Source organism: Melanotaenia boesemani, chromosome 10 (genome assembly GCF_017639745.1).
Source record: "Melanotaenia boesemani isolate fMelBoe1 chromosome 10, fMelBoe1.pri, whole genome shotgun sequence".
NCBI lineage: Eukaryota > Metazoa > Chordata > Actinopteri > Atheriniformes > Melanotaeniidae > Melanotaenia > Melanotaenia boesemani.
The window spans coordinates 13882756-13954844 of NC_055691.1; the positions used below are offsets into that span (position 1 = coordinate 13882756).

At 38.9% G+C, this 72089-nt stretch overlaps 4 protein-coding genes and 1 pseudogene across 7 annotated transcripts in view; 4 read left to right on the plus strand and 1 right to left on the minus strand.

Annotated features, from left to right (window-relative positions):
* LOC121647534 (kelch repeat and BTB domain-containing protein 13) overlaps window positions 1-1217 on the plus strand; it is a 1496-nt gene extending 279 nt beyond the window's left edge. Inside the window, exon 1 of the mRNA XM_041997055.1 lies at window positions 1-1217. This exon is cut by the window's left edge and continues 279 nt beyond it. Coding sequence (XP_041852989.1) covers window positions 1-1217 — 1217 coding nt within the window.
* Window positions 1218-22054: 20837 nt separating this feature from the next.
* LOC121647598 (peroxisomal succinyl-coenzyme A thioesterase-like) lies at window positions 22055-43544 on the plus strand. The gene is made up of 11 exons (XM_041997156.1): window positions 22055-22241; window positions 22818-23019; window positions 23102-23201; window positions 23270-23460; window positions 28398-28567; window positions 32133-32252; window positions 32467-32549; window positions 34573-34666; window positions 37153-37233; window positions 42214-42355; window positions 42453-43544. Exons 2-11 carry the CDS (start codon window positions 22824-22826, stop codon window positions 42587-42589), a joined length of 1314 nt encoding a protein of 437 aa, XP_041853090.1. The 5' UTR covers window positions 22055-22241; window positions 22818-22823; the 3' UTR covers window positions 42590-43544.
* An 826-nt stretch (window positions 43545-44370) lies between these two features.
* On the minus strand, window positions 44371-46447 carry LOC121647535 (annotated as a pseudogene).
* Window positions 46448-48977: 2530 nt separating this feature from the next.
* Window positions 48978-59677, plus strand: gtse1 (G-2 and S-phase expressed 1). 3 transcript variants are annotated; one of them, XM_041996163.1, is made up of 12 exons: window positions 48978-49068; window positions 49327-49399; window positions 49483-49540; window positions 50547-51171; window positions 51278-51439; window positions 51981-52119; window positions 53945-54343; window positions 54433-54487; window positions 57067-57285; window positions 57416-57623; window positions 58039-58155; window positions 59370-59677. In XM_041996163.1, exons 2-12 carry the CDS (start codon window positions 49378-49380, stop codon window positions 59457-59459), a joined length of 2094 nt encoding a protein of 697 aa, XP_041852097.1. In that variant the 5' UTR covers window positions 48978-49068; window positions 49327-49377; the 3' UTR covers window positions 59460-59677. The 3 variants fall into 3 exon arrangements, with proteins under 3 accessions (XP_041852097.1, XP_041852098.1, XP_041852099.1); XM_041996164.1 differs by having other exon boundaries at window positions 59373-59677; XM_041996165.1 differs by having other exon boundaries at window positions 57416-57599.
* A 9747-nt stretch (window positions 59678-69424) lies between these two features.
* Window positions 69425-72089, plus strand: part of LOC121647729 — a 3920-nt gene continuing 1255 nt past the window's right edge. Inside the window, exons 1-4 of one of the 2 annotated variants that reach the window (XR_006011880.1) lie at window positions 69425-69700; window positions 69871-70117; window positions 70451-70588; window positions 71372-71497. Coding sequence is in view for 1 of the 2 variants with exons in the window: in XM_041997399.1 (XP_041853333.1) it covers window positions 69531-69700; window positions 69871-70117; window positions 70451-70588 (555 nt within the window). In the remaining variant the exon portion in view is untranslated. The remainder of the gene's footprint in view (window positions 69701-69870; window positions 70118-70450; window positions 70589-71371; window positions 71498-72089) is intronic. The other variant, XM_041997399.1, reaches the window with a different exon arrangement.

The window sequence follows — 72089 nt, forward strand, 5'->3', positions numbered from 1 at the left end:
AGTGTCTGCGAGCTCGAGGCTTCCTTATCGCCTTAGCTGTTTTACGGGGTGAGATGCCAGTGCTGGATGAAGATGACATTGTTGAAGCCATCGAATGTGCTGCTTTCTTACAGGTGACACAGCTCACAAAGCATCTTATTGACCTAATTGACACTGACAACTGTTTGCTGATGTATCACACTGCTGCAACATTCGGCCTCATGGATCTTTACCATGCTGCTGCGCTCTTCATTCGAGACATGTTCAGTGACCTGGAGGCTGAGGTAAGAAAAACCTTACCATCAGACCTGATCTCTTACATAGAGTCTTTGGCACCAAGTGTGTTTGTGGCTGTGGGGGCCCATGTGACGTGCTGTGAGGATAAAAGTGTACATGCTGCCTCCAGAACAGTCTGCTACCTGGATGAAACTGGCAATAATTGGAGAATACTAGCAGATCTTCCACTGGAGGCCAGCACCTCCATGGCTGGAGTAACTGTTTTAGACAACAAACTCTATATTGTTGGTGGAGTTCAAGGCATCCATAAACAAGTTGTGGAGTCTTGTTTTTGCTACAGTGTTGAAAACAACAGTTGGACCAGGATTTCCAGTCCTGCACAGCTGCGCTATAATTTAAGCCTTGTGGGTGTGGATGGTTGTCTTTATGCCATTGGAGGAGAGTATGAGAGAACGGTCATGTCATCTGTGGAAATATACAACACAAAGACCGGGAAGTGGATGTTTGCTGCTCACTTACCACGGCCAGCAGCAGGAGTGGCTTGCAGCAAAATCATGAGCAGGATATTTGTGTGTTTGTGGAGGCCAATGGAGACCACAGAAATCTATGAATATGTCTCAGGTAAAGACGAATGGCAGCTCATTACCACACTGATCAGACATCAGAGCTACGGTCACTGCATGGTCGGCCACAAAGACAACCTCTACATCATGAGAAACGGCCCATCTGATGATTTCCTTAGATGTTTGATGGACTGTTACAATCTCAGTTCTGGTCAGTGGTCATCCCTGCCAGGACACTTCGCCAACAGCAAAGGTTCCCTGTTCACGTCTGTGGTGAGAGGTGACTCTGTGTTCACTCTCAACAGAAGCATGACGCTAGAATACATAGTTGATGGGAAGAACTGGAAGCCTCGGCGACAGATGAAAGGTTTCCCCAGAAGTGGATCTGTGTGGACATTTCTGCTCCGATTGCCAGATACTTACATCTTGCAGAAGTGATTATGTATTTAAAATTCCCTGAATAGTAAATTCTACAGAACTTTCCTTCTATAACTATGATGAATGGTTCCTTCTTATATTGTAGTATTGTCTATTGTTGCTGTTTATATTAAAAGTGAATAATCTGATCATGGGAGCTGGATTATGTTCAAAAATGGGGGTACAAACCTGGATGGACACCTATTTAATGGAGGTACTGGGAGTTCTCATACAGGAAAATTACATTTAAAAAAAAAAAAAAACTAATTTCTGCATTTTTATGCCACTTAACCTCTTAGAGACAGTCACAAAAACTAGTGTAGTTTACAAAAACAAAGAATACTTCAATAATACTTAATATTAATATGAAAATTATTAGATTTGCGTATTCATATTTTTTTTTATTATTATTAAATTCTGAATCAGGGCACATCCACACAGAGGTGAAATGATTACGTTTGCACAGATGGAAGCTTTTCCAGAAACACAATTCCTGTATTACACTGTAATGTCAGGCTTGTACGTGGCACGCAATGCTGCCACAGAAATACACCAAAAGCTGGGATAAGGACATGAAACCTGCGCAGATGCAAACCATCGGCAATAAAGAAGCAGAAGAGGAAGAAGAGGGAGGTCTTGAATGTGCTTGAATGAAAGTGTCATGGTTGGCACACAATTAAATTAATTATTAATTATTAAATTACTTGATTATATTTTTTTTATTTTTTTAATCAAGATGCAGTTTACACCAACATCAAATTTATCTTTGAATTATGAAGATAAGAACAGAATTCAGTGTGTTGCCTGAGGTCAACTTTACGCAAGAGGGGGTTGAGATTCATAAGGCTGCTAGTTTTAGGATGAGGCAATGAGAGCATGAAAGTGCTTAGGTTTAGGATTAAGATATAGGGTAAAGTTATAAGTAAAAAAAATTTTATCATAGCTTTGTTAGAACAGGATTGGGACTGTGTTTTAGGATAAATTTAAAGCAGTAAGAGGTGACTGATTGGGGGTAATTACTTACATTTATGGCAAGGGGCTAGGGAACGCATTGTGTCAATTGAAAGACCTCACAGTCAGTACAAACCACACATTCAGTATGTTTGTGTCTGTCTGTGTGTGTGTGTGTGTGTGTAAAAAGTCATACTGACTAAACAATTTTAGAGCATCAATATTTAATATGAATGTTAAAAATAAAGTCATGATTTACAATACACTCTTGAAAACAGCTGTTTAGAACAAGCATTACGTTAAAATAATGTGAATTTAACTACTGTATGTGTAGAAGTGAATGCCCTCAAGCATCAATGGGATGTGTTCAATACATGTTATTGTGCTACAGCCAGAGTGTCTCTGCCTGCTGCTGGCACCAGTCTTTGCTTCCATTGTTTACGGTGAAGTCCAGTGTTTGCCCTCATACAGAGCTCCTGTTTCCTGCAGCAGCCTCTGTTTCCTGTTGGCACCGAGCAGCCCTGATGAAGATGATGATGGAGGTTAACGACAGGCAGAACCAGGCACCACGGCTAGCTGGGCAGGACGTCAGTAGCAGGCAGGGAGCCTCGGGTCAGGCCAGGACACAGCTCTCAGGCCAGCAGACTGAGTCTGTGATGGATGGCATCTACCTGCAGCCATTTATCAAGTTATCAGTGTTAGACCACATGATGGACAGAAGTTCTGTCTTCTATGTGGTATTGCATGAACTCATTTAAAATCTATTTTAAACCTCCAAGTCCACTAATTTTTAAAAAAAAAATTTGATAGATTTTGCAGATAATGCAGAGACAAGTGACGGAAATGCTTGTAATACTTTTAGCTTTCTGTTTTTAAATGGGCTATTTAAATAAATTTGACTACTTTTAGCTTAGTGGTTGACACCACAAAGATATACAATTAGCTTCTGCTGTTAGCAATACATTAATAAATCCACCATGTACTTTTTTCGGACAGATTTTTGCACTTTGGTGCCCCCTAATGACGGCCAATTCAGCATCCATCATGCATCCTATCTCTTCTCTGAGCTCTTTCCAGTCAGTAAAAGTCAGTCTGACTTTAACTCTTGTCTTAACTCTTTCTAAGTCTTTGTTGGCAGTTGTTAAACAACGTTGCAGGGGTGTATTACCACCACCAACTGGTAAGATGTGTAGATAAGGACAGGCTTTGTTTCCCTGTTTGTTTTCCATTCTTTCAACCTCCTGTGTGTTACTCTGTCCTCTCCTAACTGTGGTGGTTGTGATTTCCAGCTCACCTCACTTCACCCTGCTCACCTGAGTTCCATTAAGCTCATCAGCCTGCATCTTATGGGACATGGATTTTCTTTCTCTAAATGCTGGTTGTGTAATACATCTATGGCTAATACTTGTTCCTACATTAGGTTTCATTTAGTTTCATAAGTGTCATTTTTAAGAATTAATTTATTTAATTTCTGCCCTGCCTGACTCACTTAGTCTTCCTTGTTTTTACAAAGCCACTTTCAGCTAATTCATCAGGCCTGGCTGCCACTAGTTGGTCTGCCCACGAAATCTGCCTACAGTCATCTGGAAATTAACCTTTTGCATCTTTTTGTTTATCTTTAATAAATCCGCATTAAATTCCCCTTCAATATACTGCCTGAATAGCATGTTTTGATCAGATAAGCTAGACGTTTGTTTTCTTTTAAAGGAGCACAAAAGGGGAAAGAGCATTTATTTATTTATTTATTTTTCTTATTATCATTTTTTTTATTCTTACAAAAAATTTCTCCAGTAAGAACTTGCAAATTTTTGTAGACTTTCTCACTTATGCACATTTCAATTAGTACTATTTTATGATCCAGGGATTTTTTTGAGTGAGGTGTGTTGAAGTACGGAAACACCTATAGCCAGCAACATATGAAAAGAAGAGTTGGAGATCCCTGCTTTAGATACTTTACAATATCACTATGTGCCTACCATCATTTGGTTTCATACTTATCTATTTATGTACTATGCCTGACCTTAACTAGCCTCAAGCTACTAGCAGTGTCTTATTATTGTAGCAGTGTTGTGGTGTCGTCAGGGAACACTCAGTTAAGGAGCTGAAATACTTGTTTTATTCAGTATGTTAACTCAGTCTGGAACATTTTTACATCAGCATCACGTTTTGTCTCTATAACGCTAACATCTCAATTCCGGTCCTCTTCCTCTTCTTCCTTGTTACTGCCATCTAGCGTACAGGCTGGTACACCACATATCCCCCTTAATAAAGCAAACCTCTGTCTAAAGGAATAATAGCAAAACATTTCAAATGAGAATTCTCCTACTCATTAGCCAAGCATTAACAATTAACTTTTACTTACGCTTCTCAAACTAGGACATTTCAGGAGTTCTCACTTGCTCCTGAATTTAACGCACATAGTCCTTAATCTACTCAGGTGCTCTTCTGGTCCTGACTGGTCTAACCGGTGGTGTTACGGGTTGAGATACATCAGGAATCTTTATAAAGTCCAGAGGCAACGGTCCACTGTCCTTTCTCATCACCTGCGTTGGAACAGGTGCCAGATGAAATGCGTTCCAACATCTTCCATCCGATAGTAAGTAGGTATACTTTCCTCTCCTCTCCATCACTCTGAGAGGTTCTAAGAACTTGCACTGAGTTTTAGGGAGGATGCCAGGTTTCTTCACTCGGGCGCAAGAACAGAGGTGTAGCCCCTTGCTTTATGTCAGTGTATGTCTTGCTCTTTTTCTGTTTTTCTCTCACTCTGAGAGCAACTTGTCGTGACATCAGTATTGAAGATGCTGGGAGGGAGTTTGGTGCGCATAGGACGACCATGTAACAGCGCAGCTGGTGAACACTGGGTCGTAGAGTGAGGAGTAGATCTGTAGACATGCAAGAATTCTCTTGTGAACTCTTTCCACTCCCTTCTTTCGAGGGAAGCAGTTTGTAGACTATCCTTCAGGACTCGGTTAAAACGTTCAATTTCCCCGTTAGCTCTCGGGTAATAAACCGATGACTTCCTGTGTACGATTCCTCTTTCGCGAAGGAAAGTTTCAAACTCCTGTGAGACGAATTGAGATCCGTTGTCTGAAACAAGTTCTTTTGGGTCACCTTCTCTGCTGAAAACTACAAGTAAAAACTGAATTACAGTCTTTGAGGTGACATTTGGGACAAAGAACAGTTCTGGCCACTTGCCGTGATAGTCAACAAGTGTAATGGCAAAGCAACAGTCCGCTGGCGCCTTATCAAAGGGCCCGACCACATCAATAGCCACCTTTTCCCATGCTTCCTCTGGGTACGGCACAGGTTGTAATGGAGGAGTGTGTGTGACTGCAGACTTGTCATGTGATTGGCATGTAATGCATGTTTTTACGGTTGCTTCAACTTGCGCATCCATGCCTGGCCACCAATATATTTCTCTGAGTCTCTGTTTTGTTCTCACAATCCCTTGATGAGTGTCGTGAGCCAAGGAGATCAGTTTTGGCTGGAGACTATCCGGTACTACAAGTCTGTGTGTGCCACGCACCACTACATCATCTTGTAGAGAGAGTTCATGCCTGATTTTATAGAATGGCTGCAATTTTGGCTCCAGAGAATTTTGTGATTTTGGCCATCTTGCAGTGAGCAGTTCACGTAGTTGGGACTGTATGGTGAGCGCCACCTCCACGTCATCCACCAGAGGAGGTTCTGAACTTGGCAGTGGAAGTCGCGATAAACAATCCGCAGTAACATTCTCTCGGCCTGGTTTGTACTGAATGTCATAGTTGAATGATAGCAGTCTAGATGACCATCTAGCTATCCGCATACCTGCACGTCCGTGACCCTTTGTGGTGAGAAGTGTGGTGAGGGGACTGTGATTCGTTCTTAATGTGAAGAGTCTCCCCCACAGATACATTCTCCACTTTTCGGTTGCCCACACACAACCCAAGGCCTCCTTTTCCACCGTTGAGTATTTTCTCTCTGCCTGGGTGAGCTTACATGATGCGAAAGCCACAGTCTTTTCAGCTCCATCTTTGTGGATCTGTGTGAGGACTGCTCCAAGTCCATAATCAGATGCGTCGGTTGTGACCACGGTTGGCAGATCTGGGTTGAAAAGAGAAAGCGCTGTGCTGTTTACTATCAGTCTTTTTACAGTCTCAAAGCTCTTTTGTGCTTCCGGTGTCCAAGTGAATGTGTCTGTACCGCGGAGAAGTGCTCTAAGAGGTTCCACGACAGCAGCGTAGTCTGGTATGAACTTTGAATACCAAGACGTAAGACCTAGGAACGACCTTAGCTTGGGCAGGTCTGTAGGTGAAGGTGCTTGTGAAACAGCAGTCACTTTTAAAGCATCGGGTTGCAGTCTATTCCCTGACACAGTGAAACCTAAGAATGACAGTTCTGTTTGTCTGAAATGGCATTTTGGCAGATTGAGTTTGAGCCCAGCCTCCTCAATTCGCAAAAGCGCAGCTTTCAGTCTGTTATCATGTTCCTTGGCTGTTGTGCCTGCGAAAATGATGTCGTCTAAATAGCACTGGACCCCTGGCAAACCTTTTAGAATAGTTGTCATCATCTTCTGGAAACAGCTGGGGGCAGATGCAAGTCCGAATGGTACCCACTTGAATCGAAACAAGCCATCATGGGTAATGAAGGTGGTTAAGCTACAACTGTTCTCATGTAGTGGCAATTGGTAATAAGCACTTTTCAGATCTAATGTGGAAAACAGTGTAGCTCCACTCAACCCCGCGAACATTTTCTCCATGTGTGGGAGCTGAAAGCCATCAGCTACCAAAGCTTTGTTGGGCTCTCTCAGGTCTACACAAAGTCTCGGATCTAATCTGTCTTTTCTGGTGGTAACCACTATGGGTGAAATCCACTCAGATGACTCTACCAGTTCAATGATATCCTGTTCCACCATTTTATTTAACTCTTTGGACACAGCTTCTCTGACTGAGAAAGGTAATCTGCGTAGTTTCTGTTGAACTGGTGTAATTCCTGGACGCTTTATGTACAAATCCTTTAGTTTCCTAATCCTATTGTTTCTGTTGCTATATTTGCAATGGAAGGATCCTGTTGGTTAGCACAGCTTGAAGTAACGTGACCGTCTGTCACCTGCATTTGTAATAAGTGGAATAAATCCCTTCCTAGAATTGCTGATCCCGTTTGGACCACGTAAAGTTCAGTGTCAGCTTTTCGGTCCCTGAATGCTACATTTGCCTGTAAACAGTCTTTCACAGCAATAGGATTTCCACCATAGTCCCTTAGTTTGAGTGTTGGTTCCGTAAGAAAAGCTTTCCGTAAGAGTTCCGTAACCATTGATTCTGGTAAAATGGACATTGCAGATCCTGTGTCTAGCATTAGCTCCTGGCTTTCTGCATCTGGGGCCTTAACTTGTACTGTGCACATGATACTATCAGAGTTACATGTGTTGACATTCAGAATAGTCACTTCTGGTACAGTTTCCACTTCACTCACGTTTTTGTTTCCCCGACAGACTTTTGCAAAATGTCCCATCTTTTTACATGTGTTGCAAGGAGCGTCTTTCGCTGGTCATCCTTTAAAGCGGTGTGCTGAGTTGATCCACATCTGTAGCATGCTTTTGTACGACCATTTTGGGAATGTAAGTGTGATTTCAGCTTGTCTTTCTTTGAACCACGGTAACGTTGTTTTTCATGGCAAACAGCCTGAACTGTACTGTCAGTTGCACTGTCAAACATAGCTTTTGCCTCCGACACAGCGGTTTCAATTTGTCTCGCCATCACCAATGCCTTGTCGAGCGTGAGAGGCACTTCCAGTAATAAACATTCCCGAATGCGTACGGAATTAGTCTTTTCAACAATTTGATCCGTTATCATTTCTTCTTCAATATTTCCAAACTGGCACGACGTAACCAGTTCTTTTAAAGCAGCAACAAACTGATCGGAAGTTTCACCTGAACGTTGTCCTCGTTGCCTGAAACGGTAACGCTCAGCGACTACGTTCACTTTTGGCGTGAAGAAATTCATCAGAGCCCTCAGCGCTGTTTCGTATTTGTCATCAGCGACCATCAATGTGTAGAAAAGTCTCTGACCTTCCACACCCAAGCAATGGATGAGAAGTGCACGCTTACGCTCTTCTGGCCCGACATTGCTTGCAAGTAGTTATCAAAAGTCCAAATCCATGTCTTGAATGGGACAGGCGGTTCTCCAACACTTTGTAGAAAGGGCGTAGGCTGGAATAGATTCAGAGCCGCCATCCTCGTCACCAATATGTGGTGTCGTCAGGGAACACTCAGTTAAGGAGCTGAAATACTTGTTTTATTCAGTATGTTAACTCAGTCTGGAACATTTTTACATCAGCATCACGTTCTGTCTCTATAATGCTAATATCTCACTTCCGGTCCTCTTCCTCTTCTTCCTTGTTACTGCCATCTAGCGTACAGGCTGGTACACCACAAGTGTCTTTTATTTAGTACTTTTTAGCTTCTTTTATGCCTAATATGTTTTATTGTTAAGTTTTGTGCATGTTTAAATGGCAGCACTGTGGGCCTTATGTAACAGCGATTTCAGTTCTCTGCATGTATTTGCCATATGGAAAATTGACAATAAAGAAATTTAATTTGAATTCTAAAAAAGTTGTGATGCTGTGTAAAAGGTAAATAGAAAGAATGCAATATTTGACTAATATCATCAACCCATATTAGAAGATAAAGAACATTTCAGGGGTTTGAAATGAGACATTCTACCTTTTAATAGAATAAATAAAGTCATTTTGAATTTGATGACAGCGATCTCAAAAAAGTTGGAAAAGGGTCAACAAAAGGCTGGAAAAGAAATTGGCACAAATAAAAAAAAACTGGAGGAGCATTTGACAACTAATTGGATTAACTGGCCACAGGCCAGTCACATGACTGGATATAAAAGGAGGATTTCAGAGAGGTGGAGTCTCTCAGATGTAAAGATGAGTAGAGGTTCATTAATTTGCCACAAACTGAATCTAATGAACTGAGTCTAACAATTTTGTAACAATTCTGAATAGGTTTTGGAAATGTGTAAAAATGTGAAGGCTTTGAAAATCCCATTATCTATAGCAGTGATGCCCACCCCTACTCCTTAAGTCCCACTATCCTGCAGGTATTAGTTGTTTCCCTGCTGCGGCACACCTGATTCAAATTAAATGTATCTCTGAAAAGCTGTGCATGAGGCTGCTACTGAGCCATTAGTTTGAGTCAGGTGAGTTGCAACAAGGAAAAATTTAAAGCAACAGGACAGTGGACCTTGAGGACAGGAGGATCTCTGATCTACAGTGTATAATGTCAAATAGATTTTAAGAAACAGGATGAATCTTGGGAAAAGGTTGAAGGTCAAACTGGATGCTGGTGAGCTTCAGGGCCTGAGGCAGAACTCCTTGAAAAACACAAATAATTCTCTACTGGAAATTGCTGCATGTCTCAGGAACACAGTTCCCCAAATCCACATATGCAGGTTAAAGCTCTGTCATGAAAAGAAGAAGCCGTATGTGATCATGATCTAGAAATGTCTCAGCATTTCTCTCTAACACCACTTTCAGGGAGTGCCTTGAAGATTTCAGCAAGACAAAACCACTACATCCACAACAACATGGCTTCACAGGAGATTAGTTCGGGTGCTGAACTGGCCTGCCTGCAGTCCAGACCTCTCACCAACAGAAAACATTTGGAGAATCATTAAAAAGAAAACTACAAATAAAATTCCTAAAACTCCAACAACTGGTTTTCTCACTTCCTAGACGTTTACGCTACACAATGGTAAAATCACCCTTTTTTTTTTTTACTTTTTACAGAAATGTTGCTGCCATCAAATTCAAAATGAGCTAATATTTTCCATGAAAAGGCAAAATATCTCAGTTTCAGCATCTGATATGTTGTCCATGTTCTATTGGGAATAAAATAAAAGTTCATAAGATTTGCAAATTATTGCATTTAGTCCCAACCTTTCGGAGTTGGGACGTAATAGCTTATCTACAAAGATCATGCTTTCAGATGCTTCCTTTTTTCAGTATTTTTAAGTTTTTCAAATATTTTACTTGTTTCTTCATTTTTTTCTTTCATTCTAACTCATTATACAAAGAAAACTGATTTTTAGACTTAAAAAAAAATGTATTCAAAATCCCATCCAACACTGATATCTCTCCCTACAGGACTCAGACACGTTTTAAAAGTTGTAGGTTTTACACATTTTGGTCTCTTTTTGAGCTGCTTGATAGTGTATCTACAACATAAAATTAAGAAAATTTAATACTTGGTATGGTGTGAAACTGATGTACAGCAGGAGACAGATATAACAACAATAATTAGATAAAACTCAAGATTCGATGCCTCTAACAACAAGTGTTTATGCTGTTTGGTTCTTTCATTTTCATTCTGAAAAAATTCATTTTCAACAAACATAAAAAAAGAAAAATAAAAACACACAAGGATAAACCCTGTTTGTGAAAAACAGCAAGGGGCTCATAACAGTTGGATGAGTATTTGTTTTGGCTGCAGGCTGCGGTCGGAGCGATGACACGCACCTTCTGATCTCCATGTTTGCAAACATGTAGTGTTATCCAGCTACTGCAGAAGAACTGGGTCAGTCTAAATACAGCTTTACACACATGCACGCACAACAGATGGTCTGAAGCCGTGATGTCATTGTTGTCATGGTAAAATTTACCCTGACAATGACCCCTGACTCCTCTGGCATTCAGTCAGATTCAGCATCTTACTATGCTCCAATCACTGCGAAACAAGAATATGTTAAATGTTTACCAGCCATGACAGCATGGTTGGACTGGTTTTACTTCCAGCCTATGGCGTGCCGCAAATTAAGGCATTTCAACCCAATAATCATGGATAAGGAGTTTAGTGGATTATTTATTTGATATGAAGAGTAATAAGGCGAGTAAATGAACAAGACTGACCAGGCAACATGAAAGCTAAATTTAAATGTGCAGTTTAAGCTCTAAATGACAAACCAAAGTTATTACAGTTTGATATTTTGATATTTTGACATACAGAGAGGACAGAGCAGCACTGACCTATCAGGAAGAACTGCTCTACTGTAAATCAGTTTCTTCCAGGCTCTGAAAACTCTGACAGACATCAGAGTTTTCAGAGTTTGATGTCAGAGGACCACAAAAACTCAACTATTTCAGAACTGATTTTGGCCTGGTTTACACGGCAGCAATAAAAATCTCAGTATTAAGAATTTAAAATGATAATTTGCTTTAACTTAAAGAAAATTGATTAAAAGTTAACCTTAGCTTTATTTTCTTCAAAATTTATGACCTTGATGTGTTGTCCTGGAGAAAAAAAATGTGCAAAAAAAAAAAAAAAGTCACAATAATAATAACAGATTGGATTTATAAAGCACTTTTCAAGGTACCCAAAGTGTTTAAAGGCCCATTTATGCCTGACTCAAAGGACTGATACACAGACAGTTTCCTCCATCTACAGCATTGGTTATGCACAATATTTGGTCCGTTTTCAGGGAGCTTAGCTATCCGCCGCTTGATGCAGGAGATGGAGTAATACCACCGGAAAGAGTCAGTGCTGAACAGAATAGCTGACATGAGACCAGCGAAAGAAACAAACCAGAGAAGAAGAAATGTTTGAAACGGACATCACTATTTAGACACGTAAGGGAGCATAAAGGGGCCTTTACATCGTATCATTATACATTCACTCCTCATTCATATTTCGTGATGGTAAGCCACGTGTAGCCACCATTGAAGCAGACTGACAGAAACCTGGCAGCCAATCTGCGCCAACAGCCTCTTCAACCACAACTTGCATTCATCCGCATTCATACACCAGTGATGCCAACACAGGAGGATAACAGCTAAATTGTCTGCAAAATCAGATTGGTATTCAGCAAACTGCAGTTCACCTCTTTTTATCTGACAGAACTTCTCAATTAAGGCTGAAGATTTCTCCTTATCTACAGCCGCAGTCACAAGTGGAGTTCCACAGGGATCAATTTAGGGGCCAATGCTTATTTCATTGTATATGCTTGCTGGGCTTGCTGGGCAAGCCCTCATGGAGCCCTAAGCAAAATTTGATCTATTATGTTTAAATATTAGTGGCGCTTGATAATTGTATTTTCTGTAAATGTAACACACATTAGTTTGCTTTATTTTGCATCATTCCAGTGTCACTTTAGCTATAGTTTTTAACCGTACAGGGGTTGCAAATTCAGGAAAATTGTCTGGTATTAATTTGCACTTTTTAATATTTGAAGAGATGTATGATGTGGCGTACTGAACTTTTATTTGAGAGTAACAAAAAACATCAGCAGACATGACATTTAGAGTAATCAAGTTAACTAGTTTAACCTTTAAAGCCTGACCCAAGAAATAATGGGCAGGATTTTTTTCTTTCATAGTCTTTATTTGGCCTTTTAAACGAAATGTTAAAAAAAATGAAATAAATAAACAGAAACAATTTACATATATGCATGAATTACCCTGTCATAGGTGAGAATTAGTGTAATGTCAAAGTTTTCCACCAGGGGCAGATGACAAGTATCAGATTGTCTACAACATGTATGGTCTCAGGAAGTATATGTATGGAATATCCCCAGGCATTAAAGCGTTAACTAAAGTAAAAACATGCAATCCATAACAAATTAGTTTAAAACTGTTCACGTCTTCTCTTCTTCTGTTAGGGAATCTCAAAGTCTTTCAAGGACTCCACATTCAAAAAGCTATGCACATATGCCATATGAACAAGGCAGAGGCCTGTAACAGAAACTTATAAAACCAGCATTTACATATTTGTATATATATATTTTTCTTTTTAAAATCACAATATCTTGACACTTCAAGTGCACTTGGAGGCCTCCTGGTGGCCTGGGGGACCCAGGAAGCTACTTAGTTTGCTTATGCATCAGGCCAGCTCTGCCATAGAGGTATATATTTCTTGCAAGTACGTTTCATTTTATTGTAATGCATATTATAAGATACCTACCTTTAAGTCTTGATTACTTGACACCGATCATTGTGCTCCAGAACTGCCTTCAGGATGGATACTGGATGGCTAATAACTGTCTTCAGCTTAATGATAGTAAGTCAGATGGTTATTTTCGGTCTCTTTAATTCTTCTCCAGAGTCCAAAAGCCACTTAAGGCCTTTTTTCATTCACTTCCACAATCCATGCCAGAAATTTAGGGGCCATATGTGATAGTAAACTTTAACTTTGTAAGGAGATCAATTCAGTGGTTGTAACACTGTTTTTTCCACCATATCTCAAAAGTGGAGTCATTCCTTTCCACAAATAACCTGAAGAGGGGTATTACAGCCCTGATCACATCAAGGTTAGATCACTTTGATTAGTAAACCGAGACACTGACTTTGCCTTTGCTGGTTTAAAGCTCAGCAGCCAGACTTTAATTTGGTACACACACACACACAATAATAATAATAATTATAAAATATCACCCCAGTTCTTGTATGTCTGGCTCCCAATTAAATATATAAATGTTTTTAAAATTCTTCTGTATGTTTTAACGCTTTGTATGGCTCGGCACTTAAGTTCATTTCTGACCTTCTCTGTCCTTAACTCTAACCCCAGACCTCTCAGATCTTCTGGAAAACTACTTTTAGCTGTCCCTCGATTGAGGTTAGTTAATAAAGGAGATTTTTCCTTGTCAGCAGCCTTCCATTGACAATTTAAAGCTCTACATTTAATAACATTTTAATAAATTAGCTGAAAACAGGCTTTTAAATTAGGCTTTTAAATTCCTTTTTTTTTATCATATTTTGTTTCATTATTTATGGTAGGCAATTTAATATTGTATTTACTCTTTATTGTGTGTCATGTTATGTACAGCACATAAGCCGAGAGTGGCCAAGCTCCACTAGAATTATTTTTTAATCATTATCTCGAGATAACGTGGGTCATTTTCTTGTGAAAACAGGATAATTCATCTTGTTATCTCAAGAAAATTAAGTTTGTTTTCTCGAGATAAAATGATAAAGTGGGATCAAAAGTAATCGTGTTACACCGGATTTGGTTGATCAAAACAGACACCATGACAACTGGGAAGGGAAGTCATGCTGTGTAAATGTAATTTTGTGAATGACTGATGGTAAAACTTAATTGTCAGACTCATTGCAATTACAGCCTTTGTCAGAATTGATGGAAGTAAATTCGGATGTATTGATCAGTGATGGATGTCCCTCGATCTGACGTCACCATCCGTTGTTAGCTTGACTGTACTGAGGCATTCCAGTACAGAACAGCTCTATACTGGGATGCCCCTTGGACTGACCAGTTGAGGTATTAGAAGAGTGGAAGATGATGGGTAAGCCCTTATCCATGTTTAAGGACAGTTCCCCTTCCCTCCAGCCCACACCCCTCCCACACACCAACACCCCTGCAAAGCTCCTTCAGTGACAGACTGCTGCACTCAGAGTGTGAAGGAGCTACTGCAGGTCCTTGAGTCCAGTGGCAGTTAGACTGGAAACCAGAACTGCTCCCAGTACACCACAAACACATTTAATGAAAGTCAGTATAATTTATTAATATCCAAAGACAAGGTTGACTTGAGTCTCTAAATTCTTGCTAGAAGTGAATGCAAGTCTGATTAAATGTTTGTCTCTCTGTGTTGGTTCTATGATGAACTAGGAACAGCTCCAGCCCCCTCACGACCCGGTGTTTGAATAATCTATTATTTCTCAAGATACCTAGTTAAATTATCCTGTTATCATGAGAAAGCAGTGTTAAAATAAACATATGAACCCAACCGCTCTCGGCTTGCATAGTACAGCAAATTGGTCGACTGTAGTTTTTTTTTAAATTTGCTTTATAAATAAACTTGACAAACACCATATAATTTATTTTAACTTCGTATGAAACTCCAAAGAATTATTCTGGAACCATCTAAAAAAAAACTTCTGGAGGTTTGTGAGCTGTTGATAGATGCAACTTCTAGATTCAGATCCACTATCTGGGGTGACCTGAAAAGCCTATTAGGATCCATTCTTACAAGGATACACCGGTGGACTTAATTCAATCAGGCGGGAATTTCCCAAACAATTTCTAACCTTGGTTTGGTTTTCTTTAACACAGCATTTCAAGTGTACCAAACCACCTTGATCATGTCACACAGTTACAGCAAGTGAGGGGAGGTGTTACCCCAAACAACTACTAACTAATGAAAAACATCCCATTGCTTGGCCAAGAATGAAAACGGCTCGTTCACCACAAGTAAACAATGAAGCAAAAGAAATTTATTGAGTCTTGGGGTTTCTGTTTTCACTTTGGTGTTCAAACCAACTGCAGACTCAAAGAATCTATCCAGTATAAGCAGCAGGAGAGGCAGCAAGTTATCCGACATGTTGTCCTACATCATGTCCTATGTCATTTCCTTTCTTTCATCTTGGTTCACTTGCAAGTGAACCCTGGTTCAGTTCGCTTGCAGTGTAAATGCAAATGGACCATCAAGTAAACCAAAGAAAACAGTTTTCTTCCAGACGCAGACTTTACCATCAGTCAAAGTTCAGCATTTGCCTTGAGACCAAAGCTACATTTGGCCCCTGGTAAAACGTCCAGTCAACTTCTTGCATAGATTTTATTTTCTGTAACTTTATGCAAATTATAACTACGTTATTTTAGACCCTAAAACTCTGCATTGAAGACTTATGTGATATTTATTATGCACATTTCTGGAGCCATCACTCTCTAGCAGTGTCCCGGCACTGAGAAACTACACTGTACAACTTTTTCTTCTGGCATGCCCCGTGACATTGCAGCTAAATTTTGCTTTAGGCACTGCATCACTAGGAAGCAGATTTAAACACAACGTTTGGAACACACACTGTGGCTGATTAAGCAAAAAATAAATACATAAATAAAATAAAGAAACGTCGAAGGAAGAAAGGAAAAGAAAGAGAGAGGCACAGAATAAGACAAGAGTTAAGATAAGACTTTTTAAAATCTGGACAAGACTCTGTTTCTGCCTGGATGCTTAAGAACAGATGGAAGTTTAAGAACAGAGAAAAAAGTATTTAGCACCTATCACCTATATGGACACCTGTCACAGAAACTACAAATATCCACAGATTTGGATTTAATGAACCAAAATCTCTTCATTCTTGACCTACCGCCTTCATGGAGCAGCTGCTTGACTGGTTCCAATAAATACCGTCACTTGAAAAGCGATTTTGAGAAGATAAATTGCACTGAACTGCAAGACCTTCATTTTGCATTAACATTAACTCTTAAACAGGTTGAGTCTGACTAAAGGAACACAAATGAAAAGAATACGCTACAAAATAGGTAATGTAGCTTAAAATGTGAGAAATAAGGGAAGTGGGGGGCTTTGTATGTGTTTGCCTTGGGCATCAAAATGACTAAACTCACCCCTGCTAAAACTACTGTTTTCCAGTTTTGTACCTAAAAAAAACTGCAGGCAAAGATGTTTTTCAGTAATCTAATGATCTGATGCAATAAACTGTTCTGGAGTCTGCTGTCATGTACGCTGATTCTTTTCATTGCTTGCCAGATGTCAGGAGAACTGGCTGTGGCTTCAGTAATCTAGTCTGTGATCTATGCTGGTCAAAGAAGTCCAAAAGAGCTGCAGCAGCTTCACTTGCCCACAATTTAACAGTTGTTTGTTTAATCCTGTTTATCAGCTAAGACTCAACTGGGAAAAGAAGCAAGGGAATTTAAACTGATATACATAAGTGAGGACAGGTATGAAAATGTAAAGAAGAAAGTATTTCTTCCTTAATCAGAGTTGTGTTAAAATGCTGGTGGAATGTTAATAAATCAGGTTGGAGGTCTGTTTATGTGACTACTGATGGTGTTTTTTTGTTTTGTTGTTGTTTTGTTGCATGTGGAGGGTTGTAAATGGCAGCAACAAACACAGTGGGGGATTTTTTGTGAAAATAAGTCACTTAAACCAACATCTTTTAAAGTTCAGTCATAATTCCACGCTTGATTTAATCCTCAGACCTGTCACCCTTTTTAGAAAAAAACAAAACAAAACCTTCAGCCCATATGGTAACAGGAGTCTCCTCCTTTGTGTTCTTTGGTTGCAAATGAGACCTCCATCCTTCCCATCTGCATATGAACACAATGAGGTTCAACCCCTATGAATATTAAATGTACGTAGCTATTGTAAAGCAAATGTCTGCCTCCCTCTTACCAGTCTGTTTTCAGTCATATATATGTGTGTGTTTTAGTTGCCCCATCTTTTTCTGAAACAACATTTTCAGGACCGGCAGTCGTTATGGTGACAAAATGGTGTTAATGCAGCAGAGCCTCATATGTCACTGGACAGGGAGCAGCTGACCATTAATCTCTTATTCCTCACAATATTTTCACAATGCAATGTTTATAGCAGGGATCTCTAACTCCAGTCCTCGTGGGCTACTGTCCTGCAGGCTTTGGATTCTACCCTCATGCAACACACCTGACTCAAATCACTGGGTCATTAACAGGCTTGTGCAGAGGTGTGTTGTGGTAGGAGACATCTAAAACCTGCAGAACAGTAGCTCACGAGGACTGGAGTTGCCGACCAATGATTAGCATTGTCGCTTCCTCGGGACTGTGGGGGAGTGTGGTGTTAGTAATAAGCTGTTGTTTGAGTGCATTATTTGTATAGATATCATGGGATGCATGGTAAGAGGAATAGAAAAGTTCTTTTAGATATCTCTTTTTAAAATGATTATTAGTAGTGTTGGGCAGCAATTCAAATTTTGTTTCTAAGATTAATCGCAGAAATTCATGCAATAAATCACACTGTTGTGCCCAAAATTCAGTAATTAATTCAAAAGTAAGCATTTTTAGTTTAAATGTACTGCAATACGAACACATGTTCAGAAACTTTTGACACAAGCGTTTGCAAGTGCATGCAAAAAATAAGATGCTTTTTAACAGCATTATTTTCTTTACAATCATTAATGATCAACTTCAGCATTATGGTATCAACATCAAATATTCATGAAAACGAAGAAGATTTCAGGATTTATTTGTGTGTGAAGCAGCCTTATTTTAAAGAAATAAGTAAAAACACAGAGGGCACAATATCAGCCATCAGGTGTGTTTTCCTGCTTGAACGGACAAAAAGGAGGATTAGAATCTCAGTACTGATATATTAGGAGGGAAGAAGTGATTTTTCAAGAGAAAAACAAAAGCCATGATCTAAAACTTTTGTAAATATTTAGTAAATCTACAATTCAGTATTTTCTAAGCAGCACATCTGATCAGTAACAAGACAAAGGCATACTTAGTCTGTATAAAAGTTATTAAATGTGCACATTTGCAGGTAAAATAGAGTGAAAACTCTTACACCATTGTAAAAGTTGTGTGTTCATTACAGTATTTGTTACTGAAGTTTGTTGCAAACAATAAGGAAGTCAACTCTTTTAAAACTTAAAACCTTAAAATAAAATTAAGCAAAAATGAAAATCCTTTTTAGCGTACTACAGTGAGATACTTATTATATGAATTACGTGTATATAGGCAATACATTGCAAACAAATTTTTAGCAAGTGTGCTTCTTTTCTTCTGGACGGAGCAGAGATTCAAAACACAACACCAGCTCATCCAAGTACCTGGGCCATTAAGTGATGGATTTTAAAAAACTGAGCTAACAAAATATAAAATAGTTATGCAATAACATGATATTAATGCATTAACTTGTCCAACCCTATGTTTTTACCACATTTAATTCAAACAAATTAGTTAGCAAGCAGCAAAAGCAGCTAATTTCCTGATGACAGACACAGGTTATGCCTTTATAAACATTTGTACACCTGCTAAAATAAAATAAAATGAATAAATCATTTCCCATTGCCAGAAGTAGTAAGTTTACCATCAGCCCTCTGGAGTCACAGAGGATTGCTTCATGTGATCCACCATATTAGTTGAATGTAACAGGAAGACGTAGACCAGATGTCGAAAAGCTGAACTGACACGTATTTCTCCAGGCCAATGCTCAGATCTTTCTTGGATTAAAAAAAAAATCTGTTATATTCAATAGCTCAATTTTTATGGTATCTGCATAGATTTCTGCATAACATTGGCCATTTTGATTTATTTGACCTCCACTTTGTTCACCAGAAGCACATGAGCCTGCAAAAGTTGTGCAGTTGTACTTTTAATACGAAGGACTGGTATTATGCTGAATCCTGCAAGCTGTGTGGACCACAGCCCGAAACCACAGCAGACTCTTTAAAGATGAGCACATGTTTCCGTGTGTAGTGTAACATTACTATCGATGCCAACTGGAGATTAACAACCACAACTGCAGCAGAGTCATTTGATCTGGGACTGAATGACAACTAAACACTTCCTGGTTGACCTTATAAGCCAGATGTAAGCATTAGTTCTCTTTTTTTAACCAATATAAAAATGACTTTAGGGTACTTTTTGGACCTTCTTCAAACATTAAGTATATACCAGGAGATTTGTGTTTTTAAATCACAAGAAGCCAAAAGTTAAAATGAAAAGCCACTGCAGAAAAACATCCAACTGACGAATCCCAGTTAGAGACGTATGGTGGTAATGGGACAGTGCTTGTACCAAGGCGCACGCAAGCAAAGGATTATCTTTACTACTGGTTCACTGTATATGAAGGATAAAAGAGAGCTGGATAAACCAGGTGGCTGAAAGAAAATTGAGAGTAAATTATAATCAATTTTATACTTGCAAAGCAGGTATAATGGATATTATTCTACAACAACATGCTATCAAATGATGGTATCAAAACAACATGACACTGATGTAATAGAAAAGCCACAAGAATAAATCAGAAACCAAACAATGGCCCCTCGTCAAGTCAGAAAGGAGCCCAGGGGACAGATGGATGGTTTGATGCTGGCTGACAACCAGACGGTGACACTTTGTTGGTGTGCACTCAGTCGGATAACAACAACCATCTGCCCCTCCCTATTCTCCTTAAAGGCCAAAGGGTGTTTGGGGTCATCTGGAGATGTATAAAGGATTTTACATCAGCATAACATCTGCAGACATGACATACTAATTCCCAATTAAATAAGAATGTTAAGTGAACATTTTCCTATTTCTACCGAAGTGTTTATTATCCTATTTTATTTTATATTAAAATATTTCCCAGACGCCTCCAGTGTTTCTTTATGTTTTTTTTTTTTACTTCTACTTTCTGCCAATTACTGCTCATCTCGGGATAGCACTGAAGGCTTTGGCCAAACGTGGCCCACATCTGCAGTCGACTTACATTTGGCCTTGAATGGCACTGCTGACCTAGGGTGAATAATGTTACCAGGACTTAGTCACGTATCCACAAGATTACAGTCCACATCTGCATGTTCTTTGGGCTGCAGGCTCTAACAATGCTTGCCGTAACGCATGTTAAAGTTTCTAAATGTGGTGTAATGAACAAATGCAATAACCCAAGTATGGCAGGAAAAGCTTTCATCCTTTTTCCTCTTCCTCCTTAATTTGCACTCATCAGGTGTGGCCCATTGGTGGTAATTGGGGGGCCAAACAAACAGTCTCATATTTGGGGAGGTGTCTGTTCCTCAGCATGCATCCTTGATGCATTCTGCTGCATGTAGGCAGTTAGCGCGACTTGCTCTGCCCAGTGACTTCAGTCATCTGATCATGTGATCACGTGGCAGTCTGCTGCATTGGAAGGCTTTCCTACGTGAGCCAGTTCACTGGATCCCAGTAGCAGTAACATGACATCGTGCTAAATTTATCCTTCCCACTGGTCCTTCAGCAGTGTAGCGTCTGGCTGTGGCTCCTTATCTCCCACAGTAAAGTGATTTATAAACCCTGACAGTGTCAGTGAGGAAGTGATCAGTGCAAACTTCCCCAGTTGGCATTGTTGGTTAGTAGTTTAGACCCCCACCCACTTGCTCTCACCACATAAGATTGGTGATGGTTGCTTGACCACCTGATGATGTCTGTTTAATAATTAAGGTTTGATGTTGTCCCAACTACCTCCATCTGAACACAGTGATGTTCCCCCATGAATATTAAATGTATGAATCTATTGTAGAGCAAATGTTTGCCTCCCTCTTATCAGCCTGTTTTCAGCCGCGTGTATGTGTGTGTTTTAATTGGCCCATTAAGTCTTTTTCTGAAATAATGTTTTCAGGACCAGCAGTCATTATGGTGACAAAATGGTGTTAATGCAGCAGAACATCATATGTCACTGGACAGGGAGCAGTTGATCATTGATCTCTTATTCCTCACAATAATACAATGTTTTTAAGATGATTAGCATTGTAGCTTCCTCGAGACTGTGAAGGTTTGATTATGTCCTCTTGCATTTCTTTTATGAATCAGTCACTGTGTGCATTCAAAATTGCCAGTGTGTTGGTATTCAGTTTTTGATGTATGACGCAATGCCGTAAAATGAAATGCGGCAGTAGCTCCGGAGAATTAAAAAAAAAAAAAAGTACAGATTTTCAGTGTCTGGACATTGCAGGGCAATGACAACTCCAGGAATAATGAATGTTAGTGTGCCATCAAATCAAGTCAGAAGCACAGAGGTTTAAGGTTATAAAGTTATGTCGTATTGCTTTAATTTAATTAAGTTATTAACAGGTGATACAGCCAGGCAGTTAGTACTTTCTCAAAGAAAGGTGACATCAGAGACTGGAGAACAGTTATTCAAGAGAAAAAAATCTTCCAAAGGAGTTCTATTGATGGGTCTATTTATGTTTAATTTATTTTAAACGTTTTATCAGTTATATTGGATTTATATTTACAACAGTGACATTAATTTAATTTAATAATTATTATTATTATTTCTTTTTTTTTTTACATCCAAAATGTCTTTATTTGCAGATTAAACAAAGCAGGACGTTTTTATTAACGGATGCTTGAATTTACGTTCATCGCGCTGACGTATGACGTTCTCGTGGCACGATGGCGCCATCTTGTGCCCAGGAAGATGACTCGCCTGTGGGAGGAGATTGAAGCTCCAAACAGCTGTACTTCGGACCTTATCACACCAGTTAGCCATGCTCACAATCTTTGCTGCTGTTAAATAACCTCTACCGCGTCTGCTGCTCTAGACTCACAGGTTCTGTTGAGAGTTTAACACCGCAGGAAACAACTTAGAGCAGTTTTTCTACTAAAGGAAACCAGCAATCCAAAGACAAAAAGCTCTGCCGTCTGAGGTACAGACACGCGCGTGTATTACATGAAATATTGAAGTTAAACTTTGAACAAAATGTATGTTGTGGTGTACATATTAAATGCGCTTCATTGGTAGAAAATATACTGTCAGCATGTAAACCGAAAGGGTCAGTCAGTGAAGAAGTAACCATACGTGCTTTAGGTGTAATGACTGAAGTATGTAGTTCACCGGAGCTAAGTTCAGCTTTATGAACAGTCCACAGGTATCACTTTATGGTTTTTAATACACATATAAATCGGAAAATATGTCCTTTAAAATCCCAGTGTCAGTATTGTGTTGTGTACATTATAAACAGGTTTATCTCTAGTGTAACACAGGCTAAGATGTAATATGACTGACTGGTGTTTGCACTGTGTTTGGATCTGCACTTACACAAAGGTTTTCCAAATTAAACAATTGGATTATGATTAAAGAATAATTGAATAGATTATAATAATGAGACTTTATTTGTATTACACAGCAAGACTGCTTTGACTTAGAGGACATTGAACCTCAAGGATTATAGCAGAAGCTATAAAAACTGTGTATGGACATGTTTATGATTCTTGTTGAACAGTTCAGGATGGACAGGAAGCAGTGTTGTGTGAAGCTGTCGGTCCAGCCGTCCAGAGGGCTCATGGATGAGAAGTTTGTGGTCCTGGTCCAGAGCGCTCTTCCTAGTCAACAGCTGACTGTCCATGCCTTCCACGAGTGTGAAGATGGACACAGTTGGCAGGCGTTCGGTCACTATACCGCTGATGCCGCCGGGACTGTAAATGGTATGTATGTCAGAACCTGGATGTGGTAAATGAATTAAGAAAGTTGTGGGGTGTTGCAATGTTTATGTTCTCTGCTTTTCAGTGTCAGAAGACTGCAGTTTTGGTGGGTCATATTCAGGAGTTGAACCAATGGGTTTACTGTGGAGCCTTGAGCCGGTTCCAGGCAGCAAACCTGGACTCAGGTCGGTCAGCTGTGCAGGTACCAGTCAGTACAGTCTGTTATTATTAGAGATAACTCTCTTATTCTTAGGATGAGGAAGAAGAACGTCCAGACTCCCATGGTGGTCACGATCTCAGTGTACCAGGGTCACCACACAGCAGGATTTGTTGATCAGGTGCTGCTGGCCAGTGTGATGGTGGAGCGTTGGTACATGGCGCCTGGCGTCCGCAGGATCCCCGTCACAGAAGACAGACTCACTGCAACTCTCTTTCTGCCCCCAGGTAAAGCTAGAGCAAAGTCCAGGGAATAATGAGATGTTAAAGAGAAATGGAGAAAGGCCTTCAATGGGGTTGGGATTGCTTTCTCATGTTATTGAGTTGTGGCTATGTTTACTCTCCAAGAGCAGAAACAGACAATCAGAGATGTGAGAGCTTTGAAAATTTGTAACAAAAAGTAAGAATTCAAGTAAAAATAAATGCCAATGAAGAAAAAAAAAATCCTAAGGCAAAGCTTAAGATTTGCAAGCAAATTATTTGATTGCACAAATCAGAGGATCAGAGACTGTCACAGTGGCAGCTCATCCTTTTCAGGGAGCTTCAAAAAAGTTATAGGACGACTTGTGGGATGGAGATGAGGGAATAATAGATTTTATTGAAAAGGATCATTTTGGTTTACTTTGTAGTTCAAGAAATCAGCTACACTGAAGTTTATATATATATATATATATATATATATATACCAGATAAAAAAAACCATTGAGATCATGATCTCTTTCACAAGGGTGACCTGGCCAAGAGGTCCGCAGCACGTCATAAACAAACAAACAAAACAGTATGAGAACCAAAACAAAGAAACAAAACAAAATTAAAACATACAATATCACCAAAGCAATAGCATTTTCAACATAGAGTGCGTGTACTATCCAAGCAATTTTACAACAGACAACGAATTAAGATTTATAACACAGGCACTGTCCAATAGTCTCACTCTGTCTGTCCTTTAATATAGAGCGGAAAGCTCCAAGAGGAATAATTTCAAGAAGTTTCAGTTTGGACTGTAGAGTGTTCCATGCTGTGGGGGCAGCAAAGCTAAATGCTCTTTTTCCAAATTCAGACCTTACTCGTAGAACAGATAAAACAAGTGTAGAACAAGATCGCAAGGCATAGCAGCTGCTTGTTTTCTGCAGTAAAGTGCACAAATAAGGAGGACTCAAGCTTAAGAGAGCCTTATAAATTAGGGTCAGCCAGTGTGCATACCTACGGGCACTCAGAGAAGGCAAGATTGATTTTGCATATAGTTCACAGTGATGGGTGAGATAACTGCAGCCTGTGACAAATCTCAGTGCCGCATGAAATACAGTGTCCAAGGACTGGAGACATTTGGACGAAGCACTCAAATAAAGCACGTCCCCATAGTCGAGAATGGGCAAGAAGGTCGCTGTCACTAATTTCTTTCTGACCCTGAGAGAGAAGTAGGTTCTATTTCTGAAAAGGAAACCAAGCTTCGCCCTAAGTTTAGAGACCAGATTATTTATATGAGTTTTAAAAGAGAGCTGTTGATCTATGATAAAACCCAAGTACTTGTAATGTGAGACCTGCTCTATAGGTTTTCCATTTGATGTTGTGATATTTGGAATATTCTGCTGTAGCATCTTTGAATGATGGAAGACCATGAGCTTGGTTTTGTCTGTATTTAAAACCAATTTGAGATCATATAAACAAGACTGGACAATGCTAAAAGCAGACTGTAAAAACTCAAAAGCCTGAGTGAGAGAGGTAGAACAGCAATAAATAATGGTATCGTCTGCATAAAAATGGTACATTGCATTTGATAAGTTATTACAGAGATTGTTTATATAGACTGAAAATAAAATGGGTCCCAGCACTGAGCCTTGAGGTACCCCTTTGGTAATGTCCAGAAAAGAAGAGGTGGTTCCCGTCACCTGAACACATTGTGTTCTATTTGATAGGTAGTTGGCAAACCAGGCAGCTGCATGTGTAGATAAGCCAGTGTGATGTAGTGCTTGTACCAACAATCTGTGGTCTACTGTATCAAATGCTTTTGATAAATCAATAAAAAGAGCTATACAATATTTTTTGCTGTCCAGAGCCTCAGTTAAGTCATTTAGGACCTTCAGAGTAGCTGTAACAGTGCTGTGCTGTTTTCTAAAACCAGATTGGAGTGGAGATAAAATATTATGCGATTCTAAAAATTCTTTTAATTGGTCACTGATTATCCTCTCAAACAATTTGGCTAAAATACATAATTTGGATATTGGTCTGTAGTTGTTTACATTTGTAGGTTCGCCCCCTTTCAGCAGGGGGAGAACGAAGGCTGACTTCCAAATTTTTATATATATATATATATATATATATATATATATATATTTTCCTTTGTTTTTGTGACATTTAGCTCAAACCAAGAAATAGAATCAGAGAGTGCAGTCCCATGTTCTGACTTTAAACCACTGAGGAGAGACAACAGAGCAGTGTCATCTGAAAACCAGCTGTGATCAAAACTGCTTTTACATTCATTAGTGTATACAATAAAAAGAAAAGGTGATAAACACAGCCTGGCAGCGAACCTGTTGATACAGTGACACAGTCTGACAGACGGTTATTAACACAAACTCCCTGTTTCCTCATAGTCAAGAAATCTAAAATCCAAAGCACCAGTTGGTGAGGCAATCTAAATGTGTTTAAGAGCCTCTCAATCAAAAGATGTGGCTGCATTGTAATAAAAGCAGTCAAGCATGAGCTTGGGGCTTTTCTAAATGCTTAAATAGAGAGTCCAGTATAAAAAGTTTGAGTTAGAAAGATTTGTCCAGCTCTTTGGCTCAACCAAGTACTGAAGAAGCTGTGTGCACTTATGACCAAGTTGATATTGTGTGATGAAATCGTGATCTTGTATTTAAATAAAATGACTTAAAAAAATATATATATATATATATGCACTGCACTAGCACTACATGACAGCACCTGGGTCCAACTGGACTCAAAAGCGGTCTGACTATCACTTAATTATGACGTCCCATCTTGTTTGAATTCATGCTTGTGTTGTTCTTACTCTCAAATGTAAGTTGCTTTGGATAAAAGCGTCTGCTAAATGACGGTTTAAATGAAAAATGAAGGTTTAAAAAGGTTAGCATCCTCAACTTTTAATGTTTGGTAAGCAAATTGCATAGGGTCGATTTTCCCTTCAACTTACGCCAAAATCATGCTTTTCACAATTTCTTCAAAAAGTTTCATACACGAAGAGGTTAATGCGACACGTCTAAAGTCATTTAGTTGTTATGGCACATTAATCTTGGAATTACAGTAGAGGTCTTCCAGCCAACAGGGATATGATTCGTATGAAGAGACGTTTGAAAAATATAATATAGGATGAGACTCAGTTGGTCAGCGCAGTATATGTGTGTGTGTAAAAAGAAGCAATCCATCAGAGAGGTAGTAGAAATGTTAGGAGTGACTAAATCAACAGTTTGTACATTATGAGAGAAAAATGTTCATTGGTAGTTGTGGGAACATCTGGATGTCCATGTAAGAGAACAGAGGTGGATTTTTAACTTACTGTCGCTTGTAGCTGAAAGTTTATTAAGTTAATTTTTAAGACATAAAAAAACTAAGGATTTACAAAGACAGTCTTTGTTTTTGTTTAAAGAGTTAATCTTTTATTTGTTTCACAATATGTCCTTTCGTCTTTAGCTCCTTTGGCTCATTCTCTCTAAACAATTGCTCCGACTCTCTGCCGACAGCTTTCTCCTTCGCTTTGCCTGACTTTTTGTTTGCAGCTCAGAAACAAAAACCACTAAAAAACTTAGAAGAGGAAGAAGTAGTAGTAGTTCTGGCAGGAAGATGGAGGAAGATGTTTCCCCCTTTGGCTGATGTGTTTTTGAGCTCAGTGCCGTGGTTGTTGCCGTGACTCAGAGCAGCACCAACACTGAGCTTTCATCAACCAACAACTAGCAATACTGGATTCCAGCAAGATGAAAATTGTGCCTGTTGTGAGAAATGTTGCCTTTACACTTAGGACACTCATTCATCAACAGTGCTTACACACAGATTTATGTGTGAAAACATTTTCATTTTTTATATATATATAGATAGAGAGAGAGAGAGAGAGAGAGAGAGAGAGAGATAGATATATAGATATATATGTCAAATGAACTCTGTGCCTTGTCTAAGAATTATCTGAAGAAAGACTTATTGTCTTAGACTCTGAAATCTGATGGTATAAAGCAATCTTATTTTATTTGTTTGACAGTATATCTTTTTATAACCCTTTCCCTCTCACTGACTCGACCTTTGTTCGACTTTCATCTTCTGGTTTGTTTAGGTGGACTCGGGGCAGCAGTGGTAAAAAGCTCTCTTATACAGTATTATGTCAGTACTTATAAATTTGATTTAATCCGATTACAGTGGTTAACTTATCTGTTGACCAATGTCTTAGTAACACCACTGCTAGCATAATCGAGGTTAACATGAAAAGCATGATGAGCAAAAAGTGTAAATGAATATAGTAAAGGAATTAATTATAGGCGTGATTATAATATGTCGTGAGAATAAGTAAAATAAGTAAAATTTCTTCCACATTACACAAAGGATTAAGTTTTGATGCTAAAAACCACCTGGAATGGGGCCCACAGAAAAAAATAAAACAACTAAAAGCTCAGAGTTTAATGGTGGCTCAAGCATATTTCAAATGAAGGAAATATATGAAAATGTTTTCACACATAAATCTGTGTGTAAGGGTCCTGGACTGTTTTGGAGCACACTGGTGACTGTGTCACTACTCAGACGTTTGTGCCGTGATAAATGAAACAACTATCTGATGCAGACTGCGACTCTTCCTCCTCATGGAGATGTTTCCCAGAGCTACTACTACAAATTCCTTTTAGTTTTTTGGTGGTTGTTGTTTCTGAGCTGCGAACAAAAAGTCAGGCAAAGCGAAGGAGAAATGTTTGAGTAGGGAGAACGAGCCAAGTAAACTACAGACAAAAGGACATATTGTGAAACAAATAAAATATTAACTCTTTAAACAAATAAACAGACTGTCTTTGTAAATCCTAAGTTTTTTTATTTCTTAAAAATCAAACTTTCAGCTGCAAGCGACAGTTGTTAAAAACACAAGTTTGCTGGGAACTAGTGTGACTGACACAGAATATTATAATAAAAATGTAAAGATGATTTTTTCTGTTCTTTTCATGACTTGTTTGAAGGACCTGGACCTTTCCCTGGTCTTCTGGACCTATGGGGGGGTGGAGGACAGTTAGTGGAGTACCGTGCAGCCCTGCTGGCCTCTCATGGAATTGGCTCACTGGCCCTCGACTATCTGACATGTAAATTCACTCTGGACACTGGGAAGACGGTGGAAAACGAGTATTTCGAGGTGAATATATTGATTTAGGCACCGTCAAATCACAACAAATTCCTTGGAATGGAAGTTACTTGGCAATAAATCTGATTCTGATTCTGATTCTGATATTTAGTGTATTTGCTATGATGTGGTCTGGTTTGTTAGTGGTTTCTCTAAGATCTTTTTTTTCGATTTTATCCTAACTACTGCATGTCAGTATTGAGATTTACTTCTTCCATATAATTTAAGTGAATCATTTATTTTATATAATCTTTATTAAACCAAGAAAAGACTCATTAGCAATGTTTACATGGACAAATATTCCTCCTATCTTATTGAAAACTATTTAATAAGAGAGTCTAGCTACATGTTTACATGGCCGCTGGATAAAGTGATCCAATCAGTTGTGTGTTTACATGATGGAAAGATTTAACAGGATCCTAACACTTTTTACATTGTAATATGGACTAACTCGGAGAGAGAAGAATATAGATTTTTTTTTTTTTAAGTCTTTCGACTGTCAAGATGCTCCATATTAACCATTTTCAGGTTCTAAGAAAGACATTGCATCTGCCATCTACCTCCATTTTTCATGCCTCTCCTGTAACTCATCGCGTTACCTAACCCTCTGCAACAGAATCCATCAGAATGAGTGTATACATGGTCATCTTTTAAACCACCCCTCTCGATAGGATTAAAATTTCTTTCTGATCAGATCAGCTGAGGTGTTTACATGACACACTCGTATTCTGATTGGATGTTCAATCAAATCTAAAGAAATAATCTGGCTTTCAAGAGTTTCAGCAGCACAGTTAAATGTTTACAATCAGATGACGGATGCATGAAAATCACAAAACACCGACAAACATGTATCTGCCTCCAAAGCTTTCAGTGAGACCACGTCATGTAGTTGCAAGACTTTTTGTGGTTTGTTCTATGAAAACAGAGCAGCATACTGGAAGGCATTTTCCCAATTTCATTTGTACCTTTGGGACCAGAAATAATAAAACATTGTGGACAAAGACTACAAGTCTCTGTACTCTTCTAACGGAGTAGTGAGGAAGAAGACCAAGAAAAGCCTTTAAGACAAGAAGTGTCAAGGTCTGCAGGTTTTGTTCTATTGCAGTCTTGGTTTATGGACCTTCGCTGTTCTGTTTCCCGTTTTATTTTGTTAAGTTTATTCCCTTTCATTTTGTTCACTTTACTTCCTGCTCTGATTATCACACCTGGTTTCTTTTGCTGATTGCCTCACCTGCTGAGCATTTTGTCATTAGTTCCATGTGTATGTAAACTCTACTAAACTAAACTAAACTAAACTAATTTTAAATGTAAATGTTGTCTCCTCTTAAAAGAAAACCAAATTCCTTTCAGTGAAACAGAGGATAGCAGCCCATTAAATCTAGGAAATAGAAACACTCAAGAGAAAACAGACCTCTGCGAAGCTATTATAAAAACATGTTTTGTCAAAGATTGTGGCCTTTATTTTTGAGTTAGAAGGTTTAATGGCAAGATTATCCCTTTCTTTAAGAATCCCATAAAAACATCCTGAATCCAGGTGGTGATCTGGATCACCCGCAAAATCTAGTCACTTGCTCCTTATTCTATTTCTATCATTCCTGAAAATTTAATTATAACTTTTGAACTTATGTTGTAAACAAACAGACAAACTAATGCTGCCGAGTACATGACCTCAAAAAAGAGGAAGCCAAAAAAATTTAACCTAAGCAGTTTTACAGATGTTTTAATAGGTGTTAAACAGGTAAATATCTCAGGAAGCCATCGGCTGATGAATCAAGGGATAGCCCCCAAATTTACCTTAGAAACATCATGAGGTTCCAGAAGGAAGTAAAGCCCAAGATTGTATATCTTAGGAAAAGTGAATATTTCACTATAAAGCCTCCTTTATCTTCATGGAAACTACCAGGACCATCATGATTCATTGATGTAGTGAAGGACTTCACCGAGACAGATTACCAGAGGAATCAGCTTACACAGAGGAGCGTAACACTGGAGCAGATCCAATTCAGCCTGAGAGTCAGGACCAGGAAGGGAACGAGGAATAGTCCAACTGTGTTGAAACGAGGTCTGACAGGTAGTGAGTGTGTCACTGGAGTATAAATAGCGGGTTGAGGAGATTGGTTGCAGGTGTTGACTGTGGTGTTGTATGGCTGGAGTGGGTGTGTTCATGGCAGAACCTGGTTTAGGCGTCACAATTTCAAACAAAGGCAGAGTCAGAGGAGAACACAGTATCAGAGTTTTATAGAGCTGGAATAAAACTTTTGACCACAAAACAGCAAAAGTCGATTGATGATTGTGTGACCTTTTCTTGTTTGCTACTCAGAGTTTTAGTCCCACGGTGATGAGACGGCCATCTTTGTAATCAGTCTCTGCTTTCACATGCTACCTTGTTTGTGTGGTTTGTTCTGATCATGATGCAGTATTATATCAATTTAGTGGATAACGATCACAAATTCTGCCACATTACAATTTGATGTCAGACTGATGTGACACAATCACTTCCATTCAAATGACTTTTTAACACAAAACAACTGTTATGTCTTCCAGTCAGGTTTTAGACAGCATCACAGCACTGAGCAGCTCTGACCAAAGTCATTAATGACATGTTGGAAAAATTCCAGTACTCTGAATGGTTTAGAACCAAAATACATCAGAGACCTCTTGACCCAGTATGAACCTACCAGAACCCTCAGGTCATCTGGTTCCAGTTTCTTATCAGTTCCCAGAGTCAGAACCAGACATGGAGAAGCTGCATTCAGCTTCTATGCTCCACATGTCTGGAACAAACTCCCAGAAAGCCCCAGATCAGCTGAAACACTCAGTTTATTTAAATACAAGGTAAAAACCCACCTGTTCTCTGCTGCATGTCAATAGTTTTTATTTTAAAAAGTCCAAATCGACCTCTGTTTCTTTTAAGCTTGAATTTTTAAACTTGATCATATTTTAATACTGTTTTTATCTAGCAATCACCCTGTCGCTAAATTGTGCAACACAACACGTTTCTGAAAACCTCAGATGTTTTTCAGACTGTAAATTGAAAGAAAAGTTTTAATTTGACCTTTAAACTAACTTAAATGCATTTATCTTTAACGTGAACATCTTGAAAAGGTCTTGATTTTGAAACTACAAAGGGAGGAAAAAAACTTTTAATCAGAATGAACATGTGATGATCTGCAGGTGAAACTGTGTAAATGCTAAATATGTACCCTGAAGTCAAGACAGCAAATGATTGTTGACTGGAAGTAGATGAATAAATTTATGATTAAACGTTATCCAGTAAATGTGAGATAATATGTTTTCAGCTATCAGTGTGTTTTATTATGTGTCAGCAAACCCATAAAAGATTTATTTACCCTGGCTGACACTGATTGACTCAGATCACAAACTGTGTTAAAATTAAAAATTAGTGTATTAAAGCTGAAACTGGTTCCCCTTTAAAGGAGCGGTCAGTCCTAAAGAAAATTAATCTGTAACCTTTTAGTCACATAAAACCCAGAGGAAATTAAAAAATGCAGGTATGGCTCCTTTTATAAATTAAATGCAGTTTAACTTTGTTTTCTGACATGTTTTCCTCCTGTAGACCGCCTACAGATACCTGCAGAAGCATCCTCAGATCATCGGCAGCAGGATTAGCATGTTAGGTCTTTCTTTAGGCACCAGCATCACCCTCAAAATGACAGTCTATTCGGAAGTAGTAAAGGTAAAGTCCATCTAGTTCAAGCATATTATCATTATGATCTTTTTTCTAAAAGAAAGTGAGACAATTTTGGATATGTGTGCATTTGCTTTCTGGCTCTGAGGGTAGTGATTCTAATTTTAATAAAGAGTCTTTTAGCCAGACCTGACATTTTAAAGCCTCAGGTTTCTTTCCCAGCTGATCCTGTGTCATGTTTTGTCTTTTATGTGTCTCCCAGCTCAGATGTGCTGTCTGTATTAGTGGGAGTCATGTGCAGCCGGTCGATGGATCTTTGAAAGAAATACTGGGTCTCTTTAAAAAGTAAGACGGTCTGCTTTCAGTAGCTTGTTGATTTCTCATGAAGCTGTGTGAATCACAAATCTTAAAGTTTGATTAGAAAGAGAGGATCAATATTAAAGTCAGTTTTATTCATATAGCACATTTCCAACAACTCATGGTGCCCAAAGGGCTTACAAACTAAAATAAATAAAACAATTAAAAACAAGACTAAAACACATTACAACAATTTAAAAGAAAAAAATGTTTAATTCAACTTGCGCTAAAAGGCCATAAAAGTGTGTCGTCTGACTAGGACGAGTCTAGGACCTGCTACGGAAAAGGCTCTATCCCCTCAAACTTTTAGTTTTGTCCTCGGAGTAGGATGTCACAGTTACAGATTTTCTTGGTATGATTATTGTCAAAGAAATAATCATAATTATAGGATTATCATGATTATTATGCTTAAATAAATTTCCCAACACTAAAATGTTTAAAATCACCTGAACACTCCTTATATGTGTATTAGTTTTATTTATTTTTATCATTTCATGTCAGAATAACTAATTAATATAACAACAAAGTAAAGTAACTAAGAAGTCTCTTTCCAGCTAAATCTCCTCGGCTGTGTAAAGAATAAATAAATCCTACAGTAGAGAAAATAAATTAGACTGTATATCTGGAGTTAAATGGATTTCTTCTACGGACGGCGACTATTGCACACTGATGACCGAAAGCCATGGACCTCCTGCCAGCTCGATTATGTATGAACAGCAAAACCATCCGTCACAAAAGATGTGTTTAGTTTCTTTTTCTCATCTTTTTTTTCCCCCCCACTCCCACTATCCTGGCACACACACCCACACACACATACACATACACACAAACCCCCCAGCCTCACCTCTACACACACACCCCAGCACCTTCCCCTACAATCATCCGAATCCCTCTCAGCCCCCCCTTCAAACCCGTACAACCCCTCCTACCCCTGGGCCATACCCTAGGTCCCGGGGCAGCAACCAGACACCAGAGCATGCACCAACCCACCCCATGGCAGGCCCATGGCTGACAGTCATCAGGAGCTCATAACAAAAGAATAACCAAGACAGCAACAACAACAACCGAAGTACCAAAGACACACACATAAAAAATTAAAAAATAAATAAATAAATAAAAAAAAACTAAACAAAAGTAGCTCTTAGTGTATAAACCGAATGGACAACTCAGTGATTGTGTCAGCATGCAAAGTGACCACACCTCTACAGAGGCTAGAGGCAGACTAGAGCAACCCAGAGACTCAGGCGTTCAGCCACAAGCCCAGAACACAAACCTAAGCCACCCCACCATGAAGACACCCCCGACCCCAGAGCTGCCAGAGGGAAGGGCCCTGAGCCCGAAGAGCCCAGAGGCAGCCCTGGGTTGTTTTGAGCAGGTCTAAACGTGTTTAAATTATTTATAGGGAAAAAAAAAGATAAAAAAAAAAAAAAACATGGATATATAGCCTAGTTTTTTTTTTTTTTTTTTTTTTTTTGCACGGACATTTTTATGCATGAAGTTCACCAGTAGGTAGTAAATTTAAAGGGGGGCCCAAAGGTTTAATTAAAGACAGTTAAGGATGTCCACTGTTTAATGAGTCAGTTTTTGATTTTAAAAGCAAATAAATGAGCAAGTCATCTGCAAAGCAGTGAAATTAAATGTTAAACGAAATAAAAAATAAATTAATGAGCCCAGGGGCGGTATGAAAAGTTCACATGTCATGATCACATAACACGTCCTTCCAGGTAAGTAGAACTGAAACCACTGAAGAACAGCGCTTTATGGCCTACATGTAATTCCAGGCATGATGGGAGAACGTCATGGTCAACCACATCGAAAGCTGCCCAGGTCCAACAACAGCAGCAGAGATCCAGAATCCAGACATAAAAGATCATTTAAAAAAATAAAGTGCTGTGACATGATTTAAACTCAAACTTTTTTCAATAAGATAATCTAGTCTTGCAACTGTGAACACTGCTGAGGATGACCATGTCTTTTTTTTTCTATTTTTAAATAATTTTTTGTCCATCAGTAACTCTGACAAGACTCGCTTCAGTGATAAAAACGAGGCGATTTGGCGAGATCTGCTGCTTCCCATTCCCTCTGACCCCTCTCTCAAAGTGGATGTGAGTACTATCAGAGCCACAGTTTCTCTGTTTTAGTTTTTTAATTTGTTTTATTCTTTTTCTTTTTTGATAGTAGTTTAAATCAGAACAGTCATAACACATGTGAAAACATCCCAGTTCAGTATCATTTTAATGTTTTTCAAAATTGTATGACTGTCAATAACGGACAGACCCCACTTTGAAGTTCACAGTGACAAAAGAGAAAATATCCATGTTCACCAACATAAAACAGCACTGAGAACTTCTGCTGTCTCCAAACAGCCTGTTTACCTGGAAGTAGTAATTCAAAAGCAAGATAAACAGCTAACACTAAAAAAAAACATAAATGCAGTAAAACAGTAGGGTTGTGATAATACACTGATTTACAGGTTCACAGATACATTGACTCTGATTTGCAAGTTATTATCATCAGACCATCCAGTAATCATTTATAAGATGTTATGGGACGGTTCAGTGGTTTTGTTGAAAGAACAGACTGTTTTTCATTTAATTGTCTGACTGAGTTTGGGAATAAAATTAGATTTTGAAATTTTAGTTGCTTTTTTTTTTATTTTTTTTTTTTTATTTTATTTTATTGGAAAAGGATACAAAGGACAAAACAATACAGTATTCTTCTAAAAGTTCTATCTAAATCCTTTTCAGTTTTTATACTTTTCTGTACATACATTTAATCATAAAATAACAAAACATATGAACTAGGGTGCTTACAGTTTTTCCATTTTCCACTGGACAAGAAAAAGAGAGAAGAAAGAGGGAAAACATGGGTTGTGCCATAAATGGAGAGAAGAGATACTCTGGAGGAGTCACGCAAAGTTCACTTGGTGGGGGGATATATAAGTGATCCATTTGTTCCAAATTTGGTAAAACTTATCCTTCTGAGTTCTGAGAGAGTATGTCATTTTTTCCATTTTAAAAATTTCAAGTGTCGTTCCATACCAATCCTCTAATGATGGCGGGGCTGGGTTTAACCACCTTCTCGTGATAGATTTTTTACTGGCAGCTAGAAGAGCCTGCAGCAGCTTTGTGTCTGTCCTCCCCTCCAGAGTTGTTACATGACCAAGGTATAGATTTACAAAGTCAAAAGTTATTTGTACCTTAAACACTGAATTCAGAGTTTTATGAATCTGACTCCAGTAACGGTACAGTCTAGGGCAGTCCCAAAACACATGGTAATGGTTAGCTTCCACTGAACCACATTGTCTCCAACACTCTGAAGTCGCATTTCTGTATTTACCCCGGAGAGGAGTTTTAAAGAACCTGATGATATTTTTCCAGCAATGTTCTCTCCACTCCGTGAATTAGTAGATGTCCACTGGAAGTCACAGATTTCCTCCCACTCTACCTCCCCTATGCTGATTACTGCTTCACTTTCCCACTTTTTCTTTATATGTAGAGTGTTCTTTTCTGGCATGAAGCAGAGCATTGTATAACCTTGAAATACCTTTATTTATAGTTGAGCTATAGGCAAGTTTTAGGATTTTGAAAAAATTGGATTCATTTGATGTTAAATTTATACTTTTGCAATGTTTATTAAAATAAGTTCACATCTGGAGGAACCTGAAAAAGTCCATCTGTTGCAAGTCATGTTTGGTTTGTAAGGACTGAAAACTCTGTAGTGTGTTTTTGTGTGTAAATGAGAGGTATGTCATTAGTCCTTTACTTATCCAAGATTTAAATCTTCTGTCGCTTTTATTTGATTGGAAGTCTGTTAGTTGCTTTTCTAATTTGATATTAATGGAAGTTATTGTGTTAAATCAGATGTGATATCGTCTCATATCAATCAATGTATCCTAAATCAAATAAAATAGACTTATTACGGATCCAATCCAATATTGATTTCAGGCTCCAATACTGACCTGATTTCACAGATCAGATATTAGCCTGAATTTCCTGATCCACCTCACTGATCCAAAGAGGGACCTTTCTGGTCCTGTGTTTATAAATTCAAAGTATTATGCAGGTTTAAACCTACCAAAATATGTTGATGCTGAATCAGCCCATAAAATATTTGATGGTAACAATCAATAAGGAGTAGCCAAAGAACACAGAGTGAGCAGAAAGTTCAATGTCTATTTGAAAGGAAGAAAAATAACAGTCCTCTATGACTGGAAGTAGTAGCATCAATAAAACACCTGGAGGAAAAGTGTAAATATATAAATAGCTTCTGTTTTGTGTTTGTTTTAATGCCAACATTTGTTCTCCTGAAAGCCAAGACTTAAGAGAATGATGTGCAGATGAGAAAATGCTTGGTCACTGTTGATCTGTGTGTTATTCCTACAAAGTTCTGTTAGTAATTTTACCTGAATATATAATGTCTGAATGTTGACTGTGATGAAAGGTTGAGTTTCTACGTACATTTTTTTTACATTAAAAACAAAACCAGGTGGACCAAACATAGAATAAAAATGGCTTTGAGTTTAAAGGTTAATGTTTGAGCAGCAGCAGGTGATGCTGATGCTGAATGATAACTGTTTGTGTTTGTGCAGGTGGGGCGTCTCCAGTGTCCGCTGCTGCTGGTTGTTGGTGAGGATGATCAGAACTGGTGCGCGAACGAGTCTGCAATGGATGTGAGTTGCCTGCCCTGTGAGCTTCATGTCTCAGAGTGGTGTGATGGAGAATGCTGGTTGTAGCTGCTTAAAAGATCGCTGTGACCTATGAAGCTCTGTGCTTGGACTAGTAGAGCGTTTTAGCAGACTCTGTTGTTACTCAAGATCATTTTTAGGAAGCCAAGAAGAAATTATAAATGCTGGGGAATCTGCTCCCTAATTATCAGGTCAGACTGACCTGAAGCTTTTAATGAGCTCAAGCAGCTTTGATGTCCAATAGAAAGACTAAGAGGAATCAGAGCGTAAAACCCAAACCATTAATGTCAGAAGATATGTTTCTAAAATTTTTAGGACCAGCTTTACTCAAACAGGTAAATCAACATTACCTCGCAAATCATAAATAGCTCTGACAGGAATGTCCAGATCTGCAGGTGAAGTCCTAAAACTGAGCTGATCTGCAAACACAGGTGCAACCTGATCGTTTCAGAAATGACCAAAGCAGTCTACCAAGAGCAACACAAACTAACGTAGTGTTGTGGAAATCTTTCTTAACAATGACAAATCTTTAATTCTGATCAGAATGAGAGCAGTCAGCAGAAGCCACTTGATATTTACTCAGAAAAACTGAGTAAATATCAAAACTAATTTCTAATTACAGTAGAGAGAAAAACACACAGATTAGTTGATAATTGGCAGTCTGTTGTCCACCAGTCGCACAGATGCAGCGTGTTTCTAGTTTCTCGAGCTAAATGAGCATTAAACTTGCCGCTGCTAGTGTAAAAGTGTGGGGGACGATTCAGCCTTTTGTTATGACTAAATCCAGACAGATGAAACAATAGATTTCAGTAAATTACAATAAACTTTTAAGAATTTGACAAAATAGTAATAGCCTATTATAGAGTTAAGGCCGGGATAGATATAGCCTAGCTCAGGGGTGTCCAAAGTTGGTCCTCAAGGGCCACTGTCCTGCAGGTTTTCAGTGTTTCCTGTTTCAACACACCTGACTCAAATTAAATAGATCCAGCAGCCTATTATATTTTCCAAAATGACTCATTGATTTGAGTCAGGGGGTTTTGGAGCAGGGACACATCAAAAACCTGCAGGATTGTGGCCCTCGAGAACCTGAGCTGGACACCCCTGGCCTAGAACACGCTTAGAGACGAGGGGTGATCCGATACTAATAAAAAATTAACAGAAGCAGAAGAATGAATGCAGATTAAGCCTTAAAGAGCATCTTTCAGGTTGAATTTTCCACAATATGACGTTTTGAAAAAGTCCGAGAGACACTGTGGCATAAATAAAAGCTTCTTAAAATTTCATTTTTTGTAATTGCACTTAATTCAGCTCGTCTGCGATCCAGTGCTTTAAAAAACATAACTTTTCCTGTCACGTGATACGTGACGTCATGTAAGGTAAACGAGCCCATACGCCCGCGGCTATCAGCTCAGTTTATCGTAGGCATCGGCTGTGTTTTTTACTCCAGACTTCTAATAGTAAAACTAAAGATTTCTGGAACATCACCATGGTGAATACTTGTGTTTGTGCATCCTGCACAAATTCAAGTCTCTCTGGACATCGTGTCCACAGTTTCCCTAACAAGAAGAGCCCCACCTTTCGCTCCTGGGTCAGGTTTGTCCAGGCTAGGCGCCAAGACTTCACTTTCAAGTCCGTTCATCCCAAAAACTCCGTCATTTGCAGCGCACACTTTGTGGAAACGGACTATATGCCTAGTGACCTAACTGCGTTTAAGATGGGGTACAAGACCATGAGGTCAGTGCGTTTAAGGTCTGATGCAGTTCCCACTGTTCATGCTACGGCTAGCATGCTAGCAGCAGCAGGTGCCCCATCACGTCTGCCTTCACCGGGGAAGCCGCGGGCCGCCCATCGGAAACGGGAGACGAGCAGAGTAAGTTTTTCTCTCTGTTTTTTAACCTGTTTATAACCTTTTCTTATAAAACGGAATTGTCCCCTTTTTACTACTTATTATTGAGGACAGTTTCAACATATTTAATCCCGTTTGCAAAGGTGGATTCACTGTGCGTCCAGTAAAGAAGGAGCCATCATATGGTAAATAATTGAAGGCATCGCGCACATTTTCTTCAAATAATTTCCCGCAGAATTATATAATCCATAAGATTCTGGACCATCTAATATCTGCCTGTGTATTTCAGAGTGTATTTTCTATCTCTATTCTCTCTTTGTAATTCCTGTATGACTGTGTAAATTAATTGAGCTTTATTTACTTCTAGCAACAAGTTTAAATAAGATGTTTTGCTTCTAATAATTAGAACTTATTAAATAAATCCAGGAAGATGATCATAACAGAAAGATGACATTGAGATGGAAGCAAAATATTTTATTTATTATTACAATTTACAGAATAGGAAGACATGTCTTGTATGTGTTACAGGTCAGGCCACCTGAAACCTTGGTAGACACCATGTTCATCAGGGAAAGCTAACCGGATTGCTGAGACAACACATGCTGGAAGAGGTTTCCTCACATGTCGTCCAAGCACTCCATGTGCCCAGCGTGTCATCTGCCTGTAGGCAGTATACCTGAACTGTTCATTTTGGGTCAGATCAAGTGGACCATGTTCCTGCTTGAAAGCGCTGTAGGCCACCTGAAGCACCCAGGGGTTCAAACAGCATGCAGAGAACCCAGGATGCTGTCCCACACAAGTAATGCCTTCGGGTTGTGGATGGAGGTCTTCGACGAGGCTCCAAATTGCAGGAATCTCCCTGCAGCATATGCTCTCCTCCGCACTGCTCATGGGCTGACAGTGTCCACATAAACACCTGTAATTAGATAACATGCTGTTAAAGAATTTCTGTTGTTAAATGTAGATACAGTGTTGTAAATATATGTTCAACCATGTAAAGATTTTTATTTTTTTTACTTTTACATACAGGCTTTAAAAATTAAATGTTTATATTTCATCCGTAGTCATAGCTGCTTATAACATGCTGAAACATTTCATGTAATACATAAAGCTGAGATGCCCTTTTTTCTGTTGTCACTGGCCTTGTTGAATATAGGGGGAAGAGGGATTACCAATTGTGGGTGAGAGTTGTGGGCTCTGTTGTTTGGGGGATAAAGTGTTAAGACTGCAGTGCACATGGCATCATATGTGGAATGACCATTATTCAGAAGGGTTTACAATCCAGTTTTAAAAATAGTTTTTCTGTTTTAACAATATCTTTAAACCTCAGAATCAGGCTTTATTTATCATTGGGAAAAAAGTGCAAAATTATACACATCCTGAAAAAGCTGAGACCAAGTGTTGGATTAGAAAAAAAGGTAAGTTTAGCGAAAAAACAAAACAAAAAAAAACAAGCGATGGATCTGCTCAGCCAGTGCGCAGATCCATCCTTCGTCATGGAACCAGCATCCTGGCGCAACAAATTTTCTTCCAGTTTTGTTTTTTTTTTTTTTTTTTAAGCGTATTTAAATACCGCATTGAAATAGTCTGCTTCTAAGTTTAGAGAGTGCTGGTAAAACTAAGACATTACAGCACGTACATTCTATGAGGTATTTATGAGTTTAGAACAGCGTGGGCTTTTTTTGCGCACTACACGCACATCCAGTCTGACCAACTTCAGAAAAAAGATTATAACTCTGGTATTCCTTGATCAATCAACACAATTCAGAAAGTTGTTTATAGTCTAAAATGACTGTTTTGCGCTGTTAATTAGGCTACCCGACGTGGATTAGATGATGGAGCCTTAGCGAGGCTACTTTGGGCACTAGCCTACGTATCATCAGATGATTTGATTAGAACAGCGCTTTTCTGTCTACAACTGTGTGAACGGGGTAGCCATTGCACAGCTTTTATAGGCATTATCTGCCACAGAACTATTTTATTTAACCAATGTTTTGTCACGAATCGCTAGTGACATAGTAGCAGCTTGAAGTTGTTTTTTTTGTGGCGAAACGTGATTTTTAAAACAAACCTGTCAGGGCGGGGCAGGACAGGGATGTCTTCCTATCGGCTGCAGTAAGTAAAAGGCTTTAAAATCTATTTGCTATTGCAAACACTGTTTTTCACTGGTCTGCAGCATAACCAGGTATTACTTGCCCAATTCAGAAGGCTAATGTGGAAGAAAATTTACGAAACATTTGTATCACTTACCATGCTGTTTGATTAATCCTCCAGATGTTTTCAGCTGCCCATGACTGAATCTGCTGCCTGTTTCCCGTCAACGATCTCCTTTGCTGGTTGTCAGTGACTCTGATTGTAGCTTCAGGTTCAAAACTGTATGGATCCGGTCCTTCACTTCTAAAAATAAAATTATCTTCTTCTTCCTCCATAATCTCACGCCCATTCCGTTCCGTTGTGTTAGCCATAACTGTTGTGTTAGCAATAACGTACATAACAGAGTCCCTTACGTGACGTCACTTCCGGCAAAACAGATTTTTACAGTCATTTGAGCAGTTTTTAATAGTCCATAACCGATTTCTTTATTTTCTTATTCACGGACTTCAACAAAAACTAAATAGATATTAACTATAAAATATGCATAATCCAAACCATTAATCATGCTCTTAACCTGAAAGATGCTCTTTAACTATGTTCCAACAAATGAATGAGTAAGACTCAGATGGGGGAGAAATGATCTGCTCCTCTTACAACAGGATCAAGGTTAGACATCCTTGACAAGATGCCAAGGCAGTATTTGTCTCGAGCTGCAACTAGAAGATGTCCTGTTGTGGTGTTTTATAACGTTTTGGACATAGCTGCAGTGAAAGCATGGGTCCTCTATCAGAGCCACGTCAGTGCCAGATTGACCTGGCTCAATCTGACATTATCACCTGCATGCTTCTGCTTACTACACATGTACTATTGCAGAAAAGCAATTTCCACTGAGGGACTATTAAAGGTTTCTTATTCTTAAGATCCGTCCATTACTTTTTGAGTTATGTTGCTAACAGACATCCAAAAATATAACCTCTGCAGATGTCTCACTATGAAACCAACTAACAAATCATTGTGTTTTCCAGATGAGGGAGATGATGGAGCGAGCAGGAAACAGCCACCTGCTGACCATCCTGTCATACCCAAACGCAGGTCACCTGATTGAACCCCCGTACATGCCGCATGCCCGGGCCAGCTCTTTCAAAACAGTGGTGGCACATCAAAAATGTACGATCACTTCCAGACTGTGAAACTCACTCAGAAACATTTCCAGGATGTTTAAAGGTTAAATCTTACACTGTGTTCTTCTTCTTGTTAATTGCAGTGATTGCTTTGTGGGGCGGACAGACGCCAGAACATTCTCTTGCTCAGGAGGACTCCTGGAGGAAGGTGTTGATCTTTCTGAGGGAGAATCTGTACGGCGACACAAACCATGGTGCATCTTCACTTTCCCATCTGTAATCAAGATGGTGAAGCTGCAGAGTCAAGATGATTTTATCCCAAAGACAATCTGGAGTGACTCACAGCAGACTTATTGATTATTAATCAAAACCCTAGTATATTTTCTGTGGACCAATTAATCATCCCCCTATGTGTGTTCAGGAAATCTGTTTTTGTTTTTATTTAATTTTCCGTCAAACTGTATCATGATTTTAATAAAATGTGGTATGCTGAATGAATAAATGAACAGGAATTTTAGAAAATGCAGCTGCTCATCAGCAGGGGAGTTGTGTTGTGTTGGAAATGCTCAGATAATACTCCAAACAACGACTGCATTTTCTTTACTTTCAGCTGGCAACAAGTTATTTAAACCTAACTGATGCAATGAGTAGCTTCTTATTTCTTTAACAACCATGCGGAAATGGTATTATTTTTATTTATAGATAACTTTTTAAAACAAATGTTATAAAGTGCTTTACAGATCATAAAAACATTAAAACTAAATCAATGACAACAATGGTACAGATGAAAGTAGAATCCAATGTAACTATGTCAATAAAAAAATGTGTTTTCAAAGTACTCTTAAAAGATGATGAGTCAGCTGATCTGATTTCCTTTGGCAAGTTGTTCTGCAGTTTTGGGGTCTGAGAAAAAGCTCAGTCTCCATAAAAGACCTCTGCTGAAAGAACACAAGGTGTACACACAAGTATAAGGAGTTAAAAGGTAGATAATGACAGATACCATGAAGTGCTTGAAAAGTAATCAATAAAATGTTAAAATCAATCATAAAACATACTGGTAACCAATGTAATGATGTTAAAATGTGTGGGATATGATTGTATTTCCTTGTTCTGATTAAAATCCTGGCAGCAGCGATCTGAACTGTCTGAAGTCTGTCCAAGGATTTTTGGTTGAGACGGGTAAAAAGGCTGTTACAATAATCCAGCTGACAATCAATAAAAGCATGTGAAATCTCCTCAGTGTCTTCAAAAGTTAAAAAGAATCTTACGCTATATATTTCTAGGGGTGATATAAACACGACTGTGTGAGTTTTTTTATGTGATACTCAAAGTTCAAGCTTTCTCACACCAGATGCTGTGGTTCTTTGCAGCAGGCTTCATGTAGTTTACTAAAGGCCCAGCAGATGGCAGAATTTGCATTGCTACCAGCTGCATAGGAGCAATATACATACAGATTAGTTTATAATTATTATGGCAGAATTTTACTTAATTTGTTTTATTTTTTTAATGTAAACAGCATTTTTCTTCAGGGTGCAAAGAATATGGTTGTACCAAAATATGATACGACAATGTGCCACATTTTACAGCAGAAAAAGAATTTATTTCGTTTGACTTATATTCGATGATATAAGCGATATTTCATGATATAATTTAACGATATTGTCATAGTGTATGGGAAATTTCAAGATTCTACCATTTCAAATAGTTTATGCTGTTCTAAAGCATCCTTATTACTCTGATTACATGACCTGCTGTTTTTTTATCAGCTTATAAGATGAAAAGCTGCTCTATGTCATTGGTTTGTGGCAACTCGTGACAGAACCACAAGAGCTCAATGAAAACCTGTGGCTGCCCACAACTCAGGAAAGTGCTACAAAGTTCCAGCAGCCTCAGTATTATTTATGAAATACAGGATGTTCCACAATGTAAAATTTTGTAGGATGTGGTAGGAACTTAAGTGACACTTGCACTGTCAAACTGATGGTATGAGAGGTGAACAAGAATCCAGGAGTCACCGTCAAGGTAAGTGTAAAGAATCTGGGCCATGTTGGTGGGAACATCTCAAGTCAGACAGTTCAACAGACTCTGCATAGCAAACTGCACAATTCCACAGATACAGACAAAAAAGGACACCACTTCTTCAAGTAAGGCACATAAAAGACCACTTGGCCTGTTTAAAATTTTTTATCTGGACAAAATAGAAGCCTCCATGTCTTCTATTTTGCTGAAACAAAAATTAGTTTGACCGCAATGATGGCTTCAGCAGGCGAAGCAATCAACTAAGTACAACATCCCCCTACTCAAACACGGTGGTGGGAACATAATGCTTTGTGTTTTTCAGCCAATGTTCCAGGCAACCTAATCCAAATAAATTTCATTATGAAAAAAGAAAGACATCAGGTCAAAAACACACAGCAGAAGTGGTGATGAAATTGTTAAACAGCAAAAAATGAATGTTTAGCCCGAAATGAATCTGTGGAGGAAGCAACCATGACTTCCCACAAAAATAGATGGTCAGTTTCTGACTGCTATAAAATCAATCACTTTATTTATATAGCACAAAGTGCTGCACACAAAATCAAATTACCACAATAAATTAAATAAATAAAAGCTAATAAAGGCTTTTCCATTGATTATTGAGAAGGGTGTGAATAATGTTGGGCATACCTTTTCATTGTTATTGTTAAAAATTATTTTTTTTAACAGTGATGCCCCTGGTATGTGTCTTGTCTTTTAGGAGATAAATGTGTCTTTTTCAATCATAACAAAGAAAAAAACTTGAAAAAATAAGTAAATAGTAAAATGTTACTTCAAGCCAGGTATGAATACATTTTTTAGCTTAACTGTATATGTGAGGCATGTGGAAGATTTATCTTTAAATTGAGAAGGGAGGGAAAATGCACCAGGAAATTCTTTAGTTAAGTTATTAGGATCACAAAAGTAGACTGTGGTTAAAATATTAACTCAGAAAACGTAACATTTGTACAGCTTGTTGAACATACAGTAGTAATGTTCCTTTAGCTCATCTGAGCGGCCCTGCCAAACTCCACGTTAGGATCAGGGACAGCCACCATGGTGAACTTGTCGTTCATGGAGTAAAAGAACCTGAAACCATAAAGCCCTGTCACAACTCTGGACCCCCCTGGGGGGCCTGCCCTCCAGTTTGAGAACCACAGCCATAAAGAGTGGGTTAAGAGATGGAGTAGTAGGGAGGCCATCATCAGTGGCTGGTTAGCTTTGCTTTACTGGATGTCATCAACAATCTCCATCCTTCTTAGTAAAATTAAGTGGGAGCATGTTTGACGAGTCTGTGTACATAATTGTTAAACAGACCTGCTGCTGTTTTACATACTTGCTGTAATGCATAGAGCCATAGTGGTTGGCAGTACCCTGATGCAGTGTGTTGACTTCATTAAAGTTGAACTGGAATGGTACAGACAAAGACAAACTAACCAGAAAGGATGTTCTCCTTCACAATGTGAATGTAATCGTCACAGCCTGATGGTTTTACTCATGGTGGAAACCCAGAGGGTGGAGCACCTCATGCTGGACGGTGCTGTGGTAAACACAACCACTGCACTGCAAGGACAGATCCAGCCTGTTGCCTTGGTGACCAATACAGGAGTAACATCTGTAACATTCATTAAGAATGACACTAAAACCACGATCTTTCAGAAACCTTAACCAAAGTCTTTGGTTGCTTACACATAACCAAAGAGAAGCTGCAACATCAAAATGCTTTTTATTTTAGTATTATTATGAAAGGTCAACTAGAATTATTCATACATTTTTTTCTCGGTGATGACAGAACAACAAAGGAACAAAAATAAACTGGAATGGATCATGTTTACCCTTTCAAGGTCTGGATTTTCAGGTAATCTGTCTGGTTGGTGTGTTTGACTAAACAAATACAAGAAGACATCATGGAAGGATGTTAGACCATGCTCAATGAGGATGAGCTGGAGAAACATAGAAGATAAACAGCTCGAAACAGCTACTATACAAAAATGATAAATACACTTTCATGTTAACATATTTTAGAAGATATGCTGTAACTTTTCTCAAACATGTTCAGAGAAAAGTGTTTTTTACTTACAGTAAAAGCTGGAAATGTTGTAGGTGATGTAGACTTCTCCATCGGTGGACGTGGGCAACGTGCAGGAATGAGCTTTTCTCTCAAACAAAAGTTATTTTGCTGTACATTCAAACATTACAACCCCAAATCAAGAAAAGTTGTGATGTAATGAAAAATACATCAGAATGCAAACAGGAGAGCAGTGACTATCACTTTAACTTTGACTTTTATTTAGCTGCACACAGTGTGAACCCAATAATGTTTGCCTCATAAACATAGTTCAGCTGGTGAATCCATTGTTGCTGTTAAGACCTTTAACACAAAAAATGGTAATCTTACTAGTTTTTCCAAAAACTGCATTAAAAAACAAATCAGTCATCAAAATTTGATGTTTTTTACTTTACAAAACTGTTTTAAAAAGTGATATGTGTTTCAAGTAACTCTACTATAACCAGGACCAGAGGAACACATTACACCAGTTTTAAAATCGCTGCATTGGCTCCCCATACATTTCAGGATTGATTTTAAGGTTCTTTTAGTTGTTTATAAAAGTCTTAATGGTCTTGGACCATTTATCTGACCTGCTTTTAAATTATGAACCCTTGCGGCCCCTGAGATCCTTTGTTACCGACCTCTTAGTTGTTCCCAAAGTCAGAACCAAGACACATGGCAAGGCCTCGTTCCACCACTACAGGCCTCGACTGTGGAACAGCCTGCCAGAGAACCTCAGGGCTGCAGAGACTGTTGCTGTTTTTAAAAACAGGCTCAAGACCTTTCTCGTTAGCTTAGCTTATAGCTTAATTTATTTGAGTTTTGTTTAGAATTTCACTTATTTAATCATATATTTTTCTATTTATTTTAAATACCACCTATTTATGTGGCTCTCTGTTTTATTGTTTTATTTTATCCAAGAACAAAGTCTTTATTTTATTTTATTTTATTTTATTTTATTTTATTTTATTTTATTTTATTTTATTTTATTTTATTTTATTTTATCATTTTCCTGAAGTCCTTGTCTGTATTTTTATTCTTGTTGCTCTAACCAGTTCTCATTGGCTGTGTCCGAATGTGCACCCTACCCCCTAGTGCCCTATATAGGGGTCACGCCATTTTGTAGGGGTGTCCGAATGTCCAGAGAGAAAAAAGTAGGGCACTCAAAATTACCCACAATGCATCTTGAAAAGTAGTGAGCATCGATGGTCACTAGACAGGCCAATATAGACCACAATGCATTGCGGGCAGAAGCTCAACATGCCGCAAGGAGGCGAAAAAATTGAGCTGCGCGAAATTACCTGTAAGCAAACAAACAAAAAATAAAATACAACATAGGGAATAAAAATAAAAATATTTATACACAACTTTGGATTGGATTTGGAATGACATCTTGACGCGGGTTGTGGTTGCCGTGGTGATGGCGGTAGTCACTTGATTTGAGGCGACGAAAAAAATAGGCAGCTTCGTGTCCGAATCGCCAAGCGAATGAGTGCACTATGTAGTGTGCTATGTAGTGCAGCCCTATGTAGTGAACGAGGGGTTAGGGAATAGGGTGGACATTCGGACACAGCCATTGTTTATAAGTTTATTTAATCTTTGTTTTTTTTTTTTGTTTTGTTTTGTTTTTGTTTTTTTTTTACTTTTTAACGCCATTGTTTCCTCCTGGGGATCCTCCACACCGGTAGCTCTACCTCCTCTATTTGGCTTTGTTGCCACTTTGACTGGCCTTGTCTGAGTGGCTGGGGGTCCTGCACTGCAGCCCTGTGGCTGTGGTGTGGACCCCGGCCTGCCCTGATCTGGGTGGTTCCTGTGGTGGCGCCCTCTGTGGTCATTGGTGGGCTGGCTTCGAGATACTGTTTCCTCACAGTAGTGTCAAGCCAGATGTTTTCATTCTATTGATATTTTTATATTTACATTAAGTTAAGAGACAGTAACTAGAGATGGAAATTCATGTTTGTACAGGATGGGGTATGGGCTTTGTTTGTATGTGAGTGCATCTGTGTGATTGTGTGTGAAAGACACTACCATGAGGTGTATTTTAATTTCCTGTTATATATTTTGGTGAGTGAAGGCTTTTAAATTTTGTTTTTAATATGCATAATTTGCTTTAATTATGTAAAGCACTTTGCGCATGAAAAGCATCTATAAATAAAATTTTATTTAATACAAGATAGATACAAGAAGCTTCACAAGAGCTTGTTTTCATTTTGTAAACACACAATGATTTTAAATTACATAAATTGCATAAACTGACTGATTAACTTAAGTTTTTCTTTTAATTGTTTTGTGCCAAGGACTTGGTGTGTACAGTGACAGTAAACAGAAAGTAGATATAAGATGGACATGTCAACCCCAGACTCTTCAATGGAGTATTGAATATTTAGATTTTTTATAATACCATATTTCATTTTTATACAAACATGCTCCCAATTAATTGCCTGTCAGGTAACACAACCATGAGCTTCAGTAAACTTGTAGACAAAGCAAAAGTGCTAAAAATAAAACAAAAAGCTAGACTTGATTTGGACTACAAGTCCCATAAATCGACCAATGTTTATGACGTATTATACTTTCAACCAATAGCTGATTGCGTCTTGGTCACATGACCATCACCGCAGCAGATTTGAATTGTTTGCAAGGTTTTTACGGTTTGAATGCAGGGGCGAAAATAGTGTTCAGAAGAACTCAAGGTTCGTGCCATTAAGTTTATTAGACTGTAACATAGTTTCAATCTTGTTAGTTGTTGGAGTAACATAATTTGTTTAGAACTCGTGTCTGTTACTGTCTGACGTAGCTGGAACTATAATGTGCTAGTAGGCTAACGTGTAGCTAGCATGATGTATAAAGACATCGCCAGGGTAACATTTCTTCTGGGTGTAACGTCAAATTCAGACTGTTGATAAGTGTTGTTATTATAATTTGATGTAAGAGTCCGTTTATCGTTGCAGATCTGATCTGGATCGGTCTATTTCTTCCCAGAGAGAGGAGCAAATTCCGGGATGGATTCACAAGCCAAGCGTGGTAAATTTATTTAGCTCCATTTAGCATTTATACATTGCCATGTTTCTGTTAACCATGCTTGTGTAATTTATTTTCCTGTGCAGATATGTTCTTTCTGCAAGACGAGAAGTTTGACTTCGATGTTTCCCTTTCACCTGCCAGGTAAAACACGCGTGGTTGTTTACCAAAACATGACAATTATTCACCTCAAAAGTAATTATTTTTTTATTATGCCACGCTGTATGTGTTATTTAATGTGTAATTGATCAGACAGCTTTAATATCCATATTGATGACGGTTGACTAGTGTGCTGGCGCAGCTGGTATTCTCAAATACAGTTCTTGTGGTCATGCAGGTGTTTGTCTGCTTTTATGTCTCTCAGGTTCATCAGACTCAAAGTTCATTTGTTGCAACATCATATTTTGAACCCACTTTGTCAGATTTGATAAAACTTAGGAACATGGAAAACATGTTGTTCATCAGTAAGTGCTGTAGCTTCCAAATAACTTTGGATTGTGTTAAATAAAAGTGGTGTATTCATGGAATAATATTTTGCCTCTGTAAGTTGAACTGGCAGTATTTATTTATATTAATTTTTTTTTTAAGTCTGGTGTGTGCATGGAGCTCATGTTTGTTTTCAAGTCTTCTAGCAAAAAACAACCATAAGAATGAAAACCCCACAATGGTCAATTACCCGGACAAAGAATTGTCTGTGCTTCTAACACAGGGTGTTTTGAATCTTTGCAAGTTACAATGAAGTCTCAGTACTATCAGAGCTCTCTGGAGTCACATGAGCTGTGTCAGAAAGTGTCCATGTTAACCCGCAGCTGGTTAAAAACCCAAACAGACATCTATAAACAGCCAAGAATTACTAAGAGCAAAACGTTGGTCTATTTTAAAGTGGCGTTTTGGGAATCTTGGTCTAAATCCTGTGGAACACCTGTGGAAGGAGTTGGAGAAAAAGAAAAACTTAAAACCCGAGGCAGCTGGAGCATATGGCTCATGAGGAGTCAGAATATCTGTGGACATGTGCACAAGTCTCATTATGAGTTACAGAAATATATTCATTGCAACAACTAGTTCAAAAGGTTGTACAACAGAGTAGTTTTATTTTTATGTGTTTGTGTTCCTCTCAGTCATGATATCAGTGATGTTTCTGTTTTTGCAGCTCCAAAGGTGATGAAGATGAAGATGAGGTGTTTGTGGGTCCAGTCAGCCATGAGGAAAAATGTGTTTCTGCTAATGTAGCGTCTCAGCTTGAAGAACGTTGTGGTGGTGTGCGGGTGAGCTGGAGCCCTTTGACTGGAGATCAGCTGGAATCTGTGTGTCAGGAAGCTCACAGACTAGCCAGTCAGTTGCTGAATGGAGAGTCACACAGCAAAGATGCCAACACCGCCCACACCCTCACTGACTACCCACAAGAGGAGTTTGTCCACGACACTGAAGCCAAACAGGGTATGCTGGGTCAGACCGCCAGTGCACTCAGCCCCATCAAAAGACAAACCTTTTGCGTGCAGGACAGTCCCATGAGACAGCTGCCTCCTGCTATCCAGCGCCAGCTGCTGAGGGGGAGCAGACCCAGCACGGCTTCATCCACCCGCCCCACAGTCACGGCCAGACTCAGTACCTCCAGCCCTGTGGCTGGAGCCAGGGTTCAGCCAAGGACGTCACTCCGAGGGAAATCTACGCTAGGTGTTGCCGCCGTGCTGCCGAGCAAACCGGTCGCTCCAACAGTTTCCTGCTCAACCAGCAAGAGCAGAGTCAACAAAGCCAGACTGCAGCCACCGAGTAAAGTATGAAGATATTTATTTCAAATAGTTTTACAAGCGAAACAGCATTTGTTATATTAAAAACCAAGAAAGAAATGTTGATTTTACTTTTCCACACTTCATCCTCCAGACATCTGGCATTGTGAGGAAGAGTCTGTCCTCTCGTCCCTCCAGCAGAGCAAAGTCCTGTGAGGATTTACTGTCCGACTCGGCAAGCGTGGCCTCTGACATCAGTGACTCTTCCCTTAACTCCAGCCTGTTGGGAAAACGCCCGCTGGCTCCACCCACCAAGGTAACACATCTGTCCTACACCACCAACATGTCACTTATGTGAAGTAGAATCTCTGCCCCTTTAAAAATAAGATTTCTGGACTTTTCATATAAAAACTGGAGTTGGATTATAAATTTGCTGTTTTCCAAAATAGCTAGTAGACAACAGACAACAGAGTCTTTTAGTTGTTCCAACCCACAGACTTGATCTTCCTCTAAAAACGAGAGCTTTTTTCTTTCTTAAGTACTTTAAATCCATTACTGTCTACAGTCATGTGAAGAGCTTCTCACACTGAGGGCCTGAAACTGACATGAGCTTTAATACACACCAGATCTATGGTAAACTGCAAACTGGTTTCACGAACTGCGTTGGCACATCACCAAAATGCTGCCAGTTTTTCATGATGTTTAACATCCAACTGATTTCATAGCTCATAATGTGGATTTATTACTTCTACCCTGAAAGAAACGTTTACTTTAGTCTGGTTTGTATCAGTATGCTAGCTGTGATTCCTCCATCATAATCCCCCTGACAGTGCGGACGTTATCTTTTAATCCAACAGAGTGTTGGAGTGAGGAGCCTTTCAGGAATTAAAGCTCCGCCCCTTCAGAACAGGAGGGTGACTGACAGGAAGAACACGTCCTCGTCTTCATCGTCTGTGTCCAGCTTCAACTCCAGCATCTCTCTGTCCCCTGCTAAAGGTACGCTGGCCAAGGAAAGCTTTACACCAATCAAACAGATTTTATTTATTTATTTTAATCTAATTTAATCTCATTTTATTTTCTTATTTTACTTTATCATAATTTGTTTTCTTATTATATTGTATCTTATTTTATTTTCTCTTTTTATTTAACATTTATTTACCTCTTTAATGTGCAGGTATGCAAAGGTTGATAAAACCGTTAAATTAAACAAAGGTTTTTATTTTCACTTAAGGAAATTTTGGCTTAGTAAAATAATAATTCTATTAATATACTTATATTTTTATGTATGTATTTATTTTCTTAATTATTTTGTCACACTTGTTAGGGCAGGTGAAACCACCTGATGTAAATCAGGTCTAATATAGCAAACATATAACGGTACAGCTGTTTCAGCTGCTATCAACTGTACCACAATATAGTTTAATTTAAAAATGCTTGTTTGTTGTATTTACTCAAAATATCCTCATCAGTCCAGCATCCTGGGACGCTGAGCCATTTATATAGTGTGTAAACTCCAAGGTTTCTTTGCTTTCACATGACCTCAAGGTTCATGACTGAGCCTTGCACAAGCAAATGAGAAACGGTGTGTTTAGATTGTCATTGTATTTCATAGAGAGTATAAGATAATGTATCAAATATTTCAAGTGGTGAGTAAAGTATAATGTTTGTCACAGTTTTCATTGTAAATACATGTCATGGTCAACTAAATGAAAGACGGATTATAAATCTGTACTTACCTGGAGCCTTTATGGAACCAGACTGGAGCACGGCAGTAGTTGCAGACTGCTCTGTGGTTTCCATTTGTTGTGGAAATTTTGGCCCTGACCAAAATGAAGAAGCACAGATGTCCTTTTACATGTGTTATTGTGCATGCTGCTGTAATTACAAAGAATCAAAAGTACAAACCCAATCTAGCCCTCAATTAGCCTATTTCACAAAAGAGTAATCTAAACAAAACATCCACAATGTTTGGACAACCATTTTTAAGACTTGACTAGAACAAAGTAATCTGGAAAATTAAGTGATGTCCTATCATTTTCCACAATTTGAAAGTTTTTACAATTCCAATGATCTGTTTTATAAAGCATGTTTTTAATGTTGATTTTACAGGAAACAAACAGGTTTAGCTAAAAAAAAAAACTCCCAGATTTGTAGGCAAAACAAATCTCCCAGTACTAACCTGGAAATGAGTTCAGGTTAGGACCGGGAAAGCAGGAAATAAGCCACAAGGCTCTGAAAGGTCAGACTGCATAAAGTCAAGCAGTTTTCATTCACATGTTGGAAGAATATAAAGACTGGCCATCAATAAGCCCACAGTTGGGCTTCCCTCTGTTCAGAAGACTTCAACAGGAGGGAATAAACCAGCAGAGCTTCTGTGAGCGTATAAATGAATGAATGAAATTAAATGATAAATACTTTTATTTGTCCCAAAGGGAAATTTAAAAAGAAAATTTGTGAGGAAATATTCTGATAAACTGAATGATGCCTACATGTTCCCATTCTGAGTGTCTGATACTGTGATGGAGAAATAAACTGAAGGAGATGAAACGGAGAGAAATGAAACATCATTGAACTTCTAGGGAGTTTGCTGCTACTATGCAACAACAAAGAGAACTTTGGTTTCTCTGATTTTACACTCTGCAGACTGATAACTGAGCAGCAGACCGATTTCATCTGACTGGCAAAGAGCTACTAACCAGTTAACTGTTAACTGCAGAGCTGGCTTGTGATAGCTGTGAATCAGGAGGTAACTCGGTTTCCATTCCTGCTGCCATTATCCAGTCATAACCTACATTAATTCAGGTGTTCTGTCTACATTCAGGTAACATGAACTCCTCTCTTAATCGGAGTCTGAGCACCTCCACTGGACCCGCCCCCAGCAGTGTTAGCAGACCAGCCAATCCCAGCAGAACTCGCCGCTCCACCGTCTACGCCTCCACAGAGACGGCGTCCTCCATTACAGCTCGACGCTCGCTGTCCATTCAAGCCAAGAAGCTGCCTGAAACGGAGCGGCTCAAATCCAGTAAGTGCACGCCACTGAGGAGAATTGAGGCCACGCCCCTTCAACCAACTCCCACAAAGAGAGTCGTGGAGAGGACTGCCTCCGTTCCCACCGCAGCACCAGTCCAGCAGCAGAGTGGACTGAAGGCTAAACCTAAACCTGAGGCTCTACTCCTTCCAACACCCAGCACAGCAGGAAAAGGAGTTCGCCAAGCAAAAGGTGGGAGCCCTCGAACACGATATAGGTTTCTGCTTGATTTTACTGATGCATCTGTGTATAATGCTGTTTTTTTTTTCTACTTTTTTCAGATGTTTCAAAGGTTTTGAAGCCAAAGAGGCTCATGTCAGCTGGCAGCACAGACAGGTAGATGATGTCCCTCCACCTGTACACTTTTTCACCATTATATCACTTTTCTTGAATTTCTTTAAACGTCCACATAAATGAAAATCTTTGGTCAACATTGATGCTGATCAGTCTCACCTAAAAGCTCATTAAACCTATTACTATGACCACCAAACACAGTTAAGACAACAAAGAAAGTAGCTGGCCAACAAAGTCTGTAAAAAATATGTGAACACAAATTATGGCTCCTCCGGTTTTACCCAGCAGCATGTACACGGACAAACATCTCTGCTGAAAGCACCAAACTTCTAGTTTCATCGACCTCCAACCAAGGTTCCCTGAACCAGAAGCATTATTATTATTATATAGCATTATTATTCCTGTCTTATATTTACTGTCTGTCCTCCAAAATTTATATCCACCAGAATAAAACCGCATTTACTGACAAAATGACATCTTCCAATGTCCTTTGAGAACAGTTTCCCTCCAAAGTTCCTGTCTTACAGAACTGTGTCCGAGAGCGTACTCTTTTATCGGCCAGCCTCGGCTGTCTTTTTATTTTTATCCAGCATGTGTCCAGCTCAAATTGCACCAAGTAACACACTTTTGACCTTATTTTTTTTACTTTGTATTTAAACATTAATTCTTTGTTCTGAGGACATTTTTATTTCTGACTTCCACCATTGTTTTTAATTTATCTATAACTGTGTGAGTCTTCAGCCCACCATGAGGTCTGTTCTCACTTCTTAAATTTCTTTACTCTAGCATGTTTTCTGATGTTTTTAATTCATTTTATCCCATTTTAATGATGTAAATATTCTAACAGATTATGTTAATGAGCATTGCCTTTCTGTTTTAGATAATTTTTGTCCTTTTAAAGCAAGATTAGAACCAGTTTTACTGTCTTACCATGGGTAAATGATGGTATACGTTGTTCAAAGCATTTCTCCAGAAAAAATTAACATATGTGGAAGAAAAGTCATTTACATATAGACTTATTACACTTGAAGGATCTGTTTTTTTTTTGTTTTTTTTAACTTGTTCTGTCCAGCATGGTAGCAGCAGAATGATTGTCTGACTGCTGTGTTGTGCCAAACACATTTGCTTTTGCCAAGGGGACCTTTATGGGTATAAGGCTCCTCTTGATGATCAAATTATTAGGGTCTGAGCCATATGAAGTATGGAAGGACCCTATTGTTGTTGAAACGTTTATTATTATTTTTCTAAGAACTTTAAGGGCAAATATGACCCCCTAAACACCCATGAAAAGTTGTGAAATTTGGCACACACATCAAGTCCGCATAGACTTTAATTAAAAAATGGCTCAACAGTGCCACCTAGACACAAAAAAAAATTCCAAAATGAATGGGGTCCCGAACGTCTACTTCGACATATGAAGACGAAATTCGGCACACACATGTAACACCCCAAATCAAGCAAAAAAGTCAAACACCTGTTGCCATGGCAACGGGGTGCCCGCCATCTTGAAGTTTACATCCATTTTTTTTCCATTTTTTTCACTTTATACGCAACATATTTGAACGAACTAGTCTGAGGGGATTCATGTGAGTGACTCCAAACTTGGTGGGAAGCTTCCTGACAAGTTGGGGACCAAGCACTAATTAAATCTTTCTAATAGGACAAAGCATGTTACCGTGGCAACCGACGGAAAAACGCCTTCTCGCCATGAAACATGGTTTGCTCATATCTGCATAGAAATACATGGGCTCTGCACCAAAGTTGACAGTATTCATACTTGTTGGGTCCTTAACACATTACACACCCGTTGCCATGGCAATATAGCATGTTAGCTAGCATATTAGCATGCTAGCAAAAAATGCTAACTAGGTATATCAAAATTTCAGATTCTCAGCTAGACATTTTACCATGTTACATAGCATGTTAGCACGTTAGCTAACATGCTAGCAAAAGGAGTATGAGATGGGTGGCGGGGGCCACGAGACTTGGACCCGATGGATGCCGCTTGCGGCTTTAATTTATTTATTTTCAATTATGGGATTTATGTAATCTTGCGGGAGGGCATGGAAATAAAAGGAGAATAATGACATAAAAGGAAAGAGAAAAGAAAGAGGAGACAAAAATACTGTAGATTGAAGCAGTGACCCTTCAAATTAACACCACACAACCAACTGCTACACCTGTCCAGAAACACAACAATTTCCTACAGCTTCTTTAGGAAAGAAAAAAAAAGACCAACATGTATCACAGCAACAACCAAAGTACCAGATGACGGATGACGAGGATCTCAATCAGTGCCAACATGAAAAACTCATAGCCATCCCTTTACTAAAAGTAATTTTGCTCTGTTTCACTTCAGCACCATACATTTTTTCTACAGATAATGTCCATATGCTGATTGCTTTCCTGGAGTTTTATCTACCGCAGCAGATTTTCATAGGTTTTATTTACTATATTAATAATAATAAAAAATCTAGGCAGAGAATTTATTTTAACACAGTGGCATCTGTGGGGAAGCTTCCATCTCTGTTTTAGCTTTAGTTTGATAACGAGAGTTTACAAACAGTTTATAATTGCAGAGAAATAAACTAATCTTTTTAACGCCTTTATCTTTCCCATAGTCTTTCTCAGAAGCCATCTGCTGGTCCTCTGACGCCCTCTGTGGGCAGCTGTAAGTCGCTGGAGGTGAAGGCGCGTCGCCCCTCTGCCCTCCCTACCCCAGTTAAACGCAGGATGTCGGCCGTTCCTGCTCCCACAGCCCAAACTATCCGGTCCCTAGCAGTTATGGACTCCGACACTGCTCCTACCCCTGCTTCAGCAAGGAAGGCTCACAGCTATAGGTGAGACACTTTAAACTCTTGTTGGATAATGGTGGGACGGGGGCAGTCCTGCTGCAGACTACCACTCTTCTACTGTTAAAGCACATGCAGAGAGATCACCACGCTCTTAACATTTATCGTTATTCTTCAGCCCAGTTCCAAAAGAGACAAAGGAGGAGCAACCCGTTGATCCCCCTGACATTCAGCCCTTCTCTCTGGAGGAAAAGGAGTCTCTTACCACTCAACCCACTCAAACAGAAATCATGGATCATGAAGCCCTGACGGAGAGCGAGGCTGTGCCCACTACAAGTCTGGTCAAAGTGGAGGCTACAGAGGTGACTACAAGCAAGACACGAGAGGTCAGGGGTCATATAAATAGAAAAGAATTTAAAGTTTGTGTTTTCTTTTTGTTTTTTCTGTTCAGTTGAGTTATATTTTTCTATACTTGCAACTCAGAGCACTTCAGTCTGAGTCAGGCGCTGTGTGTGTTTGCCTTTAACTTGTTCTCTGAAGAAACCTGTTTCTCAGTTTGATCTGTTTCAGGTTTATTTCATAAATTGTAAATAAACACCACAAAGAAAAATGGGAAATTGTGTTTCATTAATTAAAGTGTTCATTAATTATCCTCTTAAAAAGAAATACTCTGTATTTGCTGTATCCGCAGCACAAAGCTGAGGTTAATTATCATCCTTCACTTCAGTCTGACCGGTCGAGTCTTTCAGGAAAACCTGATGGATCTCTGTTGTTCTGACAGTCTGCCTCGTCTCTTTTCAGGTTCTCCTCCTAGATCTTCCAGTTCCAACACCACAGCCTCAGGAGAAGTTGCTCATTGACCTGACCAACACCCCCGACTTGATCCGCACCAGTAACAAGAACTGCACTACTAGTCAGGTAACCGGCCGCCATCTTTTATCAAGACCATGTTAATAATGCTGTTTTAAACAATGATATTCCACCTGGAGTCAGAGTTAAGCTTTTTATCTTTGAATAATTATCTTTAAATCCTGATTTTTATATATGAATGATATTAAATATTAAATGAGGGTCACTGCTGGTATAGGTGAGAAAGAACAGAAAATTAGGATCATGTTAAACACTGTACCAACTAATGGACAAATTAAAAGTCTTATTCTCACCAGAATCTGCTGTATGCAGGTGTTTTTGTTTGCTTTTTTTTACTTTGTGCGAGCCCAGGTGGATCCACCTGCTTGGCATCTCTGACTCTGATGCTGCCATTTCATCAGGAGCCAGTGTCCAGCAGGGGTCGTCCTTTCCTAATGTCTCATTCCTTTTAAAACCAGAACACCTCTGTGCATGAGTGGACAGCCACAGACAACTTTTTGCCCCTCATTAAACTTTAGCGAGAAAGTCCTGACTCAAATGCATCCAACAGCCTATGACGTTATGCACAATGATCCATTAATTTGAGTCAGATGTGTTGAAGCAGAGAAATATAACAGTCTGAAATCAAGATGCGCCGTTGGTGTGTTCAGACGTGTAAATAAGTGTGACACGTAATGGAAGTGTGAGGTGAAAGCAACCAAAAGAAACACTAACACAGTGATGCAAACAAATGGCATTAAGAAGAGGGAGAAACTAGAAAGGTCAGAGAAAACCACAAATTGCATTAAAGAGATGAAATGTAATCATAGCCTGTGTTCACACTGCAGAAAAGTGACTCAGATCCAACCTTTTTGTCCACATGTGAACCATATGTGATTTTTTTTTTTCTTTTTTTTTTTCTTCTTAATTAAATTCGACCTTTGCCCACTTTCATATATGTAGTGCTGGATCGGATACATATCTGATCTTTTTGCATTTCATCTGACTTGAAGTGAGACAGACACCATATGTCACCACTTTTATTTTAACTCTAATTCTGAATCCAGACCTCCATGGGTTAATGATTTTGATTTCCATTGATCTTTTTTATGTTATTTTGTTCTCAACATATTCCACTAAGTAATTAATGAACGATTTCTAACTGGAATGTTTCATTTCTCAAGGTCTAAGATGTTTAAGAGTTCTCTTTATTTATTTGAGCAGTGTGTATATGTTGAACTTTTGATATTTCTAATACTTTTAACTGCTTTGTTTGATTGTAGCAGCTGATTGACCTGAGCTCCCCTCTGATCAAATGGAGTCCAGATGATAAAAGAGAGAACAACGCTCCACTCATCAACCTGTCCTTCTGAGCCACGTCCTCCTGAATTCCTGGATCTCTGCAGTTATCTGGAATTGGCAGGTTTTCCTTTTCAGAAACTAATAACCTGATGAGTTGATGATTCGTTATCAGTGAAATATTTACTGAAGCAGAGTATTATGTTTTAAATAATGAAAATAATCAAAGACTCTTTTAGTTTTCCGTGTCTGATTTTGTCATTTTGAATAAATGTTTATTATTGTAAACGTTCATGGCTTTGTGTTCATGTGCTGCTGACTTCAAAAACGTAACATAAATACGTAGGCCAGTTTTTACGGTTAAAAACTGAAATGTGTGTGTAGAAGCTGTAACTCTGATCCACGCCTACTGTTAATACACACCATGTGTTCTGTTGATCCAGCTGTAACACAGCTGGCTAACTGGAGGACTCAGCTGAATGTGTCGCTCCAGTATCAGCAATCAGAATTCCTGGTTAATGTGCATTTGATTTCTTCTAAGTATACAATATATTTAAGTTTAGGTATCTTAATAGGTGGCATCTACAGGTTATAAGCAAGCAAGGCAAATTTATTTGTATAGCATATTTCATCTACAAGACAATTCAAAGTGCTTTACATAAAACATTACAGCAGGGTGCAGAAAGCAATACAAGTGCATTAAAAAAACAAAGATTAAAAGAAATGCAATTAATGTAATAAAATCAGAACAAAGACGCTTAAATAAAATAGATAAAATGCAAGAAATAAAATTCCAGTGTGGGGAAAGACAATATTAAAACATGATTCCAGCTTAAAAGAACCAGATGTAGATTTTGACTTCTAAATAAAAACTATTGAAATGCAGCAGAGAACAGGTGGGTCTTTAACCTGGATTTAAATAAACTAAGTGTTTCAGCTGATCTGAGGCTTTCTGGGAGTTTGTTCCAGACATGTGGAGCATAGAAGCTGAATGCAGCTTCTCCATGTCTGGTTCTGATTCTGGGAACTGATAAGAAACTGGATCCAGATGACCTGAGGGTTCTGGCAGGTTCATACTGGGTCAAGAGGTCACTGATGTATTTTGGTCCTAAACCATTCAGAGCTTTATAGACCAGCAGCAGAACTTTAAAATCTATCCTCTGACGAACAGGCAGCCAGTGTAAAGACCTCAGAGCTGGACTGATGTGGTCCACTTTCTTGGTCTTAGTGAGGACTGGAGCAGCAGAGTTCTGAACAAGCTGCAGGTGTCTAACTGATTTTTTAGGTAGACCCTGTAAAAACACTGTTAAAATAATCAAGCCGACTAAAGATGAAAGCATGGACTAGTTTTTCAAGGTCCTGCTGACACATCAGATCTTTTACCATTGATATGTTCTTAAGGTGATAGTAATGAAATGATTCATTAAATAAAACTGCTACTCCTCCTCCTCTCCTGTTCAGTCTGACCTCACTGATAAAACTAAAGTTAGGAGGGGTTGATTCTAATAGAGTGGCTGCACTGTTATTTTGGTTTAACCAGGTTTCAGCTAAAAACATAAAATCAAGGTTGTGCTCAGTTATAAAATCATTAATTAAAAATGTTTTCCCTACTAATGACCTAACATTTAATAAAGCTAACTTGATGGGTTTAGAATTGTTAACCCTATGTTTGGGGACACGCTGTGGCTCACAGGGTACGTTAACTCTACTTGGAAACCTTTTAGAAAGCAGCTCTCTGTTCTGACCGTGCTACTTTTCTCCTTCTGTTACCAAACACTACAGATATTTTTGAACCTTCTAATAAACAGAGATCCAGCTGGTCCTGGGAAAAATCATGACTGCTGTTATCTATGCAGCCTGGACCCTCCACACATCATACATCAATAGATCAACAAGTTATAGACGTCAATAGAATACTAAAACATTTTACTTTTCATCTCCCATGAAAACTAAGATTTTGTTATTGCGTACCCTTGAATGTTGAATACACACAAATGTGCAAAGGAGGATAAAAAATGGGATGCTGGAGGGAGCAGTACAAAGTTAAAAGTTAAAAATGGAGCACAAAGTCACCAGCTTTTTTTATTTGGACAAGAGTTATGTCTCAATATGCAGTCTTGGGGCTTCTTATAGCACTGTATTAAAAGAACAGCATGTCCTCTTTTAGGTTGATGACAAGGGAGAGAAAGACACAGTACGTCAGCTGGTCTGACAGTGCAGGTTGAGAGCAAAGAAAGTTGGCTGAGAAAAACTGCCTGCTGAGTGGTGAATGTTTTTGCTACAAGCTTTTGCAATAAACACCACACAGCTTTTCTAGTTCCAGCAGAGTACCGTGTCTGCTTCACCACTGCTGAGTAAAGTGAAGGGATCCAACCCTGAAGCTAGCTGCAGCTTTACCCAGGAGGAATCACCTCGTCTCCACCACCTCTGTTTGGAGGTGAAAGCGGGAAAGTTTAACAGCGGTTTGTGTTGGAGTTTTTCCCGACAGCGGAGGCAACAGACCAGAGAAGCATTGTTACTAAACCCTCACAGAAATTTTGCACTTCAGAAGCAAAAAGACCTGACTGAAAGATGAGGAAAATATCTGGTTTTGTTGTTGCTGAATGCTCCTGTGAGCACGGTGTTTAGTTCACCTGGGAATGCAGCCACCCTATGAGTCAGCCCAGGTTAAAGGTCCAGGTTGTGGACGTCTACCTGACCCACTTTTTTTATCTATCTGCAGAACGCACACTAGAGCCCACACAATGTTAAAAAGAAAAAGAATAAAAACACTTGTTTATGGAGCACACAATATAGAAATAACATCTCACACGTGTTGCAAGAGGTCATTTTTCATTTCATTATTGATGATGTCATGGTGATGTCACAATTTTGATTGGCCAGACAAGTCGACTTCAAAATGAACTTGAAATTCCCATCCATAGTAAAGTTAAATGTTCTGATTGCAGTTGGTTTAAAGGTCTGTGTCCGTGACTTGGAACTTGCTATAGCATCTGTCAGTAGCAGTTCAAGGAGGTGATGGCCAGGATGGGAGGGATCCTTAAAGGTACAGTGTGTCACAAAGGTTACTGACAGGAAAACTGAATGTGATTGGAAACTGATTCTGTAGCCATCTAATATTTTTTGATTTTGTTCTCTTAGAAAAGACCCAGAACCTGTCCCATATGGACCCGGACCTAAAAATATAAAATCTGGCAGGGCTTTTATTTTAACTAACTCAGCATTTGTAGTCTTCATGGTAGTGGTCAGGAAACATGCAGACCAAATGCATATAAGTTAAACCATCCCACATGATAGAAAGTCTGACTATCCTTTTTGCAAAAGTTTTGTTTTTCTTTATTTTAAAACCTATAAATGGAAATAAAACTGTGGTTCATCAAAAATGACAACAAATGTCCTATAATAAATATTTATAAAAAAAATAAAGTTGTCTTTTTTCTAAAGGTCTCCTAACATTTGCAGCTCTAAAGTTTTATTTAGCTGGGCTGAGGGAAAAATGGCGGTTTGGATTGTAAAGTGTGCAGACTCCTGGCTTAGTCCAATTCAGGGTTGTGGGGAAGCTAGAGCCTATCACAGCAAGGTAGGTAGGTATAACCTGGACAGGTCGCCAGTCCATCGCAGAGTTTATACAGTATATGAACTCATTTAAGTGCTTTAAACCTGCATTCTATCCAACAACCAGCAGAGGGTGACTCAAGGCAAGTTTATTTATTTGTAGAACACATTTCATGTATAAGACTAAACTAAAAGTGTTTTACATAAAAACACTAAAAGCAATACAGCAAGTTTGGTCAGTCTGCCTTTTCTTAAAAAAGTGCAAAGCTGTGGAATTCATTGCCGACAACACAAGACCATATCTAAGTTTAAAACCTTCACCTCTAGGCTGAAAAACCAAAATTGTACTCATTTGTAAATAGCACTGTGTGTGTGAATGAATGAAGGATTTATAGATTTTATATTGCAGAGTGAATCATAGCGTGGAAGGTGTTGATGTATGATTTTATTTCAAGCTAAAAATTTAAAACAAAGTAAATATTTGTTACAGAAACTCAAAAATAAGCTTTCAAAGTTTGAAAAGGCTTTTGGAAGAAGTTGAGCGCTTATCTAGTCCAAAACCCTTTTGTCAATAAAAACTTAACTACTGAAACTTTCACAGCATCTCTGAATAAAATTACACATTATGTCCTTTTACAATATCACTTACACAATGTCACTACACACAATAAATCATAATATACAATATACATCGCTTTCAACAGATATCATTATTAGCTTCATATTCTTTTTTTTATCTCATCTTTTATCTTTTTTTCAGTTTTCCATTGACTGACATGTTTTTATATCCTCACTACAGCTGTTCCAGAGTCGAACTCCTCTTGTAGAAATACATGAAGTTTAGCTTTTGTTCTCACAGCTGGTTTTTTTTAACATGTATGTTCCTCTCAGGCTGAATTTACTCTCCCTTACCTGGAAAAGCTTTTGGATGCTGTTAGGCAATTGATCATTTTTTAACTGAGTGCATAATTTGAAGAATTTTGAATTTTAATATGAATTTTAATTTCAATATTTTCCATTTGATGAACAGAGAATTAGTTGGTTCTGTATTGGTGGAGTTTGTAATTATTCTTATGGCTTTTTTATTTTATAATTATTATTATTAATTCTTATTTATTTATTTATTTTTTGAAGAAAGAATGTAATATTTACTTGTATATGTTCCCCCTTGAAGAGTTGTTAGTGCATGGCCTCAGTTTATGCAGATTTATGAATTCTTTGGATGAATTTCTACAGTTGAGCGCATGAGCCACACAACAGATTCATTACCTAACCATGAACACATCAGCTTGTGCTTCTCCTTTTTATTCATTTTAAATTAGATAATTACTGACAGTATTGCATCAGATTTTTGTCAAAATTCAAGAGCAAAATAAAACATTTTCACAAAGCAAAGAATTAGGGGGAAAAATGTCCTGGAATTAAGAACTGTGAAAATGGGTAAAGAGTGAAGACAAAAAAAAACAAAAATAAAAATAAAACAAAAAAAAGAAAAAAACTGAGTTACAAAAGATAGAAAGCAGCAGCAACTCAATCAAAACCTGAACAGATAAACTGGACAACCAGCTACTGCATCTTAGCAGAAAATATCTTATGATCTCTTTATGGAAACAAAAAAGCAGAGACTCATAAGGAACACCTATGAGAAGACAAACTTAAAAAAACATTAACAATAACACTAGAAACCAGTACATGAAAACAACAAGCTGTTGGTGATGAAACCTGATGTCTTGCGTCAGATTTTCGTCAAAAGTTGTGAGAGTAATAAACCATTCTCATAGGCATGTTATACTGTTTTTGCACGTAACTTTATCATTTGTAGCTGCAGAAATAAGCAGGTCTGTCTCAAAAAACATCTTCTCTATGGTAATTAGGTCTTGCCTCTGCAGTAATGGCGATTCCACGAGGTGGCACAACACACAGGCTGCCAGATTTGTCAATACTTAACAATCAGCTGAATTCTGGGTGAGGTCATTTCACTAAGAAAACCTCACTGTAAAAACACAACATGCATTCTATAGCTAAACAGCAAAATGTGCAGTTCAAGCGTCAAAAGCATTTTATATCATTGTACAGTGAAATAGGCCTTATCAGTTTTTTCAGTGCACATGGAGATTTACACAAGATTTACAGATTTACACCCTGTCTCTCGCCTACCAATTGCTAGGATAGACTCCAGCTTCCCTCAACCCTGAATTGAAATAAGTGGTATAGAGAATGGATGGATGGATGGATGGATGGATGGATGGACGAACATTGTTGGAGAGTACAATCTGCAGCAGGAGTAGGGATCCTTTTCTCTTTCAGGGGCCATTAGTATTTGTAAAAGTTCTTCTCAAGCTGTTACTACTTTGTTTGTTTTGTTTATTGTTTATTTTTTAATACAACTGTAAGTTTAGGTATAACCTTTTTTTAGACAAAAAAACAAACAAACATATTTTATTCTTTAAAATGAGCAGATGTGGTTTACTAAGTAGTATAATAATATCATATAATATTAATGGAGTCATGGTGAAGTAAATACATTATGAGGTTCTGTATGACCACAGCTACATTCATCACGGTCACCGAAAGCAATGAATGGAGCTGCTTCTCTTTACCCAGCCATCTGATGTCAGCTGGAAAAGATTATGTTGCAACTCTCAGATGATTTTACAGGTTGGGGTCAGTGAGTCTTGAGAGGAAACGGCTTTTTGCCAGAGTTAGTTTAGAGAAGAGCTGCTGACAGTGTTTGTTGTTCCAAACAAGTACAAATCTGAGGGCACATTTTCTCAGGCTAGAAAAATCCTCCGCAGACATACAGTTTGTAGAAGTCCAGCACTGAGAGTTTGTTGTCTTTGGCTTAAAACTTATCGTTGTTGTGAAGCTCTGGGAGTTCCAGTTGGAGGTTGTTCGGCACATCAGATAGTCCAAAATTAAATGGTGGTGTAAACATGCTCATTTGCTTGAGTTTTATTTTCATGTCATCCAACCATTTATCAAATGCCTAGATTAGTTTTGCACATTCACTTGTTACAACAGGCTTTTGCTCTTGAAGAGTAGAAATTTGCACAACGTTGGCAATTTTCAGCTGATTTTCCCACAACCTAAACTTTCCTTCCAATGCTTTACGCATGAGAGTAGAGAGCAGATAAGCTGGTTGGGACCTTGAAGCTTGCTAGTCAACTCTGACAGGTGCTCAGTCACATCCACCAAGAATGCCAGAAAACAGAGCCACCTGTTAACACAATAGGCTTCCCCTTAATCTCCAGGAATTTTATTTTACTTCCTCCTTCTGAGCATAAAACTGTTCAAGTATATTTGAAGAAGTCAGTCATCGTACATCACAATGGTACGTCAGATCTCTGTACTCTGACTCTAGTTCGCTGATTGGCTCCCTGAACTGGTGGTTGTTTAGCCCTCTGCTTTTGATGAAGTTTAGAGTAAAGACAGTTGTCATCACATTAAGAAATATTAACATTACACCGTATAACCAAAAACTATGTGTAAGTTTTTACTGCACACAGACATTTTAGTTTTGGATCTGAGTTCATCATGTTTTACTGTCATGTGTATTAGACTGCCATCAGATTGTGGCTTTTATTGGTAAATTATTAGAAATGTGAAATGAGAGAGCCAGACTAAACAGTGTTTGATTTTTTTTTTTAAAGAAGTTATGATGAGAAATATTACAGGTAGTTTTTTCTTTTTTCAAGGGAAATATTAGGTCTCAAAGCAAACCTGTCTTTGTCTGACTAGAGAGAAAATTTTGAAAATTTTTTGCAGAGATGTACAAACCATCAAGATAAAATAGAAATTTATCTTATTCATTCTCAACAGCTTGCTAGCTGTTTCTGACAAATATCCAGTTACCATGGAAACGTAGTGTTTTGACACTAACGCTTATTCAGAGATAGAGCCTGTTCGTGAGGATTTGTTCGGACACTGAGTGGGAAAAAAAACTTACTCCATGAGCTGAAAATGCTGCTTAAGCCAGCTCTGCTGGTAAAGTGCCTGCCATCAAGTTGTGTATGCATGGAGAGACCTTACACACACGGTGACATCCCATGTGCTCATACCATTATTACTTGTGCATGATGAGCTGATTTCTTAAACAAAGCAGGCAACTGTTGACAGAAATCTTACACAATACAGGTTTAATCACCAACAGATGTTATGTTTTCTTGTATCTGGTGTTATTGTTCATGTTTGTGTTCTCAAAGGTGCTCCTGGTGATTCTCTGTCTTGTTTCCTTACAGAGGCTTTTCTGCTGGGGTTCTGTACAGTTTTAGCAGCTGGTTGTCTGTTTTTTTCTATTCAGGTTTTGATTGAGTTGTTGCTGTTGCTTTCTACCTTTTGTATCCTTTTTCTTGTCTTCATTTTCTTCTTCTCTCTTCTACTCATTTTTCCACCACCCATCCATCCATCCATCCATCCATTTTCTTCCGCTTATCCGGAGTCGGGTCGCGGGGGCAGCTGCCTAAGCAGGGGAACCCAGACTTCCCTCTCCCCGGCCACATTCACCAGCTCATCCGAAGGGATCCCAAGGCGTTCCCAGGCCAGCCGAGAGATGTAGTCTGTCCAGCGTGTCCTGGGTCTGCCCCGGGGCCTCCTTCCGGTGGGACGTGCCCGGAACACCTCACCAGGGAGGCGTCCAGGATGCATCCTAACCAGATGCCCGAGCCACCTCATCTGGCTCCTCTTGATGTGGAGGAGAAGCGGCTCTACTCTGAGCCCCTCCCGGATCACCGAGCTTCTCACCCTATCTCTAAGGGAGAGCCTGGCCACCCTGGGGAGGAAACTCATTTCGGCCGCTTGTATTCGAGATCTCATTCTTTCGGTCATTACCCACAGCTCATGACCATAGGTGAGGGTAGGAACGTAGATCGACCGGTAAATCGAGAGCTTTGCCTTTTGGCTCAGCTCTCTCTTCACCACGACAGACCGATGCAGAGCCCGCATCACTGCAGACGCGGCACTGATCCGCCTGTCGATCTCCCGCTCCATCCTTCCCTCACTCATGAACAAGACCCCGAGATATGTAAACTCCTCCACTTGGGGCAGGACCCCATCGCAGACCTGGAGAGAGCACTCCACCCTTTTCCAGCTGAGGACCATGGTCTCGGACTTGGAGGTGCTGATTCTCATCCCAGCCGCTTCACACTCGGCTGCGAATTGCTCCAGTGAGAGCTGAAGATCACTTCCCGATGAAGCCAACAGAACCACGTCGTCCGCAAAGAGCAGAGACCCAATCCTGAGGCCACCGAACCAGATCCCCTCCACACCTCGGCTGCGCCTAGAAATTCTGTCCATAAAAGTTATGAACAGAATCGGTGACAGAGGACAGCCTTGGCGGAGTCCAACCCGCACTGGAAACGATTCTGATTTACTGCCGGCAATGCGGACGAAGCTCTGACACCGGTCATACAGGGACCGGACAGCTCTTACAAGCGAGTCCGGCACTCCATACTCCCGGAGTACTCCCCACAGGAATGGAAGAGGGTCCAGCCCCTCTCGAGGGCAGTTGGTCCAGAGCCCAAGCCATGCATTGAGGTGAGTCCAATTATATCTAGCCGGAACCGCTCAACCTCGCGCACCAGCTCAGGCTCCTTCCCCGCCAGAGAGGTGACATTCCACGTCCCTAGAGCTAGCTTTTGCAGCCGAGGATCAGACCGCCAGGGTCCCCGCCTCTGGCAGCCGCCCAGCTCACAATGCACCCGACCCCTATGGCCCCTCCTGTAGGTGGTGAGTCCACAGGAGGAGAGGCCCATGTCTCCCTTTTGGGCTGAGCCCGACCGGGCCCCATGGACAAAGGCCCGGCCACCAGGCGCTCGCCTCCGTGCCCCACCTCCAGGCCTGGCTCCAGAGGGGGGCCCCGGTGACCCACGTCCGGGCAAGGGAAACCTTGGTCCTTGTTTTTTCATCATCATAAGGGTTGTCTGAGCCGTGCTTCGTCTGGTCCCTCCCCTAGACACCTGTTTGCCATGGGTGACCCTACCAACATAGCTGCTAGGATCATCAGGACACACAAACTCCTCCACGACGATAAGGTGGCGGCTCATGGAGGAGCCGCCACCAATATGTAATTTAGCAATAAGAAAATTTCAAAAGAGAAAAAGAAAAAAGAAATGGAGACATTCATCAGGTTTCATTCTCTTAACCTTCCCTTAGAGAAACAAATTTGCTCACCACAAGACAAGACATATATATATATATATATATATATATATATATATATATATATATATATATATGTGTGTGTGTGTGTGTGTGTGTGTGTGTGTGTGTGTATACTTTGATGGGATGAATTAAAGTGTAGAGATACTAGATATGGGTGTGGAGGCGTTAGATTGCACATCTAGAGTTTAAATATACTTCCTGTTGTTGAATGCAGGTGATTGCATGACAAAACATCCCTCCCACACATAAAGATACATTCACAGATCTAAAATGTGGTCTGACAGGTTTTGCTTCCTGATACAGTAAAATATAAGACCGTGACTTCCTTGGGTCTTGTTTCAGTATTACAGACAGAAGCAAGCGAAGACGATAGAAAACTTCTTCAGAGAAACTTAAGGCTACTTTCAGGATTCTGTTACTAAAGCTTCAAAATGGTTGACAGAAATATTGCACTGGAAGCCTTGTGCACGCTTTGTAATGCCAATGTAACATCTGTACAAAAGCAAAGCGTACAAGCTCAATCTTTCAGAGGAACACCACCACAGCAGTCTCTCAAGATCAAGAATTTCATTAGCACAGTCCTGGATGCAGATGAAACCAGGTAATTATTATTATTATTATTATTATTATTATTATTATTATTATTATTATCATTATTATTATTATTATTATTATTACTATTATTGGATGGGTGCTAAGATGATATGATAAGACATGCATAAAGAGATAATATTCTGTTTTTAAATAGCATCACCTCTGCTTACTTTAAAGCCAGGTGTCAAGGTCCAACTTTGAGTGCATAAAAACAGTCCTGCAAAGTGGAGGACATGCAACCAGCCATTCTAGAGTAAATCCACAAGAACAACATGATACAACAAAAAATCACGTCATCAATGAAGATGAATTCTTTGACAATCAGTATGACTATGATTTTGCCAACCTGAAAGACACAGAGACTTATACCAGAGGTGGAGAAGTGTATGAACGTCCAAGTGGTTGGTACGGGTTTGGCCTCAAGGTAAATATGCTTTAATCTAGTTTGTTTTAAATAAACGTCAGACTTTCATGTTTTCTATGTCTACTCTCTTCAGCAAGTAATTAGGAATCGGCCATAAAATATTTTTAGATAAAAAGTTTTATTTGTTCCTTAAGTTTTAATGACCTGTTAGAATTGGATATCTACATTATTGCATATCTTAATGATGAAGTTTTACAATAAAATATTCAGCTAACAGTTGCTTTTAAACTTTATTTTATTATATTATTTCTCAGTTTGGTTCCCACTGATTTTCACAAAAGGAAAAAAGTATTATTATTATTATTGTTATTTATTTTTTATTTTTTTCTGCAGGTCCTGGATAAGTACGAGTCAAATGCATGGCTGGGAACCCGGTTCCGTAGCACACAGTCAGTACCAGGCGAGTGGCCCGTGTCCTACCATGGGACAACGAAGAGAGGAGCTGAAGGCATCATTGAAGGATTTTACAAGGTTAGACTATAAATACAGTATTATCACTTTTATAACCTATACATCTAACATAAATCTTCCAAAATTAAAACATAAAAAATGGCCTGTCAGTTTTTATCAGTATAATATTTATTCATAATGTTTTATTTCATGGCTTCAATATTATCACTTCTTAATCTACATTTTGGCATTATTGTGTTAATTTCAGATGAGTGAAATATAATTTTTGCATCACAAAGCAAAAACATTTTAAATAAAATGTAACTTTAATGGCAAGGCAAGTTTATTTGTATAGCACAATTCAAGTGGGATTCAAAGTGTTTTACAGAGACATTAAAACATCATTACACAGCAAAAAATAAGAAGCAAAATTTACAATTAAAAACAAAAGCTAAACAAAGAAGAAAGAATATTAGATAAAAACAGTATTTCAGAAACAGAATTACTTTGTAAATCCCAGAGGGAAATTGTTGCATTGCAGTGCTTCTTAAAACAATGTACAGCAAGAGAAAAGGAGATAGAAAATAAAGAAATAAGAGTGCAAATGAAATTACAATAAGGTGCTAAAATACAAAACAAAATACAGACAAATAAAATACAGTTTAAATCCACAAAGTGTTGTACATAAAATGGGTGCAATAAAACAACATAATTTCATAAAATAAATAATGTTGGAGAATGTTCGTTGATTTGGTAAGTGAGAACAAACAACTTCTCTCAAAGTCAAGATATTTATTCTTACAATTAATTGGAAATGTTACAGAATTCTGGGTTCTGAGACTATCTCACCCTCTCTGGTTACAGATGAAGGAGTTCTGCTGCCGCTATAACTAACTAATCAACTGTTGCAAGGCAGAGTTTTTCTACATCTTCTGCTGTCAGCCTCGTCTGTCTGCTTCAGCTCCCTCTGAGGTTCCTGTTTCTGCAGAAGTACGGCCAAAAGCATCCACATGTCACAGGCCAGACATTTCCCTAATACCAGTTTGAATCTTTAAATGTCAGCTTCTCTTTTTCTTCACTCAGAAACCGAAAGCAACACATGTTGATCCAAGATTACACAATGTACTTGTTAAGTGTGTTTGTGTGTTATTCTTTCCAACTTGCAAATCTGCAATTAAATATTTTAATTAATGCCATGGATAAGTTATACATTCAATGACAAATTTAAAATAAGATCTAACAATAACAAGCATCAATCAAAAAGTTTTATGAATAAAATAATCTTCAACTGCTTTCAAAGAGTCGACCAGATGGAGGCACATGGGCAAGCCATTCCAGAGTCTGGGGGCTACAGCCTGAAAAGCCAGGTATCCCCGGAATTAAAAACAGGTCTTTGGGAGCCTTCAGAAGGCTCTGGTCTGAAGACTGAAGGCTGTAGGGACAAAGCAAGTCAGCAATATACTGGGGGGTCTGACCATCTAACGCCCTGAAAGTCAAAGCTAAAATTTTAAAGTCAATACAGAATTTGACTAGAAGCCAATGAAGTGTTGATAAAACAGGGGTGATGTGGGCTGTTCTGGGT

Excerpts from the sequence above, each read along its gene's own strand:
- LOC121647598 (XM_041997156.1), top strand. The coding sequence starts at position 22,824 with ATGGACAGGAAGCAGTGTTGTGTGAAGCTGTCGGTCCAGCCGTCCAGA. Across the intron at positions 34,667-37,152 it reads ACCCCTCTCTCAAAGTGGAT|GTGGGGCGTCTCCAGTGTCC; the intron begins GTGAGTACTATC and ends GTGTTTGTGCAG. Across the intron at positions 37,234-42,213 it reads CGAACGAGTCTGCAATGGAT|ATGAGGGAGATGATGGAGCG; the intron begins GTGAGTTGCCTG and ends TGTGTTTTCCAG.
- gtse1 (XM_041996163.1), top strand. The coding sequence starts at position 49,378 with ATGGATTCACAAGCCAAGCGTG. Across the intron at positions 57,286-57,415 it reads AGGAAGGCTCACAGCTATAG|CCCAGTTCCAAAAGAGACAA; the intron begins GTGAGACACTTT and ends GTTATTCTTCAG. Across the intron at positions 58,156-59,369 it reads AGAACTGCACTACTAGTCAG|CAGCTGATTGACCTGAGCTC; the intron begins GTAACCGGCCGC and ends GTTTGATTGTAG.